The sequence below is a fragment of the Pan troglodytes genome, chromosome 1, assembly GCF_028858775.2.
Source record: "Pan troglodytes isolate AG18354 chromosome 1, NHGRI_mPanTro3-v2.0_pri, whole genome shotgun sequence".
NCBI classification, from domain to species: Eukaryota; Metazoa; Chordata; class Mammalia; order Primates; family Hominidae; genus Pan; species Pan troglodytes.
The window spans coordinates 193,672,137-193,743,907 of record NC_072398.2 but is presented as its reverse complement, the minus strand read 5'-3'; the positions used below and the strand labels follow the sequence as shown (position 1 = coordinate 193,743,907).

General features: G+C 49.4%; 1 long non-coding RNA gene across 1 annotated transcript; it reads right to left on the bottom strand.

Moving 5' to 3' along the window:
- Positions 1 to 12,989: 12,989 nt before the first annotated feature.
- LOC104007359 (uncharacterized) lies at positions 12,990 to 69,094 on the bottom strand. Its single transcript, XR_681558.4, has 3 exons — positions 68,552 to 69,094; positions 26,393 to 26,514; positions 12,990 to 15,849 (listed from the first exon to the last, which is right to left on the bottom strand). It is a non-coding gene; the product is annotated as an uncharacterized LOC104007359 (long non-coding RNA).
- Positions 69,095 to 71,771: the final 2,677 nt, after the last annotated feature.

The window sequence follows — 71,771 nt, the reverse complement described above, 5'->3', positions numbered from 1 at the left end:
TGCATGCCAAGGAGCAGAAACTCTCAAATAACAAAGAACCCAAAAGTCATTGCTAATCACATTTGCATAATATGATTGTTTTTTCAGCAGATTTACCTTCCTAATTACGTTTGTCTCCAGCCAATATTAAAGTGATTTTGCATTCCCCAAGCACACTGGTGTTGAGCGAAGCTGCTCCAGAGGTGGGCCAGGAAGTCATCCTGGAAGCTGAGATTTTGCCACGAAGTAGACAACTCCAAGTTGAGAAATTATTAAGACCCACCTACATTCCTTGGGGGGAAGAATAGCAGTAAATTGCATTTTTTAGTGTTTTAAAGCTTGCAAAGGACTTCTTCAAGCATCTCATTTGATCTTTACAATAACCCTGTCACCCACTATACAGGCAGAGAAACTGAGATTGCTTTTCTTACGACGTTTAGGAATAAAGCCAGGACTCCACCCTACATCCCCTGACTCCAAAGCTCTTCAGGGATGGTCTCCCTAAGAGCTCCCCTGGTCTTAACTGTATAGTGTCTACCACAGATGCAGATACTGAAACACAGAAATACAATGGCCCCATTGGTTCATGTCTCCCTGTATCTGCACCCTTGGGTACTCCCCATTGCACACTGACTCTAGGATTGGCCATGTGACTTGCTTTCACCAGCGGGACAGTATAGGAAACACGTCACGAACAGACACTTGCAAAGTGCATGCCTCATGCTGTTCTTGGATTCATTCCTTCAACTACCATGTGAGTAAGCTCAGGCTGGCCTATTGGAGGATGTGGGACACATGGGTCAATCGCCCTCATCACCCTGGCCAACAGCTCATCAGCCACCAGACCCGTGTGTGAGGCCACTGGAGTCCATCTAGACCAGCCAACACACAAGTGACTCAGCTGAGATCAGCCATGCTGAGCCCAGGCCACAGATTCGCTCAGCTGCCCCTAAGAGCCAGGATGGTTTGTTACACTGCAAAACTAACACTAACTGATTGCTATGGCCTAAATGTGTATGTCCACCCAAATTTTCATGTTAAAACCTAACCCCCAATGTGACAGTACTTGTAGGTGGATCCTTTGGGAGGTGATTAGATCATGAGGGCAGAGCCTTCATCAGTGGTATTAGCACCCTTATAAAAGAGCCCCAAGGGAGCCTCCTTCACCTTCCACTAGTGAGGACACTGTGAGAACACAACTGTCTATGAACCAGGAAGACATCCCTCACCAGACATCCAATCTGCCAGCACCTTGGTCTGGTATTTTCCAGCCTACAGAATGGTGAGAAATAAATTTCTGCTGTTTGTAAGCTACGCAGTCTACGGGATTCTTTTACAGCAGCCGGATGGACTGACATTGATACAGGGAGTAACAGAGCATCCCACTCCTCACTGTAGGAGGGTTGTTGGCAGGGAGTGTTTCCATACACAGTCAGGCCCACACCCTCTCTCAGACTCTGTTATTCCCAAGCCCTGATCCAGCCTGGGTAATTTCTCCACCCCAAATATTTGGCCTTGCTGAGTTCTGAAGCTCTGTTCTCAGGACATATAGAAGGTGTGTTTCTTCATCCACCCTCTCATACTCCATAAACACTCTTTCCTAGTAAATCCCAATTACTGATGTGCTCTCCTCTCTTTGCGCCTGTAGAGACCCCACATGAAGTCAGTCAGGATTTCAGAAACAATTGCCCAAGAAAATTAAGCTGGAGTTTGGAAGGCCCAGAGGCAAATCTAGGCAGTCACTGAGGTCAGCTTTATCTAAGCCCAGGTGCACTGACACCAAACCTTCTCACTGGTCTTATGAGGTGGCCTTGCTTGAGGCCAGGCCTGGATCCCTCTCTCCAGACAGTGCTGGCTCCAATCATGTTCCTATAACCAGCTTCATCCTCTTAAGAGCTTTGTGACTTTAGCAAGTAACTAGTGCCTTTGTGTTTTTGTTTGCCCCTCTATAAAATGGGTATAATAATAGTACCTACCTCATGGGGCTATGTTGAGGTTCACATTTACATATGTAAAGAACTTACAAGAGTGCCTGGCACAAAGTAAGTGCTATGTAAGTACCACTTCCCACTATACCTACTATAACGTCTCCTGTTATAATTATGGTGCTGGTTATTCTTGTTTCCATGTCTCAGGGGAAGGGGCCTGGAGGAGAAAGGACAGGTTCATGCTCTTGGTTTCAAGCCCTTACGTTAGCCTCCTGGAGGTCCCTTTAGCCTGCTCCGTAGGTTCAGGACACACAAAACACCCTCTTTTCTCTGCCTTCCTTTTCCTGACCTAAGCCCAGCACGTGGTCTGTGCTCATTTGTCGGAAGGTTGTTCTCAGATCTACACTCAAGGCTGGTTCTCATTCTGGGGCAAGGACAGCCTTTCTACCACAGTTCAATCCCCAAAATCCCTCACCCTTTCTGTTCTCACTCCTCTCTTTAAGGTCACAGTGAGGCAACTGGCACTGTAGACCCAGAGTCAGAGGGATCTGGTTCCAAATTCTGGCTGTGGCACTGACTAGTTGTGCAGCTTTAGACAAATCACTTAACATCTGAGTTTAGGTTTCTTCATCTTTAAGATGGGTTATTGATACCTGTCCCCTAAAAGTTGTCGTGAAGATTAAATGAGATAATATCCATATGTTAGTTAGAATAATGGTAGCTGCTATAAAAAATAAGCTTCACTATTTCAGGAGTTTTTCACAATAGAAGTGTATTTCTCATTCACACAGTAGTTGAATGAGATTGTTTCTTCTTAATTGGTGGCTGTCTTTCGCACAGTGATTTGGGAGCCCAGGCTCCTTCCATCCTCTGTCTCTGCCATCCTCTAGGGGCACAAAGCCCTCTGCATCTAGCCAATAAACAGAAGCGCAAAGTTGGGGAGGACATCCCTTATTTTTACCCACCTTTACCCAGGTGGAACACGCATCATCTTCCTCATGTTCCATGAATGAGACCAAGCCATGGGCACCATTTAGATGTGAGGTTAGGAATAGAAATAGACCCAGGCTGGGCAACACTGCCAGGCACAACCCTACAGTATGGAAGGGAAGCACAACCCCATGGTGGACAGACACCTGGTTATGTCTGTTGCAGACCACAGAGGCTTATAGAAATACCTTGGGCAGACAGGACATGCTCAGCAAGTACTTACAGTGGCTGCTGTTACTACTACTGCCACCACCACTACCCCACTGCTGCTATTACTATTTGATTAATAGTTGCTGTGTGAAATAGAGATAATAACATCAACCTCATAGAGTTGTGAAAAGCATTAAATAAAGATGCGAAAGCATAAATGATACTACTTGTCTCTTTCTCTTCCCACATCTAAGTCCCCAACTGCCCCTAGCATGCTTCCTAAGATCAGGCCCTCCTAGGCTGAGCACCCTTCTTTTTTTTTTTTTTTTTTTTTTTTTTGAGATGGAGTCTCACTCTGTTGCCCAGGCTGGAGTGCAGTGGCATGATTTCGGCTCACTGCAAGCTCTGCCTCCTGGGTTCACGCCATTCTCCTGCCTCAGCCTCCTGAGTAGCTTGGACTGCAGGCGCCCACCACCATGCCCGGCTAATTTTTTGTATTTTTAGTAGAGATGGGGTTTCATCATGTTAGCCAGGATGGTCTCGATCTCCTGAAATCGTGATCTGCCTGCCTCAGCCTCCCAAAGTGCTGGGATTACAGGTGAGCCACCACGGCTGAGCACCCTTCTAAATAGAAAGCCAGGCCCCCACTGACCCCACCACCACCCCAAGGTTGTATAGGGTACTTGTCCTCCAGGCTCCCTTACCCTCTTAAGAATAACTAAAGATAGTTTTCCAAGTCAAGCTCACCTGATATTTTAATGGTCAGAACAGAATCCTCTCTGCCCACTTCTCACTGGAGCTCAACATGGACTCAAAGCAAGAAAAAATGGAATTTCATGCATTGCCTCCCATTCTCCATGACTTTTTCTATTCCAATAGAAATGATGTTTCAGGCAGCTGTTTTCCAAGTCCCCAATCCCACCAGCCTACTTCCTCAGTTTCTGTAAATTCCCACAACCTCCCACTTCTTTCTGGACTATTTACTATGGACAGGATTTTGCTTTCAGGAGCAGGTGTCCCAGAGGTGGCTCTTCCTAGGACCAGGTTGTTAAAATTTAGAGTAGGTCTTCTGCACAGGCAGTGGGGCTGTTCTCAGTCTTGTCCCCGATCTTATATTTTTATTACTTTACAAGAGACAAAAGGAAGAAGACTGTGTTGGAGATACAGACACGAACAGAAGGGGTTGTTTGAGAGGAAGGCTGGAGGAGAAACACAGAGGGAAGGATGGAGATTCATCAGACATGAGTTCTATCCTGCCCTCATTCTCTAGAGTGATATAGTGGGTTTGAATTCTTATTCTGCCTCCATAGCTGTATAATGTTTATAAAATCATTTTACCTCCCTGAACCTCAGCTTCTTCATCTATAAAATGGGACCTGATACTCACCTCATAGGATTATTGAGAGGATTTAACAAGCGTAATATTGCAACACAGCTGGCATGGTGCATGACGCTTAGTAGGGCAGTCAACAAATAACTCCTTTTGCCTTCCCCCTTCCAATGGAAACACAGATGGAACTTTCTGAGTCTGTGGTTAACTGGAATTTTTCTAATAAAAAGAATTTTTTCTGAATACAAACATACCATATTGTTAGTACCTCTTTAAGTACAAGAACATTTAGAATAGTGCTGGGGCTATGAGGGCCACAGGGCAGGAAAGTGGCCACAGCTGCTAAAAATCTTACTGTATAAACTTCATATTAAGATATTAATATCTGATTCTTTTCACCTACAAAACAGCGATTTTATACAGTTCAACCTAAATCAGATAGGAGTAATGCTTATATAGTGCTTACTATACACTAAGCCCTGTTCTAAGGATTTTAGTGCTCATTAAGTCCTCACAACTCTGCAAAGTAGATACTACTATAAACTTATTTTGTAGCCAAGGAAACTTAAGCACAGAGAGGTTAAGTGCCTTGACTGAGATCACACAGCTACTGGAGAGGCAGAGCTAGGGTTTGAAACCAGATAGTCTAGCTCCAGAGGCCATGACTTAAGCCACTACATTTTACTGCCTCCTGTATGAATAATTGAGAGGCTTCTTGAAAAGGACCCTGTGTATCTACTGGCCTCTCAGGTGAACTGGGAGAAGGCTGAAAATATAGGTTGGCAGGGATGCCTGGAGGGAGGAGAGAGCGCCTATCATCCAATGGTCCATCTGCAGTCCTGAGCTAGCCCCATCCTGGAAGGCTGGTATCACTCCCTCTAGAAGGACGAGGCAGGTACTGGCAAGCACCTGGCCCCGCTCCGTTTCCTGAGCATTTTATTTTCCTGTCCTCTGTGGCATGACTCTCATAAAACTACTCATTTCTTAATTCTGATGGCAGAAAAGAATTTAATCAAATTGCTTCAATATGACGACAGCCTCCCGCTAAGCCAGCTGCCTCCCGAGGGTCATTGGGAGACAACGCCCTGTTAATATTTAGCTCCAACAGCAAACATTATGGCTTTCAATTTAGAAGATTATGCTTCTGGTTAGTTATGTATCATATGTGCGCGCGCGCTCTCGCTGGGTGGCTCATCTCATCAGTGCGGGAGCATTTTGCCAGGGTTATAAAAAATGCCATTTTCTCTGCGAGCCCTTTCCACTCAGTGATCCAGCGAAGTAACATCGGGATCAAAACCGTGTTCTGAAAAATAATTGATCTATTTCAGCAGCTCACAGGCCTGCATTCCAGCCGCCCAAAGGAGCCATTTTCGGGCGAAGCCAGGGGCCCACGTGGGAGGGAGCTCCAGGAGAGATCAGTTGGCCGGGGGGGGGGGGGGGGGGGGGTGCGCGCTGTCCGTGGTGCTGAACCCAAGCTATCCCAGGATTGCCAGGCAGTACGAATGAACGCTGGCTAATGGAACTGACTGACTGTTTGGGGAGCTGTGGAGCTGTGCCTGTTCTAGGGTCTTGGATCATTACATTTTCCTTCTTTCCAGAGCTCCCAATCCTCTCTCTAGTTCTGGGTCCGCTTCTTCAAGTGCTTTCTCCCGTTCTTGCCTTGTCTGTCATCTGCTTTCGTCGTGAGGGGCTCATTCCTACCAGCCCCTTCACGGGTTTCTCTGTTGTTGTTGCTGTTGTTGTTGTTGTTGTTGTTGTTGTTGTTCTTTTCTTTTTTATTTAGACTTGTCCTCAGGATGGCATAGAGGCTCTAGTGGGTCTGAGAAGCTCAGTACTTAGGAAACACAGACCCTACTCTGCTCCCTTTTTTCACTCTTCCTCTCACTCAATTTCTCTCTGTTGAATCATCAGGTCCACCGCCCCCCCTCCCCCTCTCCCCCGCCCTTGCTCCTCCCCTCCCCTCCCTCTCTACATCCCTTTCCTTCTTTCCTTGGCTCTTCCTTCCCTACCGCCTCCTTTCTCCTTAGCACTCTCTCAATCTCTCTTTCTTTCCCTTCTTCCTCTCTCTTCTCCCCTCTTCCCTCCATAGTACTCACATTTGCACACGCTCCCTCTCTCACCCCTTCCTTCATCTTCTCCCTTCATTTTCTCTTTCTATCCCTCTTCTCTCCCCACTTTACTCTCTTCTCCCATGATCTCCAACTTCTTAGGAACCCCTGCCTTGCCTACTTCACCTCTCTTCCTCCCTTCCTGGCTTCACTCTTCCATCTGTCTTCCTCATGGTGTCTTTCATTCTTTCCATCTCTTTATCTCTTCATTTCTCCTTCTCTTTTGCCCTCTCTTTTCCTCTCTCCCTATTTGCTCCTTCCTCTATTTTCCTCCGTCACTCTCACTGGCTCCCTCCTTCTCTCTCTGCTTTGTCTCATTCTCTCTCTCTCTCTCTCTATCTCTCTCTGTCTCTCTCTCCCACCTGCCTCCCTCTCTTCTTCTTTCTCTACCATCCCCCTCCCTCTATCCCTCTCTCTCTCTTCATCTCTCTTCTTCTCTCTCTCACTCCCTCCCTGCTCCCATCCTCCTTCTCTCCATCTCTCCTCCCTCTCCCTCCTCTCTTTCTCTGCACACAGCTCTCCTCCCTAGAAGCCCCCAGCTGCCTGGTGAATTCATTTCAGCAGCTATTAGGGATCAGCACCTGCCCCGATACTTGGTGGGGAAGATGAGTTTGAGATAAGATGGGCTGTTTCAATCTCAGCACATCTGTAATTGCATTACCATTAAATCGCACCATTTTCTAAAGGTGAGAGCCCAGGGCCTTTGTGCCGAGTCTTCTGTAAATCCACTGCCAAGTCCTGCTTGATGTGGAGGCCCCCGGCAGAGGGGAGAGAAGATCCAGCTTGATTTGACCACCGTATTAATACCCTTTGTCTTCAGGGTCTCTTGTTTTCCATTATATTTCAAAGGTAAAAGGACCCCTGGGAATCATTATTTCCAACCCTCTCATCTCTCAGATAAAGAAATGGAAACTCATAGAAAGAAAGGGAATTGCCCAAGGTCACACAGGCACAAGCCACTAAGTTTGCAGATGTCCCTCATTCTGCAGCCTTCCTACAATTTAGGACCAGATCAGGAAAAGGTGGGGGAAGGGCAAAAACTGGATCCAGCATTTTTAGTTTCCAGGAGGGGTGGCCTTAGTCCAATATCCACGGATCTGTCAGATCTAGTGGACAGGCACATGGAGCAGAGGATGGCAACATAATAATTTTTTGTGGTATGTCAGGTTTGGCCAGGGACACAGAGAACAGGATTCGGCCTGGAAGACAGGACAAAGCTGAAAAAGCTGGATGGGAACTGGGCACATGAGAGTTCCAGACAGATGGGCTGGTATGCTGGGCAGGACTCTATTTCCAGCTAGGACCTGGGGGACACAACCGGGAAACCCATGCAGAAGGCAGCACGTAAACCAAGGCAGTAAGACGGGGGCTGGCAGTGGAGATTGCAGTCCAGGAGTCCACCCAGCCTGTGCCTGTCTGGGGGCTGGTCCAGGCAGGAGCTAAGAAGGATAGAATCTGATAAAATGGAGACCAGGATGGGCTAGAGCCTGGAGGCAGAGGAGGCAGGGCACAGACACCACCTGGGGGTAGGTTCAGGGGGAGGATCAAGCACACACTGTGGATTGGACATCAGGAAAAGCTCCAGACAAGAGGTTATGAGATAGAGCAGATGTGCCTGAGCAAGGATTAGCATTAGTGCAGAGCACCTACCAGAAGAGAGCCAGAGGCCAGAGAGGGTATCACCTAGCACAGGGGTCTGTCCCCTGGGGCTCTGAGCTGCCTCACTGATGCTCTGGTTCCTGCTTTGGAAGGAAAATAGCTTCAGGGTCAAACAAAGCCCAGGATTGTCTTCCACTAGAGGATCATTCTCAGTGCCCACCTATTGGCAGGCAGACTGAGAAAGGATGGGTCTGGGACTGGAGGAGAGAGCAAGGAGATCATCACCACAGTGGCCTCCAAGGGTCTGGGAGCCCAGTGATGCCCACTCTCCAGCCCCAGCACCGATGGCAGTGGGAATCTAAACAGGCAGGCTGAGGCTGAGCAGATGCACTTCCCCAGCACATCAGCCCCAGCCCCAGGGCTGGGAGACCAGCAAGCAAACAAACAAACAGCCAGCAAATGTGTCCCGGTGCCCCAGGGTCAGCCTGCCACAGTGGCTACACCTGCTTTGGTAAAGCATCTACTTTGAAGCCCATCCTGATGCAGAGAGAGCGTGCAGCACCCGGGGACAAAATAGGGAGGTTTAATGATGCGAAATAGCTGCGTGTGTAATCTGGGTGCACTACGAGGGCTGCTGAGAGCCTCTAAAAGCTTCCTGGGCTGGCCTGCCTCTGAGGCCGACCCATTATGTTATTTGCTGCCTTGTGACCAGGATGAAGCCAGCCCCAGCTGGCTCTGGCTTCATCCATCCACCCTGCTCCTTTCCCCCAATTCCAGGCACCCATGGGGCCCCCGCCACAGGTCAACAGGCACACGGCAAGCTGCCCCAGCAATTCTTAGATAAATCAATTAGGATAAATGAGCTTAGTGGTGTATGATGCCCTTGCTCCTCTGCGTGCCTTCTGAACTATTAGTTATCCAGAGAAGATTAATTACGGGAGCGTCATGCTAATGCTCTTTTAATGGAAACTGTTATTTAAGTTTAAGAAGAGCAGGTATCAAATGTAGGTAGGAGTTAGATACCTGTTATGAGACTCTCAAATCAGGGGCAATGGATGGAGCCAACTTCAGAATGGACATGTTGAAACAGATAGAGAGCCAGTGACCACTCTGAACCTGTGGAAAGTTGCAGTGAGTCCTAAAATGTTTTCCTGGAATTGCATGTGTTTGTGGAATTAACCTTACAACCTACTTGAGGAGGCTTTCTTATGTTGGTGGAAACAGAGTAGGAAAATGGAGAAGGAGCTATTGAAGGGAAGAGGCTGGTTGGCCTTAAGTAAGTTAAGAGTGGGGTACAGACAGAAAGAGCTCATTTGATTTGTGGTCATATTAATAGAGGTATAATACCATGAGTAAAGGAGGTGATCGTCTTGTCCTAGACAGTCCAGTTCAGTATAGGAAGTCACATTTCCCAAGTGCATTAACCTGATGGACTACATGAAGTGGACAGTGACTAGAATGATGAGAGGTCTGAAAACTGAATTGTGTGATGGTTGCAGGTAGCTCCTGGGAGAATTCAGCAGGAGATGAGGATGGGTGTGGCAAAGCTAAGGATCATTTATTCTCTAAAATAGTGGTTCTCGGCCCTGGCTCCTTCTTAGAATCATCTGGGGAATCTTTAGGAAATACTAATGCCCAGCCCTCCTCCCCCAAAATTTTTATTCCATTGATCTGGGGTGGACTCAAATATTAATATTTTTAAAGGCCCCCCAGGTGATTCTAATGTGCAGCCAAGGCTGAGAAACACTGCCTAGAGGGATGTCACAGGTAAATGGGGATGGTGTTTATTTTGTGTGACTATAGAGAACAAAACAAGTAAGGGTGGGTGGAAGCTTTTGTCCTGATATCTTGGAATCCTGTTGCTGGAACCCTGGTGGACCAGCGGAGGATGGGCATAAAGTGGATCAACAGTGAGCCAAGGGCTGGCTTCTCTGTGGAGGGTATTAGCAATTGAAGCACAGTGCCAAGGGATCAGACAACCAGAAAGACCCACACAGAGGTGGAAATAATTTGCAAGCAACCTTGTATTTGTTTACTGAATTTTTGTAAAGGAGTCAGCCATATCCCCAGGATTCCTGCCCACCGGGAAGTCGGATGGGGTTAGAGGCAGTGAAAGCAGCATCTCTGGGCAGAAGCAACACTCAGAGCTGGATGGGCAAGTCAGAGTGTCAGGAGTCAAGGCAGCCCCAGCTGAACACAGTCAGGACCCCAGCCAGTTGCCAGGTGCCCAGGATGGGCGTAGCCCTACCACCAGGAAGGAGGAGCCTGGCAAGAACTGGGCAGACGTGCTGGGGCCATACCCTCCTGGGCCAATGTTTAGGATGGGGTTGTTGTCCTGGAACATCAGAATAGAACCAAACGGCCCTCAGACTGGGAATGGGTGGCCGTATTTGGGGGAGATGTGAATGGGTATTCTCTGAACACCTACTAGAGGCTGGACCCGTGAGGTAGCTTCACAACATCATCTCTTTATGCCTAACACTGGCCCTACAAGTCATGGGCAGTTTATAGACACATTCAAAATGAGAAAACTGAGGCTTGATGAGCTCAAAAGACCCTCCCATGGTCTCTGCCAGGGTCTGACTGCAAACTCTTTCCATGGGCCTAGGCTAAGGGCCATGCTGCCCTGTGGTGGGCTATATGTGCCCAGGACTGAGGCCAGGAATGGCAGGCACTGTAATGGAGGAAAAGCTGCACCAACCTCCTGCCAGGCCTGGCCCCCACCCACCTCAGAGAAACAGAATCTATAGGGTCTTTGGAGCCCCAGAAGGTTGAGGGGGAGACACAGGATGTCGTGTGACATAGACTAGGCAGGAGCTGTGCACTGTGCACTGGCTTCTCTAATCCAGAGAATCTGAGCAGCCTCATGTCCTCATCTCCCAAATGGGAACAGCAGCCCCTGTGATGTCCCCTGCCGTGGGGTGGTGGTGTGTAAGAGGTTTGGAAATATTTCAAATCCCAAGTAGGGCAAAGCCACCTTCCTTCCCCATGGGGATAAAGCATGATCCCCAACACACATACACGCATACACAGATACACAGAAACACAAATATGTGCACACTCAGGGACACAGACATGTGAGCATCTTCATTTACACATAATGTACAAGTGGCACTGTGTTTGTTCCTGTTGTCATCCTCAAGCCCCTGGTAAAGTGTCATTTAACTATTCCAGCCCATTCTCAACAAGGCCAGACTTTTCATGCTTGGGCCAGAATAACAAATCAGGAACAGGGTGCCCCTTAACACACGTAGAGGGCACTTGATAGATGTTTGGTGAAGGGAAGAAAAGAAATCTAATAAACGAATGGGTGATCTTGCACTGTAATTCCATCTTAACAACTCACATAAATAGAATGCTTTATAGCTGACAATGAGCTTTGATACATTTTCTCTCAAATAATCCTCTGACAGGTATTAGTATTTCCACTTTACAGATGAAGCACCTGAAGTTCAGAGAGGTTAAGTTACTTTCCCAAAGACACACAGCTAGTAACAGAATAAGAAGTGGTAGAGCAGATAGCTGGGCACACACCTCCAGAGTTACATAAGACCCTAGTTACCCATCCGGAAGACCTCTGCTCCCCACCCCCGGAACCTCCCCCATCTTTTTCAATTCCATTACCTTGCCTCCTTTTCTCCATAGCTCTATTACTCATATGTTTATCTGTTACAGTCTGTCTCTCCCACTAGAAAGTAAAATCTAGGAAGACAGGAACTCTATCCCTCTTGTTCACTGCCGCATGCCCAGTGCCTAGCAGAATGCCTGGCACACAAACGTCCCGCTGAGCAGTGATTCATAACTGGCTGAGGGATTGCTAAGGGGGCAGCGGGGATGACGGCAGTGGGGGGAGGTATTCCTAGTGACACCTCCCACTCCTCCTTGTTCTCCTTTGCAAAGGTTCAGTAAACAAATGTCAGGTTCATTGCAAATTATTTCTGCCATCTCTCATACAATGGAGTTAACAGCTGGCTGAGCTACAATATATCAATTGTATAAATTCCGAGGGCATTTTCATGTTTCAATCTCCTTATGTATTTCTAGTTGACCAAACTTGTTCAAATTACCATTAACTGCAATCCCATCACCTGGCTCACTGGGCAGGAAGGCAGTGACTTGGGTTTAACTCCTGAAGTGCCGTGCATGGGACAGGAAAGCGACCTGGGGCTAGCAACGGAGGTGGAGAAGAATCAGCTGTTAAAAGCCAATCAGTTGCTTTAATCTGTAAACCTCATTCTCCATTTTCCATGGGGGCTTCCGTTTGACCACCTTCCATCCAACTTCTTTATCTTATCAGATCCTTCTCTCTTGGGACTTTAAGGCCATTTCCTGCTACGTTTCCACCCACACCAATGGCTGATAGAACCCCCTCCTGAAATACAGTCCCCAGTTCAAATTCAAAGCCCCATAGTAGACAGACACAATGAAGGAGGGGTACTGAGAAAGTGGATTTCTATTTGGACAAAGTTGTAATCCAGTGGGAGTCAGGGGAGAAGGGGAATGTAAAAGCTCTTTAGGGCTGGGACAAGGACCTGCTCATGCGTCACTCAATCCCTAGTACCTGGCACAAAGGCTAGCACATAGCAAGGACTACAGAATATTTATTGAATGAATGAATGAATGAATGAATATAATACAAAGACCGTGGGTCTTGGGATCAGGTAACTGACCTCAGTTCCTGCTTCAACTGTTTTGTGATCTTGGGCCAGTCACCTAACTGCCCTGAGTCATAGTTTCTGCATCTTTAACATAAGCAGAGCATTCAGAGTGGGAAGGTGTCACGTGACCCCTCCCCCAATTTTCCAGAGGGAGAAAAAAATCTTGTAGCTGTCAGTTACATGCTAGAACTGTCAAAAGCACACAAAAGAACCATGCCAATTGTGAAACAGAAGTCACAGTTCTGTTTATTTTGCAATGATGTAAACTTCACAATTTTTCCTTACAGATAAAAAATACAAAGCTTTCACTGCTATATCCAAGAAATCTGTAAACTTCAAACATTGTAGACCTGCCTGTCTAACGTAAATGAAACGCAGACAATGTTAGTGGTGTCCTCATGCGAGTTAGCCCAGCCTGGGGTGGTGGCTCCCTTCCCTGTGAACAAAGGGGGGGTCATTCAGAGAAACACAGCTCACATCATCCAGTTGGAGAAAAGCTTCCTAGAGTAGAAGGCAACCAAGTGAACCCAGGGAAATAGGCAGGATTTGACTAGATGGAGATGGAGTTGGGTGGGGTTGTTATAGTCCGTGACACTCTCATGATGTCAGGCCAATGGAAACTGAGGCTAGTTGTTGGATTCTGTCCTATCTCAGCCCCAGGCCAGCCTCGCTTTGAGAATAACAACAACATCAGCAATAATAATAGTCCATTTGTTCAGCATATAGCCCAACTTAGCTTAGGCACCATGCTAGGTACTCACACCTAGTATCTCATTTAATCCCCATGACTTACCCACAAAATAAATATTATTGCATTCTGACCTGGCTCCTGATGATCCCAGACCTAGTGACTTGCTTCTAAAGAAAAGAATATGACAAAATTGATGGGATGCCGCTTCCAAGAGTAGGTTATAAAAGACTGTAACTTCAGTTTTGTTTGCTCTTATCTCTCTCTCCCTCTCTCTCTCTCTCTCTCTTTCTGTAGGTGTGTATTGTGTGTCTTCCAGTCTGTCTATCTGTCTGTCCCTCTGGCTCTTCATGTACTTATTCTGAAGAAACAAGCTGGAGAGGCCCACTTGGTAAGAACTGAGGTCAGCCTCCAGGCAGGAGACTGAGACACTTAGTCCAACAGCCCTTGAGGAACTGAATCCTGCCAATAACACGTGCATGAGTTTGGAAGCAGATCCTTCTCCAGTGGAGCCTTCAGATAAGACTACAGCCCCAGTGACACCTTGACTGCAGTCCTGTGAGACAGCTGAGTAGAGGACCCACCCAAGCTGTGCCCAGATTCCTGACTCAGAAACTGTGAGATAATCAATGTGTATTGCTTTCAGCTACTAAATTTTGGGGATATTTGTTACTCAGCAATAGGTAACTAAAACAATTATTATTCTCAGTTTGTGGATGAGGAAATCAAAGCTCAGTGAATTTACTAAGCTTGCCTGGACCACACAGCAAGTAAGTGGAGGAGCCCACATTACAACCAAAGTTCATCTGACTCCAAAGCCCATGTTTCTATCCACCAAGCACCCTCCCCCTCTCTGGAGCCCAACACTACAGAAGCCAACTGGCCTCCCAATCACAGGCTGTGAGACTCCACCATCAGCACCTTAGCCTCCTGTCCACAGCCCTCCTGTTCAGGGGCTTGGCTTTATTGGATTTTGAGGCTTCGGTCAGTCCTTGGTGAGAGCCAGTGGAGGCACACAGAGTCCCATGACTTCTGGGTCCACCTTGGGTGGACACACTGCCCTTCCTCCTTGCCTGGAGAAGATGGTGGTATACAAGAAACAGTGGCAAAGAAAGAGACAGGGGAGGAAAATGTGGAGGTCGTTTGTAAAGAGCCTCCCTCCACATTCTCAGACTTTTCCTGGCACCCTCTCTACCCACCTTCCTTACTCCCATCCTTATCAGCAGCTCCTCAGAGCCTCCAGTGGTCTTAGCCCCATTGCCACCCCACCCACAACACTTTGCTGCAGGTCTGAGTAGGACAGGACCTCCTGTGCCTGGCTCATGGCTCTTTCCCCAGGACCCAGCACAGGCCTAACCCAGAGCAGCAGGAAGGTGGCATCCTCCAGGGGTCCAGAACCCAAGGAGCTGGAGTCAGCCAGACTGGGTTCCAACCCCTGCTCCACCATTTGTGCTGTGTGACCTTGAGAAACCTCTTCAGCCTCAGTTTTCTCCCATCCAAGTACTAACCAGTCCTGACCCTAACTCTTAGCTTCCAAGATCAGGCAAGATCAGGTACGTGCAGGGTGGTATAATTATAGACTAGTCTCGGTCTTCTATCTGCAAAATGGGAATAACAATCAAAATAGTGACAAAATTCTGAATCTAGTGCCTGGCATATGGTCAACAGTTAACAAATATTATCTACTAATACTGTTATCATGATTATTATTTCCATTTTTTTAAATTGGGCTAGTTCTATATTTCACGGAACTGTCCACCGGCTTTAAAACCATGTGGTCTATTGTATAGACCACTAAGAAAGAAAAATGCTATCAGTTATAACCCCATCAATAGTAAGATGTTGACCATTTCTAAGAGTACATCATATAATTAATGAAATACAGAAAGGGTGTCTGCTTCACAAAGCTGTTGTTAAAGGATTGAGAAGGATGATACCAAGGCATTCAAAAAATGTTTGTTGAATGAATGGAGGTTGGATTCCTGCCCAGGACCCAAGACTAATCCAGTGCTCTTCCCTCTCTGCACTCTCCCCACCCTTGCCCACTCTGTAGCGCCCACAAGAGTGCAGAACTGATCTGCAGGGAGGCAGCTCCCATGAGCTCCATGAGCCCCCCTTGCTGCACAGTCTCTCAGTTCCAGGACCCCCACCCCTACAGAGCTGTCCTTCTTGCAGCCAAGGGAGACCCCACTCTGACCACCTGGAGGTGCCTCCTCTCCTTGAGGCTATAGCAGGCAGGAGCATAAAGCCTGGCCCAGCAGCCCCCAAGGCCAATCCACAGCCCGATGAGGCAGCACTCGGACTCCTTGTCTGAAGAGCAGCATTCCCGTCCCAGCTTGCTCCTTCTGCTACTGCCGTCTCTGTGCCTCAGTGTCCTTCTCTGTAGAATGTAGATGATGATTCCTTCTTCTCAGGATGGCTGTGAGAAGCCCATAAGACAATGTCTGTGAAACTCTTCCTTGCTTGGATATGAGAAATTTGCCCCACCAGAATGAAGTCCCCTAGACCCCTCTGCTGCCCACTGGACTTCCGTCCGATAATGAGAAAGTTCAGCAACTTCTCCCTACTGTTCAGGATCGGTCAACTTCCCAAGGCCAAGACTCGGGGCAGGAAAGGGGGCATTGGGCAGAGGCCTCTCCCTAAAAGCCTCCTGAAGCCAGGACTGCACAGACCCCTGTGGATACTCTTTCAGAAGGTTCTGCCCCAGCTCTTCTGTGTCTTTCCAACAGTCAGAGCCCAGTCCTCCAGCTGAGCAAGCCCCAGTGATTAAAGGCATTTGAGCTGGAGGCAGTGGGGAGAGGAGAAAAAGAAATGACGGTCCCCAGCTTCCAGTGTACAGCTGTGCCTCCCTTGGGCAGGGATAGGCATTCACAGAGCTCAATGGCTAATTCAATTTTCTGAAATATAAGTTTAGTCTTCTTTATGTCCATGTGTCTCTCCCAAGCCCCTCTGCCTGGGAGGGTCTGTTCCTCCCTGCCACCTCCTGCCATGGTGAGGTATTCAGGGCCACCGAGGCAGGTTGAGCTCAGCTCCCCACCCCCACCCAGAGATTCTGGCTCACCTAGGACTAGTGCAGCAGCTGCTCGGGAACAGCAGTCCCTCCCTCTCTCAGTTATGATGAGCTCCTTATCTCTCTGTGCAAATCAGGAGCACTTCATGGTAATCCAGCCCAGCTCCAGCCTCAGCAGACTCTCCAAAATAAAAGAGCTGGATCGGAGTCATCGAACATTTCAGTTCCCCTACCGCTGCCCCCGCCAGCAGCCAGGACTGCGAGAAGCGGGTGATGCTGCATGTCCTCCCACTTCCCTGGGCCTCCTCCCCAGCCTGAGCCCCTCCTCCCCAGTCTCTAGGTGCCCAAGAGCCCACGGCCAGCTTCCCCTCATGTCCTAAGAGAGTCAGGCCCTGAGCAGAGTCCGTGCCCCACAGAGGAACCAATCATAACAATACCCATCCTTCAGGGAGACTCAGAACCAGCCAAGCACTAAGCCAGGTGCTCGCTAGGCCAAGAGCTTGGCATGAGTGACCTCATTTAAGCTCACGATGGGAAGGAGCTTTAGTCCCATTTTTCAGATGAAGGGCAGAGAGGTACACCTAGTGCTGGTAAGTGGTGGGAGTAAACAGCAACACCCCCCCCCCACCTAAACCACTCTGCTCCTGGGCACCCTTGCTGCCCCCACCTCCCCCACACAGGCACCCACCCCTGGGAAAAGACCGACAGTTATGTTAATGCAGCCGTACACATGCACTCCCTGAGTATACCCACGCACAGCCTCCTGTGCTCAGGACTCAAAGCGAGAATGTTTCCTCAAATGGACCCAAAAGGAATGTGAGATTCAGGTTGCAAACTCTAGGCCTAGGCTGTAAAGTGGAAAATCAATTTGTAATGGAGGAAGCCACGCTGTCCCAGAGGTACCTGGGAGAGCCCAGCAAGCCAGCAAGGCACAGACAGCAGCCCCCTCAGAGGAGCGAAGCTAGCTGCTTAGGAAGCGGGACCTATGCAGCCCTGCATTGTCTCCAGATTGCTGTTACCAACAGGTTCCCACTTCCGCTTCCCGCCAGCAGCTCCTGTGCAGATGCTGAATTCCAAATGCAGAGAAAAATAAATATTTTAAGGCTCTGTGGCCTGAGTCACCAGAGTTTCGTGGCAGCTAATGCTCTGCAGCTGGCCCTGCCCACGGGTCTACTTAGCATGCAATTAAGATGCAAAATAACATCCCTCAAAAGCTCCCCTCCAGGCTTCTTTGCTTCTCCCTTCAAGGCTCTGGTGGATTAAGAAGATTCTGGAACAGTGGGGAGGCACTTCTCCCACTACCTTTACTGGCCAGAGTGCCAGGCTGGGTTTATGGGCTTGGCTCAGAGCCAAGCCTAGGGTTGAGACTCTAGTACTCGGCTGCCCCCTCCTCCTGCCTCCCTGCAAGCCACCCCAGCATGGCACGCAGGAGCCTGGAAAAGCAAATCAGATGGTGTCGCCACTTATGACTCTTCAGTGATGCCTCACTGGCTTTAGTTTATAATTCAAATCACTGGCAGTGACCTCTAAGCTGACCACCCAACAGCTCCCTCTGAATCTCTGGCTTCGTCTTCTTCCACTCTCCCTTACCAGCCACGTGGGCCTTCTTTCGATGCCCCAGGAAGCCAAGCTTTTTCCTGCTTCAGACCCTTTGCACTTGCTGTTTCCCTTTCTCCTGGTCTGTCCATGGCTGGCTCCTATTCAACCTTGAATATCGCCTCTTCAAAGATGACTCTCTGGATCACCTCACTTAATGGGAAGCACTCACTACGTGCCAGGCACTGCACAGGTACTTTATAAAAGCTGGGGAGTGAGAAAATGGAGGCACAGAGCTGGTAACTTGCCCAGGGCCACACAGCCAGAGTTCAGGTTTGAACACAGGTATTCTGGCTTCAGAGTTCAGGTCCTTAACCACTGTACTATGCTGCCTGGAGCAACATCCTGTCCCCATCTTCCTCCCTGGCTTCTTCCCTTCTACCTTTGTTTTTTTTTTTTTTGTCTGCCCCTCCACCCTGTCCCTTAATGACACCATTAGTCCATGAGGACAGGAGCTTTGTCTGTCTTCCTCTCTTCTGCTTCCCCAGCACCTACAGCAGCGCCATGCAAGCAAGTGTATCCAACATGTGTGTATTGACTGAGTGGACTGAATACATGAATGAAGTGCTGTAATCTGCTCCACCTCCTCCTGCTCCTTCTCTGTAGGACGCACTGCATGGCATATAGGTTTTTGGGGAACAGTTCTTCAAGGCCTGGGTACTGAAGTGACTCCTTGTCAAGACAGGACAGCATTTGTATCAGGTTTCCCAATTTAAACCTCCTCCTAAGGCTGGGCACAGTGGCTCATGCCTGTAATCCCAGCACTTTGGGAGGCTGAGGCAGGTGGATTGCCTGAGCTCAGGAGTTCGAGACGAGCATGGGCAACATGGAGAAACCCTGCCTCTATTAAAAAAAAATACAAAAAAGAAAAAAAAATTAGCCAGGTGTGGTGGCGTGTGCCTGTGGTCCCAGCTACTCAGGAGGCTGAGGTGGGAGGATCATTTGAGCTTGGGAGGCGGAGGTTGCAGTGAGCCAAGATCACACCACTGCACTCCAACCTGGGTGACAGACTGAGATCCCATCTCAAAAATAAATTAAAAAAAAAAAAAACTTCTCCTGCTACAGCTGGTTCTAGAAGGGCAAGGGAGACAAAGAGGCAATGAATTTGTCTGTAGTTCCTGAACTGCAGTGGGCTGTAGGGGGACAGGCAGGACAAAAATGCAGGAGGAGTATTGAGCCAGCTAAGAGAATACGCCCATGGGCCAGCCAGCAAGGAAACTGCAGGACCTCTAAGTCTGCACATGGTCAGGGGGAAAAAAGGAAGGACTCCTCTTATGGAGCACAAATTGCATCCTTTAGGAAAGAAGTCATTATATGAAAAAGATACTTGCACACCAGAGTTTGGTGGCAGCTAATAACGCATGTTTATAGCAGCACAATTCCCAATTGCTAAAATGTGGAACCAGCCCAAATGCCCATCAATCGAGTGGATAAAGAAACTGTGGTTTATATATACTATGGAATACTACCCAGCCATAAAAACGAATTAATTAATGGCATTTGCAGCAACCTGGATGGGATTGAAGACTATTATTCTAAGTGAAGTAACTCGGGAATGGAAAACCAAACATCCTATGTTCTCAGTCATAAGTGGGAGCTAAGCTATGAGGATGCAAAGGCATAAGAATGACTCAATGGACTTTGGGGACTCAAGGGGAAAGGGTGGGAAGGGGAGTGAGGGATAAAAGACTACAAATTGAGTTCAGGGTATACTGCTTGGGCGATGAGTGCACCAAAATCTCACAAATCACCACTAAGGAACTTACTCATGTCACCAAATACTTCACCTGTTCCCTAAAAACCTATGGAAACAAAAAAACTTAAAAAATAAATTGCATCCTTTAGGATTGTTGTGTCACAGAATTGTCACTTATTAAGACTGTTATAAGATAGGAACTAGCGAGGGTAAAGTGCTGGTGTCCTTAGGTGACCGTAAGGAAAATATGGGACAGCAAAGTGAGGGAGCTGCTACAGAAATTTAGTTCGGTCTTAGGCTTTATCAGTAGGAGTACAGTGTATAGATTAAGGGAGACGATTGCCTCACTGCACCTTCCCGGGCCACACTTCCCTGGAGTGTTGCATGTAGTCCTTACCACACATTAGGGGCACCTCAAAAACTTTTTTTTTTTAAATAGAATCTCACTCTGTCGCCCAGGCTGGAAGCAGTGGCACGATCTTGGCTCACTGCAACCTCCACCTCCTGAGTTCAAGCAATTATCTTGCCTCAGCCTCCCGAGTGGCTGGGATTACAGGTGCATGCCACCATGCCTGGCTAATTTTTATATTTTTAGTAGAGACAGGGTTTCACCATGTTGGCCCAGCTGGTCTCAAATTCCTGACCCCAGGTGATCTGTCCGCCTCAGCCTCCCAAAGTGCTGAGATTACAAGCGTGAGCCACCACGCCCAGCTTCTCACCAACTTTTGAATGTACAAATGAGACATTCCCAGACCCAATGCAGGAAGTGTTGCTGTCAGCCAGGAGGAGAGCAAATCCAGAGACCCTGACCTTTGCAATCCCTGAAGGCTCCCGGGAGATGGAGCTCAGTTTCATGAAGGAAGAAAGATTTGAGTGCTAGGAATTGTATAGTAAAGGAGCCTCACCCTAAAGAGAGTGACATTCCTGTCATGAAAGGCGATGAAGCCAAGGCTCACCGCATTTGTGAGGAGATGGCAGCGAGGATGCTGAACCTGTGAAGGGGGTGCCTGGAGGGAGGAGTCTTGCAACTCAGTGTGGTGCACCTGCCAGCAGCATCCATCACCTAGGAGCTTGTTGGAAACAAGGAGCCTCAGCCCCCAGCCCTAAAAATCAGAATACACATTTTAACAAGATCCTTAGGTGAGAAGCACTGGGCTAGAGGCTGGGGGTGGAGTAAAACCCTGTCAAAAGGGAAGTGATGCAGTCACCTGTTTGGAGGGCACCAGCTGAGCACCTACCTGTTGTCAGGCCCCAGAACCCCCTTTGGAGGAATTTCCACTCTGGTAGGGGCAGCAGACTCCTAAATAGGCAAGCAGCATAAAAGGAAGCTCCGAGTGCCGATAGGAGGCAGTGCAACGTGGGGTGGTCAGTTCTGGGGGAGAGTGAGACAGGAGAACCACCAGAAAGAGCTCTAAAATAAGGCCCAGAGCTGGCCAGGCATGGTGGCTCATGCCTGTGATCCCAGCACTTTGGGAGGCAGAGGCGGGTGGATTACCTGAGGTCAGCAGTTCGAGACCAGCCTGGCCAACATGGTGAAACCCCATCTCTACTAAAAATACAAAAATTAGCTGGGCGGTAGTGGTGTGCGCCTGTAATCCCAGCTACTCAGGAGGCTGAGGCATGAGAATAGCTTGAACCCAGGAGGTGGAGATTGCAGTGAGCCAAGATCGTGCCATTGCACTCCAGCCTGGGCAACAAGAGCGAAACTCCATCTCAAAATAATAATAATAGTAAGGCCCAGAGTTGTTCAAGGTCATACAGCAAGGACAAAACACAAGCACAAAGCCCCAGGTGCCTGGCTTCCAGCTCGCCTGGTTGTGCTGTGTGTGTGTGTGTGTGTGCACGCACACCTGGGTGTGGTTGTCTACATCTATGATTTGTGACATCATTGGTCATGCTCATGGTCATGTGTGAGCTGTGTAAATGTGTGAGGTGTGTGTGTATTTGTGGGATGCATCCACGTGGGAGCATGGGTGGCTGTGGGAATGTTTCCGCAGGCAAGGCTGCAGCTGCTGTGGCTAGCCTCCCCACCGTGCACAGCCCTTGACGATCAGCAAATGGGACCTTGTGCTTTGCAGTTCCCCCAGGCCCAGCCTCACTTGCCTTCGATGACTGACCCTGGAAAAGAAGGGTCCTCTGGGCCTGTCAGGTGTCCTTGGGTTGACCCAGGGCAACTGGAGCCTTATTCCTGACTGACTTTTCTGCCCATGTGGCCTCAGGCAGCTCACAAGACACCTCTGTTCCCTGCCCCCCATTCCCAAGTGAAAGTGAGCAGGAGATGGGACAAGGGCAGGAGCCACAGTGGTTTTCCCCTCCACCCAGACCTATCCACTGCAGCCCTTCTGTGGGCGAGGGCTCTCTAGCAACACTGACCAGCCTCCAGGCCACACTGACCAGCCTCCAGGCCACACTGCTGGTGCAGGACAGCCCCTCTCCTTCTGCCTCTTTGTTCTCTAGCTCATGGTCCTGACCTAGCCTAGTCCCCATGTGCCTGGCCTTTGGCTGAATTTATCCTAAATACCTCTCCCCCACCCACCCCCTACCAGCCATCCAGGCTTGGCAGTGGAACAAGTGTGCCCCGTGCCTTCTGGGTGAGCTTGGCCCTGGGCTGGGGATTCCAATCAGTCTGTGGCCAAGGGAGGTGGGCTAGGAGGCAAGGGGACAGCCAATCTTTCTGTGCCCAGAACATGGACTCTGGATCACAGAAAGTCCACTCTACTTCTTGCCTAAGGCAAGTCACCCCACTCCCCAGGTGTCAGTTTATTCATTGATAATATGGATATGTGGCATCAACTTCCAGACATGCTGTGGGGTCAGATGAGATCATAAGAACAGTAACATGCCATGGACACTGTGTGGGTCAGCAGGGTCTTCTCTGATGCCAGCAGGGTAGAGGATGAGCGTGAGGTCAGGGTGGCTTGGGAGAGGAAGTGACAGGACTGCTCGTGGGTGAGATAGCCCTGGAAATGCCCGGTGCTGCTAGGGAGCTGGCCCTCATGGGACCACCAAGGCTCCAAATGGGAGCTGAGCAGGAGTCGAGAGACGGGTGCCATGGGTCTGGTACCCCAGAACCTCAGCTTCCCTGGGGTATCAGGGGTCTCCAAGGAGACATAGGGCAGAAGCTTCTCCCCAGCCAGCTGCTTTGGTAGAGTGTGGGGGTGGCTGCTGGTGATAAAGGCAAGAAGTGGGAGGGACATATTCAGGGGCCTGAATCTAAACACCTCTAACAGTGGAGGCCCTACCACCCTGCCCTTCCAAGTGGCAGATGGTCCCAGGTGACAGCCCACAGGCCGGAGCAGCCAGACCACAGAAATGTCGCTCAGACCTCAGAGCTGGTGGCCAGCAGGGTCTGCTTCCTAAGGGCCTCCCAAAGGACCAAGGGTAAGGATAGGACTGGGCAACCTCAACAGCTCAGAAGCTGGCACCTGCAGCCCCCTCAGTGGGAGCAGGGAGCTCAGGGAGTCAGCTCAGGGGTTCACAAGCTGCATGACGTCCTCTGAGCTGCACTGGCCTCTTCTGGAGGATGGGATCCTAACCCGCCTTCTAGCGTTGCAGGGAGGATGAAATGGCATGATGAACAGCAAGTACTTTGCAAAGTCCCCAGTGCTAGGTGCATGGTAAAGCCCTGGAGATGCTCAGCATCCTCAGCAGTCCCTTGGTTCTTCTTTCCCAGCACACAAACAGCCCAGATTCAGAAGCCAGTTCTCCTACTGCTTAGCTGGGGGCCTAGGGCAAGTTACTTTTCATCTGTAAAATGGAGAGAATAAGGGCTCCCTTATGGGGCTGTTGTGAGGATTAAATTAGTTAATAAATGTCGAGTGTTTAATCAGAGCCTGGCACCAAATAAGAGCTCAATCAACAAGAGTAAGAGCACTACCGCTGGTATTGTCATTCCCATCACACACCTCCTCCCCCACGACCCGCACACAAGAGCAAGCCCCATCCCCAGGCTTCGCATTCAACCCCTGCTTCCTCTGGCAGTTGCTCTCTATAAGCCCAACCTCCCAAGCCACCTGAGGACCAGACCACGGCTCCTTTCTCGAGTCTCTCCCTACACCTCTCGCCCACTCTCAGCATCCAGATGCCTGATCTACCTGGAGTCGGTGGTGGTGGCAGAAGAGCTCGGGGAGAGATGGACTCTGAGGCCTGATGGGCTGGTCCTGGCCCCCCACAGATGGGCCAGGGCATGCAGCATGAACACAGGTGGGATACACTTAAGTGCACACACATGAACCACACCACAGGCAGCCCTTCCAGCTCCCAGGCTCAGGCCACCATGTTCTTAGAACGCTGAGGGGGACAAAGCAAAAGCCCCTCCCTCCTCAGCAGCCACCTACCTCCTCTGCAAGTGGAGCTGCTGCTGCTCAACAATGTATTGTTGCCACCTAGAGTCCTCCCCTGGCATCTCTAGGCCCTGCTGGCTGCCCAGCTCCAGCCCCCCGCCCCCACCACTAGCTCCCACAGTTGGGGTGAAATAGGGGGAGGAGGCTAGGAGTAAGGGGAGAGACAGGGCAGGAGAGGAGGTCCACACTGGCCACTGCTGGGCAGGAGCAGGAGAGCCGGGTTCCAGCCCAGGCTGGGTATTAGCTCTTTACATTGCCTCAGGCAAGCCTCTACCCTCCTCGGCCTCAGTTTCCCCATCTGTAAAAGGACAAACATTCACACATAGGTCTGTGGTCTACAGATACACACAGACACTTCCCTGGCTAAAGGTCTCTAGGGCAGGAGCTCATGGGGAGTGGGACAGTCTTCTGATGAGAAGATGGCTCCCCAGGCTAGGCCCTAGTGGAAACTACCGCTAATCCCACCTCCCTGGCCATAGCCGAGAAGCTGGAGCTGCCCCGGGTTCGAATCCCAGATCCACCACTTTCTCGCTGTGGAACTTTGAGCCAGGTGTTCAATCCTTCTTCCTCTAAGCAATGGATACAGACAACACTCGGCACAGTCCCCAGGCCACAGTGAGTCCCCAGCAAATGCCAACTGTGACCAGCTACTATTGCCTGCCCAAGAAGGCTGGAAACGGTTTCATTTGGGACAAAATAATCCACAGGTGCTTCTCCTGTGTTTCATTTTACCTGAATGGAATCTGCCAAAAGCTGAGTGAGGGGACTCCTATTTCACTAAATTAGAAGAATTTGGGTCACGTGGTAGAAACCCTGGCAACCAGCTCCGAAAGGGCCGGAGGGTGGGGCGGAAGCTGCCACATCCCTCCCACCTCCACCATGAGGTCTCCTAGACAACAGGAGGTGAGGACACTCCCAGGCCGCCTTCCTCTCCCAGAGGCCAGCCTGCCACCTCCCCTGCCACCACCAAGGAAGGAAGAGGCACCCGCTGGATGGGGACTTTACTCTGCTACCCCCCACATTTAGCCTGTGTGGCTCACAAAGCTCCTCTACCACTCAAAGTGAGGCCAATAGGGGCTCTCCCCACCATGGATACTGGGCCTTACAGGGCTGCAGCTGCACTGCAGCCCCTCGGTCCCCACCACCACCCTCCAGGATCTGCCATGGGCTCCCTGATTGCTAATTTAGACTTTCCTGCCATCCCACGCAGGGGAATCAGGGGAAATCAAATTACCGAGTTATTCACTCTTTTTGTACAGCTGATGGGCTGATTAGCTGTCAATCAGGGTCTGCATTAACATCTGACACTGTGTGCATAACAATTACCAGTCACATTAAGGAAACCTTTCCCTTTCTCTCTAAAGGGAGGGGTGGGGAAGAGACAGGAGAGAGGAGGAGGCGGGAGGCACTGAAGGGAGAAGGAGGAAATTCAATCAGCATAATTAGCTCAATCAGAGGAGAACATCACTTCACCAGCTGAGCAGAGCTACTGCCACTGCCAAAGGCCCCCGGCTGACCAGCTGCTCTGGAGCCTCTGCCCACTCTGCCCTCCAGCAAAGTGCCCATCCTCTCCCTGCAGCCACAGCCCTAGCCAAGGCAAGCTGCCCTTCCAGTCAGTCAACCACTTGGGCCCACCTTTAGACCTCCCTTGCTCCAATCAGGTGGGCCCATTTCTGCCTGCTTCACTGGGATTGGCTCTGACTGAAGAGGAGGGATATAAGACTCCAAGGGTCGAGGCAGAGTTGGGAGTTGGGGGTGAGATGGAATAGAAGGGGTTGAAGACTGTTGGAGTCTAAGTTTATTATTATTTTGTGAAAGGGACTCCCTTATACTGAGTCAGGCTCTGACATTTTGTAGATCATCCTGCTGTTCTTCCTGCTCCTTCCTTATGGCCTGGCATCCTCCATCCCTCAGCACCCCTTCTGAATTGTTTGACCTTCTCTGGCCTGACCTGCATGCATCTTCACTTGACTCTCCCAAGATAGATTTTCAAGTCCATTTCCCATCCTACCCTCCACCTCTGAACACTCTCCAGTTTGTCACTGCCCTGAAAGCTAATAAGTACTCCCTGTATGTTGTAACCACCAGGGTGGAGAATGAGCCTGGGGTCAGAATAGATTGGGAGAGGAAGTGACAGGACCACACATGGGTGAGATAGCCCTGGAAATGCCTGGTGTTGCTGTAAGTGGGAGCTGAGCAGGAGTCCATGGGTCCCAGCACTCCTGGGACCTCAATTTCTCCATCCATAATATAAGTGTGTCTCTAACCACCCTCCAGACTGGCTGTTTTTGAGTCTTTCAGTCTAAGGAGTCCTTACTCTGGACGCTGCTGCTGCTCCACCAGGAGATGGATGGTGCTTCGAGCTATTTCCTCAGTCCAGACATGGGGAGGGTTTGCAGGGAGCAGTCACACTCTCCCATTCAGTCTCTTCAGGGCCTCCTGTGACAGAAGTAAAACAAACTGATAATATTCTTGGAAAAAGCCAAGCTTGTCCCTGGCCCACAGACTGAATGTCAACAGTTCATGTTTGCTGAGGTGTCCAGGCAGGGGGTCACCTTTTCGGTTTGCTTTTTTCATATAAAAGAACAGGTCTCAAGAAGGCTGGCTTTGGCCTCCTTAGCACTGCCCTGACCCACTGAGCAAGTCACAGACAGGCCTAGTGATAGACTAAGGACACACTGGTAATGACTGCCAGGCAGGAGGAAGGGCTGGAGCCTAGGGCTGTGAGTTACTCAGGGAGGTGCAGGCAGAGGGAGGCCTGAGGTTGTGCTGTAGCTACTTCTAAATGCAGATGTCCCATGAGGGTGAAGAAGATACTCAGCTCCATTCTCTGGGCCTCTGAATTTCTTGACCCAGTGTATTAGTCCACTGGGGCTGCCATTGCAAAAGACCACAGACAGTTTAAATACTAAAATAAAATAACATAACAGAAACTTATCTTCTAGCTTTCGAATTCTGGAAGCTAGAATTCCAAAAGCAAGGTGTTGGCAGGTTTTGCTTCTCCTGAGGCCTCTCTCTCTGGCTTGCAGATGGGACCTTCTCTCTGTCCTCATGGCCTTTTCTCTGTGCACATGCACCCCTGGTGTCTCTCTGTGTGTCCAAATTTCCTTTTATAAGAAAGCCAGTCAGATTAAATTAGGGCCCACCCTAACATCTTCTTTTAACTTAGTCACCTCCTTGAAGACTCTATCTCCCAATCTGAGCTATTAGGGGTGAGGGTTTCAACATATGAACTTGAGGGGACACAATTCAGCCAAAAACCCTCAGAGAACTAATAGCAATAGTTATCGTTGTTGTTGGATAGCTAACACATATGTGGCACTTACTCTATTCTAGGCACAGGTCTAAGTGCTTACATACACTCATTAAACCCTCACAGACTTGAGCAGGTACTATTAGGCAACTATCATTACCATCCCAACTCCTTAGATGGGAAAAATGACATACAGGGAGGTTAAGCTACCTTCCCATCTAGTAAACAGGAGAACCAAGATTCAAATTCAGGTATCTGACTCCACAGTCCACCCACTCAGCAACTGTTTTACATGCCTGGGCACAAGGTCCTTGGAGGCTCAGTGATGGTGCTGACAGTCTTTCCAGGCCCCAGAGAACAACTGCCTCCTGGCCTCTAGCTCAGCAGCCTCCACAGTAGGGCTACCTCAGGCAACTTCAAACCCAGCCCTTGTACTGAGCCCATCTTCAGCCCAGAGAGCCCAGACACCACCCCCCGCCCAGCATTCAAGAGGGTCTCCATGTGGAGGGGCAGGGGGTGCATCTGGACCTTCAGCTGCCGGCATTCACAGAGCCCCTGATTATGCACCAGACCTCGTGCTAAGTGCTCTGCAGGTATCATGCCATTTAACTCTCACATTAAATGTGAGTCCAGGATTATGCCCATTCTCTCCCTTCCTCTCCAAACAAGACCTTCCAGACTGATCTCAGCTAAGCACACCAGGTCACCCCTGAGCTATGATAACTCATTTTCTTTTCTTTTTTTGAGACATGGTCTTGCTGGAGTGCAATGGTGCAATCATGGTTCACTGTGCCTCAAACTCGTGGGCTCAAGCAATTATCCTGCCTCAGCCTCCCAAGTAGTGTTACCATGCCCAACTAAATTTATTTTTTATTTTTTGTAGAGAGAGGGTCCTGCTATATTACCCAGGCTGGCCTCAACCTCCTGGCCTCAAGTGGTCTTCCCACTTCGGCCTCCCAAAGTGCTGGGATTATAGGCATGAGTCACAGCACCTGGCAATAACTAGTCTTCTTAGGCATTCCTAAAACCACTAATTTACTCCCCCATTCAAAAAATTATTTACTGGGTGCTTACTATATGCCAGGCACTGGTTCTGGGTATCAGGTATGAATGGGGGAAAACAATAGAAAGGATTCCTGCCCCCCAAGAGGCTTATAATCTAGTGGGTTTAGACAGAAAATAAATAGGTATGGACATAAAGAAATATGATGGTTACAGATAGTGACAAATGAATCACGAAATGAAACCAGGCAATGGCTAGGTTGCAGACACTTCAGATGGGGCAGTCAGGGAAGCCTCCCTGAGGAGGTGGTGTTTGAACTGAGATCTGAATAACAAGAAGGATCCAATAATGAGGGGGAAGGGCAGCAAGGCAGAGAGAACAGTAAGTGCAAAGGTCCTGAGACATGTTCAGGGGACAGAATGAAGACCAGCCTGGCTAGAGCAGACAGGACTGGGAGACCGGTAGGAGATCATGTTAATGAGGTTCTGCACCTGAGTTACCGCACATTACCATCAGGGAAGAGGTGACTGACAGTTCCTTCCAATGTCTAATACAAATCCTTCTAACTGCAAGTGAAACCTCATTGCCTTGCTCTGTCTTCAGAGCAGACTAAAATCTGAGAACACTTATGGTGTTTCCTCTCCACCAAATCACCATCCCAGCCAGAAAATAGTAGCTTCCCCTCTTCCCCCAACCATTTCCAGGTAACATTTAAAGGAGTGGCGGGGTTTGGGCTGGGAGCCTCTATGAGTTTGAGAAAATCTGTCTCCCTTCTGATGTTTTCAGCTGCCTCCCTTTGTAGGCTGTCAGAGCATGACAGGGAACATTTCTTGCCAAAGGTCCCCTTGTGTTGCTGCCTAAATACACTCATAAATTCTTGCCTGAACCCAGAAGCAAGGTCCTGTATTTAAAATAAGAAAGGCAGAAAGACCCATAGAGAACCTTCCACCCCTTTCCATTCTATTTTCTTCTCCTTTCCTTCCCAACTCCCAGCTGCAGAAAATGAAAGAAATGCTTTTCAGGAGTCAGGGTGCATAGATTATTGTGTCTACATCCCCAACTACCACGGAGGAGGAGAGAGATGCATCAACAAACAAGTGCAATGCATGCTATAATAAATAAATCACCTGCAAGTTGGGGAACCATGGTTGGAAGAGAAGCTCAATTCATCATGTATTTACTCAACAACTATTTATTGAACACATACTCTGTGCCAAGTACTTGAATCAGTACTGCCAGGCACTTGAATCAGTTAGGGTCTGGTTAAGAAAAGAGAAACCATTCTAGGTATTTCACACAGTGGAAATTTAATGCAGGGAGCTGATTATGCAGATGATGGAAGAGTTGAGAGGCCAAATTAGCACCACTAAAAAATTGGCAATAGCCAAAAGCCACCAGCTACTTTGGAAATGGAAGCACAGTGAAAAGAGATGGTTTTACTCTATCTCAGAGCTGGGGTTTTCCTGCAAGGAGCTAGACTACAGGGAAGCCTGCTCAGCAGAATCTGAAACCACAGAGGGGGCCATTGTCTGCAAAGAGATGTACTCACTGCCAGAGATGCTACCCTAGGCAAAGAAAAAGATGAGAAATACCCTGGCTTCCTTCTTCCTTCCATCCTCCAGTCTCCCACCAGTGCCTCTTATTGACTAAACTCAGCCAGAGAAAGTGACTGCAGGAGTCACTTTCACCTCCACAACACCCCCATGGTAGAGTGGAGAGGGGAAGAGTAAGAGATGGGTTTGAAGGCAAACAGCCAAATGAGTGTCACAGCACTAAAGACTTAAGAGGAGGGTACATTTGATGTGGATTTTAAAGCTTGAATAGGAATTTTCCAATCAAGAAAGAGAAGAATGGTACAGGAAAGAGCAGGTTCAAAGGCAGGGAAGTGTAGAGGATGTGGCTCATTCAACTAACAACAAAATATTCTGCCTGGCTGCCAGGAAGGTATATAAGCAGAGCGAGCCAACAAGAGATTGGGGACCATCCTGTAGGGCCTAAAAGGCTGAGCTCAGGGGTTGGATATCATCCTGTAAGAAGTGTGGGACTCCATTGGGTCTCAGTCACAGACTGGGATTAGTAAAGAAGAGGGACCACAGATTGGGAAGAGAGACAGTGAGGAGCATTTGCAATGGTCCTAGTGAGCAGTGATTAAGTCTGAACTAGGGCTGTTTTCATGGAGACTGGGAGGAGAAAGGGCATATAAGAGAATTTTAGGATGTAGAAACAGCAGGACTTGGTAGTTGACTGGTAGGAGCGAGAGGGAGAAAAAGAGATAAAATATGATATTTGGGTTGGTGTCTATGAGAATATAATTCTAACTCTTCTCCCTTCCTTCTCCTTCCTCTAGGGCCACCTTTGGAGAGGCCTCCACTTATCTCTTAATGTGCAGCCTCTTATAATGCAGCCTTCCTTTCTTCCATTGTATTAGAATCCTCAGTTTGGGGCTGGACAAAAAGGCCTCCTGGAATAAAGGCTACACTTCCCTGCATCCCTTGCAGCTAGATACAGCCATGTGCCTAAGCTCTAGCAAATGAGATGTAAATGAATGTGTCAGGGGATAGCTTACTTAAATGCAGCTGGCATGTGCCCTTTGGCCCCTTCTTTGTCACTCTTTCCCCACCTTGCTGCCTGGACAGTAACCATGATGAATAGAGCTTTGGCCACTATTTTAGACCAGGGAACAATAGGAACCTGGGTCCCTAAAGACATGATAGAATAGATTCAGCACCCACTTTGCACTGCCTAAATCAGTTCTGTAGGTGAAAGAGAAGTAAGCATCTACTTAAGTAAGCCACTGTTATTTTGAGTATGTTTGTCACAACCAAACTTAATCCTAAATGATACAATACTCTGTATTTCAGGAAATAATTTAAATATCTCATCTCATTTACTCCTCAATAATCCAATGATGTAGATAATATTGATATATCCAATTTATAGATGAGGAGATTGAGGCTTGGTGAGGTTAAGTCCCTTGTTCAAGCTTACACAAAGAGCCAGTAGTGCAGGCGAGATACAAACTCTGGAATTTTGGCTCCAAATGTTCTGACTTCCTCAGAGGTACCTCTTTTCCCTTCCCAAATGTTTTTCATCTTCCCTCCTGCTTCTTTCAGCTTGACACGTGTTTCTAGCAATAATAATGGCCTCAGTAATAAGGATAATAATAAGAACACTGAGATTAGTTCTTTTGTAGAACTGAACAACTTCCTAGTATTTCTGCCAACAAATTAGTCTTAATTGCACTGTGGCATCATTAGGCAGCATTTGGGGAAATGTAGAAGGTCCCCAACATGTCAAGAATATAATTTGATCAACAAAACATCTAAAAGAGAAAAAAAAACAGTAGATGCTCATATTTAAAAAACAAAACACTGGGCTGAATTTTGTAATCTGTCCTTTTAACTCCTGTCTTTGTAAAAGATGAATTACACCTTAGTGGCTTCTGGGCTCTGGCTCACTGCACAGTCACCGAGTTGCCTGTGACACTTCCAGCTGAATTTGCTCCCTGCTGTCAGCTGTAGGGAGGGGGTTATTTCACTGAGAGGGAGGAGGGTTATTTGGGTTATTTCTCTGCTTCTACTTTTGCCCATCTACCATCTAATCAGCATGGAACAACCAGATGAGGCTTCAAAAACCTAAGTCACATCACATCACTCCTCTCTTCAAACACTGTCAATAGCTTCCCATCCTATTTACAATAAAAACTAAGCCTCCATCATGGCCTCCCAGGCCCTGCATAATCTGGTCCTCACTCACCTCTGTGACCTCATTACCAACTCTCTGCCCTTCACCTCTGACTGATGCTCTGGCCACAATACACCTGGACACTCCTGCCCCAGGGCCTTTGCACTTGCTGCTCCCTGCATCTGGAACACTCTTTCCCCAGATGTCTATGGGGTGGCCTCCCTCGCCTCACTCTTCTCTCTGCTAAGAGAGGCCATCACTACCCACTGCAACAGAGCATCCCTTCCTGCCCTACTTTTTTTCATTAAGTTGATCACTACCCGCCATTACATTATAAAAGTATTTGTATATTTTTAATTGTCTGGTCCCCCAAGTAGAATGTAAGCTCCAAGAAGGCAGGAGCTGTATCTACTTTGTTCAGTGCTTGACTTCTGTGCCTAGAGCATGTATGACACATGCTAGGTTCTCAATAAATATTGGAGGGAGGGAGGGAGAGAAGGAGAAGAGGGAAGGAAGGGAGGGAGGGAGGAAGAGGGGAGGGAGGGAGTTTGGGAGGGAAGAGGAAGGGAGGGGAGGGGAAAGGAGGGGAGGGGAGGGGAAAGGAGGGGAAGGGAGGGGAGGGGAAAGGAGGGGATGGGGAGGCTGGAAAGTACATGGTGAAGAAGGCATCAGACAGGATAGGGAATAACTGCTCCAAAGGCCAAACAAAATGAAATTCAGTAAGAGGAATTGGAGTTAGACATAGGGGAGTATTTTTTGACACTGAGAGGTGTAAGGTAGTAGAGCAGGAAGCTGGGAGTAGGAGGGGATTTGCAGTTAGGAAGTGGGTTCCCAGAGCAGTGGTCAAACTGAAGGAGGACATCTGGACTTTCCTGGGCAGTGTGGGAATGTAGCCAGACCTGCATTCTTTTTTCCCTCTCCCTTCCTTTCTGTGGGAGCAACTGGCACAGAAGAGATTTGGGACTTGGTGAGGGGAGGGGAAGAGGAGGAGGCAGTTCTTTTTTCTTAACCTCCCCATAAAGTTACAGAAGAAATCTCGAGTAGTGAATCATCCCTCTTTACAATCAAGCAGTTATTTAAAATGGAAAAAGGAAAAGAGACCCAGAGAAAGGGAGAAAGTGGGAGATTATCGCCCGCCAGCTTGCTCCCAAATTCCAGGCAATCAGCCACTGAGATGTGTCTCATCTCACGATGAGCCGCTTTCCTGATTGAGGGAGCTAATTGCAGGGCTGACACAGCTTCCCGGGAAAGTACTTGTAGACAAAAAATGCCAAGAGCTACCAACAGCAACAAAAATACATCCATACACACTCATAATGGCTCAAGACCCAACAGGCCTGTACTGCCAGAGACATCTACCCCACCCTGAAAAAGGAGAGGAAGCTCTTGAGACCAGCCAAAGCCATTAGGAAAATCCCAGGGGAGAAATTGGCCAAAGACATAAACAGCCAGTTCACAGAAGTGGAGGTACAAATGTCCAATAAACCTAGGAAGAAAGGTTCAACCTCACTTGCAGTCAAAGAAGCAATGCTAATTACAACCATGGCACCATTTTTTGTGGACAAATTAGAAAAGGTTTTGAGGGAAAAAACATTCATATTGACCTGGGCCTTTAGGGAGGCAGGGGTGAGATCCGGGGAAGATTTCTTTGCTGATGGAGTTTATCATCAAGATACCTGGGAGAAACAGGTCACAGGGGAACTATCTCTTTGGGGGCTGTTGGCACACAGTCTAGCGGAAACAGAAAGTAGTTGCTCAGCCTGCTCTGGGATGCAGCTGAGCTCCAGTCAGTGCCTTCGGTTTGTCTGTGTCCCCCTGAATGTTACCCAGAAAGAGGACTTGATGGGTTCTCCATCCAACAAGGAGCCCCTCCCCTGGGCTCCAATACACTGGCTCCATCCTCAGGGCCATCCTTAGGTCTTGTCTGGGGCTCTTGGACCAATTCCAGGTCTAATCCAGTGTGGCAGAAGCAACTAGTTTGGTTTCACCCAGGCATGCCTCAGAGTCAGAGCGACTTAGGCAGGAAAGAACAGCTTCTGTTGCTGGTGTCAAAGGCAAGCATGCTGAGGCTCCATATCCTGCCTGATAAAATGGTAACACTCAGTCTTGCAAGGATGTGGTGAAATTGACTTTCTTGTGTGCTATTGGTGAGAGTGGAAAATGATGCAAACTCCCTGGAGGGTAACTTGACAAAAAACAAAATCTTCATTCCCTTTTCCCTTCTGGAAATCAGGAGAGAGGAGAAATGCTTCAGCTATACTCCTTATGCCAGATGTCCCCTGCCCAATCCCTTTAGGACTCCCTGCTGCCCTCACAAAGAAGGAGAAATAGCCATCTGACTGATCGGAGTGTGAGGCACCCATCAGTCCATATTCAAAAGGTCAGCACCTCCAGGGAGTGCTCTTGCTGGTACTTCCTGCCTCTATCCCATGGACAGAGCTTGAGGGCACACCTGGGTATGTTGCTGTCAAGAAGGAGAAGGAGTGTTGCACCCTGCTCGAGCCTCAAGCTAAGGCATGCACTGCAACTCAGCCTTGTACTTCAGTTCTGAATTGGGGACATTGGGTAACACTTGGATGACTATTAATAAAGGGGTACCTGCATTCCAGTTCTGCTATTGTTCGTTACGTATCACTTCTTTAAAACCTCAAAGGCAGGTTGATCAGTAACCAGGAAGAATGGATCTTTGAATTTCTGAATTCCTGGCAGTAAAACTTTCTGATGTCATCCAAATCCCACCCGAATTTCTTTTTAATTGAAAGATAACCTACACACAGTGAAACATAAAAAGCATATTTGTTTTCATTATATGGCTTCATCATTTTTTTACTTTTGTATACACTCATATAATTACCACCAAGATCAAGAAAAGGAACATTGCCGGCATCATCGTACTGCCATCCTGCATCTTCTTAGTCTGTATCTCCCCTCAGAAGTAACCATTGTCCTGATTTTAACAAACATGGATTCATTGCGCCTGTTCTTGAACTTCCTATTAATGAGATCATATGGAACATATTTTTTTCTGGCTTTTTCACTCAACATAATACCTGTGAAATGCATCCGTATAACTGCATCTACCGATAGTTCTTCCTCTTTTGCTGCTGTGTAGTATTCCATTTTTATGAAACTACTATAATTTATTTATCCTCTTACATATTGATGAGTATTTAGATTATTTCTACCTTGGGGCTATGATGAATAGAATATATATGAATATTCTGTCATGGACCCGTGCACTCATTTCTCTTGGGTATATACCTAGATGTGAAATTACTGGGTTATAGCGTAGGTGTGTGTTCAGCTTCAGTAGAAACCATTTTCCAAAGTGGTTGTACCATTTTCAACTGCACCAGCAACATATGAGAGATCCAGTTGCTCCATATTTTCACCAATGCTTAATATTGTTGGTCTTTTTCATTTTACCCTTCTAATGTTTAGTGGGATTTCTTTGTGACTTTAATGTACTTTCTATGGTGAGTAATGATACTGAACAGTGTATCATTATGTACTTATGTCCATCTGCATATGTTGTTTTATGAAATGCCTCTTCAAATTTTTTGCTCATATTTTAATTGGACACCTTAATTTCTAAAATAATCAATACTAAGGAAATAATCAGAGAAGCAGACAAAACTTTATGCATGAAGATGGGCAGCACAGCACTGCTTGTAACAGCAAAAAACTAGAAACAACGTAAATGTTTATCATATAGAGAATTAAATAAATTATGATACAAGTATATATTCAAAGACTGCATGCTTTTGATAAATATGCTTGTGATAAACATATATGCTTGTGATAAATGTTAATACTATAAATAAGAAAATTTTTATAATATAGCATTTTGATAGCAACTTTATTTAATGTAAGCATTAAAAGAAAAATTGGAGAGAAAAACATCCAAATGTTACTGCTGGTTATTTCTCAGTGATAAGATTATGGGTGATCATTATTTTCTTCCTCCTACTTTTGTTTCCCGAATGTTCTACAGCATTCATACATTACTTTTATAATCAGAAACACAATAAATATTTTTTAAACTACTAGGACTATGAGGTCTAACTGAAATTGAGTATTACAAATAAACTATTGTCTGAACAGAAACTAGTTCTTTGACTTTCAACATCTTCAGGCAAGATTTTCTAAGCCTGAATACCTTACACTTTCTTGAGAAGAAATTATTTTGTTTACTCCACATGCTGTAAAGGTACTTTTGTGTCTGTGTTCTGATTAGGTTTTTATCAAAGAATGCCAGTGTATCGCTTGGATTTGCAAAGCCCTAAATGGGGCTTAGTAATGGGGCATTTGGAAACAAGCATGCTCATCTGCCAGTGGACACATTTCTGAGTATAGGCAAGGGGGTAAAACCACAAGCTCCATGAGGGCAGGGACCTCTATGCCCGTCCTGTTCACTGTTGTGTCCACAGTGCCTGGCATAGGACCTGGGCTTCAAAAATATTTGTTGGATGAATGAATGAATTCACCTGTAAAGTATTGATTTTCCCTTACAAACGAAACAGAACAGACCTTGTAAACAGAAAAGAGTGTTGCCCCACAAAGGCATCCCCTTGGGAGACTATAAATAGTTTTTACAATAGCATCCCCATGGCATAAAATGTTGGGAATTTCTTTTGTGGAATTGTTTCCAGAGTCCAGAATATATTCTTCTGAATAGTTTCAAGGGTGGCCAATCAAGAAGAGTGAAAGGAAGATCTCCTGGAAGGGGTGTGGGAAGTGAGGCAGGATTTAAGCACCATCTTTTCGTTTGGGCACTGAGCAGACCCCCCGCCCACCCCCCAAGACCAGGCAGGACCATACATAAAGCTTGTTCTGTCTGGAGAAGAAAATGAGAGCTGAACATGACAGCCTGGTGGCCTTCCCCCTACCCCAGGATTCTGCACAACCCTCTACCAGATTAACCCTCCTACAGCTCATTACCATGCTGTCACTTGCCTACTTTCAACCCTCTAATGGCTTCCAAACAGAGGCCAAGCCTCCCAGGCTGGCTTCTAAGGCCATGCAGGGTCTGACTCCATCTGTTCCAGCCTCAAGTCCCATGACTCCCTTGTACAAACCTTTCCAGCAGGAAGAGGCTACTGTACTGAGACTCCCTGTGGGTTCCCACCCATCCTACAGATTGGGCTGTCAGAAACATGAAACAGGAAGGCATGGCAGCCAAGGAGGCTCATCTGGAGCCCCCACAGCACTAGAGATTGGGAGGTGAGAAATTGAAACAAAATTCCAATCAAGCTGTGACGCTCTAGACCAGTGGTTCTCAACTCTGCCCACACATTAGAATCACTAGGGAAGCTGTGACAGGGTGTCCAGCTGGCCACCAGAGATTTATGATTCCCTCCTAGCATTGCTTGAAAATGGCTTCCCTGCCAAGGATTAGATTTCCTGACTTCTCTTGCATATAGATGGGCCCGTTGATGGAGCTCAGGCCAATGTAGTGTGGGTGGACGTGGTGTGCCTCACTTCTAGGCCTGGCCGGTAAAAATCCTCCCAAGCAATCCTTCACTCTCTCTTTCCCCATCTGCTGACTAGAAACCCAGCTCACCTTGGAAGCTGCATGTTGAAGACAACAGAGCTTCCATCCACTGGTCCTGAATGACTGTGTGGAACATAAACAGCCCAGGGCACAATAGACTATGTAAGCAAGAAATCCTTCTCCTGAGTGAGGCCTCTAAGATTTAAAGGTTTATCCCTTACGGCCACTAAGATGACCTTAATTAATATAGGAGTTTTGAAAAAAGGCATGCCTGAGTCCCAATCCCAGATTCTGACTTAATTGATCGGGGATGGAACGCAGACACCAACGTGTTGTAAAAGCTCCCCAGGTGATTCTAATGTCAGGGTTGAGGACCAGATTTCAGGCTCAGAAGTATCCATGGATCTTCCCACAAGTGATTCAGCAAGTCATGGAGCCCTACTACATGCCAGGCCCTCTGCTGCTCCCTGGAAGTTTTGTCCCTAAAGCTGATCAAAGACCCAGCTTTGATCCCATATGCATGGCCATGGCTGGGAATCCTGTTGCCCAAGACTTGAAGGCAAGAGGAAGCCTGGCAGGCCCCTTTGATTCCTCTAAGAGCCCTACCTTTCTCCCCCTCCCCACCCCAAGTCCTTGCCTACCACCAAGACGAGGACATAGAGGACAGAGTGCAGATTTGTCTGCAGTTGGAGAAAAGTTGAAGAGTCTCCTCTGGGCAGGTCATGATGCTACCCCAGGATACACCAATGCCTTCATATAGTCCCACCAAAATTGGCAGACCCTTGGGATGGCTGGCAACAGAGACATAGTGATGATGAAGACATGTCCACTACCCTCAAATAACTCATAGTCTACTTGCAGACGTAGACTATGGTATTGAGGATGAAGCACAGGAGCCATCCAAAACCATCCTGGGTCCCCCCATCCCAGAGGCAGCACAGGATGATAGAAAAAACACTGAACTCAGAGTCTGGATGCCCATGCTCTCATGCTGCCTCTAGCACTGTCTTAACCTGGTTGGAAAGAAGGGAGCAAAGAGAATGGGACAGGTGACGAAGATAGGGAGAGGGCTGGGACTGGTCTCTACAGATCCTAGAATATGAGGCTCAGGGGCTTGGACTTCATTCTGTAGACTCTCAGGGGCCCTTGTGAGGTTTTGAGCAGGGGCAGGACATAGTCAGAATCATGGTTTGCAAAGGACTCTGTGATGGGGGATGGACTGGTTGGAAGGACAGAGGCATGTGAGAACCTGGTTGGAGGACTTAGTCATGAAGGCAGTGGCCAGTGATAGAGAAAAAGGTGACACCCCAGAGATCTCTGGAGCTCCCTCCTCAAGAGGCAGCAGGATCATTTGGAAAGAGAACTGGATTTGGAGTCTACACCTGCTGCTTCTTCAGCCCGAGAAGCTATTCCTCCCTCTCTTTATTCTCACCTTACAGCTCTGTTCAAAGACCACCTCCTCAGAGAGGCTGTTCCAGATTATTGTATCAAAGTGGATGTCTCAGTTTCTCCCTGCCACACCATCCCATGATTTCCTTTACTGCAATTTCATGATCTATGACTATTATTCATTCATGTGTTTACATCTTTATTTCAAGTTCCTTGGGGTCAGTGACCTTTTCTGTCCTGTTTACTGTAAATCCCTATCTCTGGGCACAGTACCTGGCATCTGGCAGATGTTTGCCTCTTCCTGTATTCATGCTTTTTACCATGAACTTTGCAGTGCCCTCTCATGTGGGTGGGTGTATTTCTCACTTCTCCTTTTGAGTTTCGCCGTGTGACCTGCTCTGACCAATCGAATGAGGTGAAGCAATGGTGTGCTAGCTCTAAGCCCAGGCCTTGTGTATTTCTGCTTGCTCTCTGCCACCACTGCCACAGCCATGAAGAGGACATGCCTAGGCCATCCCACTGGTCTCAGGAGGTGAAGGAGAAGGGGCATGTGAAGCAAAGCCACCTCCAGCCAACCCCAGCCTACATCTGCTGACCCACAGATCAATGGAAATGAATGATTGCTGTTTTAGGACATAGAGTTTGGGGAGTGGATTGTTAGGTAGCATTCTCCTCCACCTGTAAAATTAAGAAGCCACTAGTTGAAGCATCTCCCCTAAAGGTCTCTGGTTTTTCTCTAAACATGGCGGCTCCCAACTTTCCAGTCCTACCTCTTCTGCCTTTCTGAAAAATGGCTTTCCCTTCTCACATGCTCTGCCTTTGCCTCAGCCCTCATAAATAACCATGTGGCATCCACTTCTAGGGGCCAAGTTCATGGCTCCCATGAGCCCCACTTTCAAGACACCTCTTCAGTGGCTTCCGCTTTGCCTGCTTCACCGCGGCCTGGGGGCATGAACAGCTAAAAGCCCTTCTTGGGTTCTGATGTGCAAATCAGAGAGCCCCAGATGGCCCAAGAAGAGCCTGTCCTTGCCAGGACTGCCCTGCCCCACATCCCAGGTGAGATCAGGGAGGGCAGCTGGGCTGTATTTGGAATACAGGGTGCCCATTTGGCCAGGGTGTGAACAGAAGTGAGTCAGAACCTCAGGTCATGGAATTCTAAGGCTGGAGGGAACTTCAAAGACCATTTGAGACCATTTCTCACCTAACATATGGGCAAACTGAGGCACACGGAAGTAAAGAGACTTGCCCAACCATTCAGTGGCAGAGTCAGGAACCAGATTTCCTGACTCCCAGCCCAGTGCTCATTCCCCGGCACCTGGCTGGTCACAAGCAGGGAAGAGCACAAGCAAAGGTTTGGAGGCTGGAGGTGCGGATTCATTCAACACCATGTCCAGATCACCCGCAGGCAAGGGGCATCCACCATAGGCCAGGTTTTGTGCTAGGGCTAGGGGATAGGGGGCAGATCTATTGGATGTCAATTCCCATAGTGGGGAGCTTATGCCAGGATCTATGCTGGGTGAGCAACTTTGAGTGCCAACAAGGGCCAGGCCATGGATTGACTGAGTGCTTACTATGTGCAGGTTCTGTGCCAAGTGCCACCCACTTGATGGCCAGTGGCTGAAATACTCTGACCACCTCTGTCTCCCTGCTAGTCGCTGTGCCCTCCTTCGAACCTCTCTAATTGGCAGCCTCTTTCTGCCTCTGAGCCTTTGTGTCTCTTGCTCTCTTTGCGTCTCTGTTCCTGCTTCCTGTATGTATGTCTCTCTCTAGTCTCCCACCTCTTTCTCTTGGTCTCTGGATGAACCCCCTTTTCTCTCTGGGGTTGTATGATTCTTCTCTCTCTTGCTTGTGTTCTCATTTTCTTCTCTCTCTGTGTCTCTTTGTGTCTGTGATCCTACCACCCTCCATATCTCTGTCTCTCTCTCCCAGTCTGTCTCCCCTTCCTCCCTCTTTGTACCCTCCACCCTGGGTTCCTGTCCAGTGTCCTCCCCCTGCCCACCCCGGGCTCTGTTCTCTGCCAGCTACAATTACAAGTGCATCTGCTGAAGTAGTCAAGCTCTTTTTCCATGATAGGGTAACAAGAGGCTGTATGTTTGCAGCCACTGACTAGAAATACTGAATTCTTTTTCAGCAAAGAAAGACAAGCACCCTCTTGGTTTATAAATATTAATTATAGGCACCCGGTAATGAGAGAACAGGGCAGCTGTTGGCTGTGATCTCTGACTGTTTGACTAATCCTAGAGACAGTTTAAACAAGACAGTTATTGCCTGACAGGAAAAGGAATTAGGGTGCTGTGGTCCTTCCAGAAAGATCAGCTTAGGAAATCTGGGAGAAGCATGATCTCACCGAGGACACTAGAAGAGTAGCCTTGGGCAAAGCCTCTTCCCCTCTGGGCCCCAGTTTCCCCCTTTATCCTACAAGGCCCTTCTGGCTCTGACCTTTACTATGTGGAGGTCCTATTTGGGGAGGCAGCTGGGCAGAGTATTTCAGGGCATCTGCCCAGCAGGGAGCATGGTCCCAACAGGGGGAAGGCCAGCACAGGGGAAAAGGTCTGAGAGTCAGTCAGGACAGCATCTGGCTCCTTGTCGTTGGGGTGACACATGGGTCTGTCCTAGTTTGAATCAACTCCTTCCCAGGAAAAGATCCTGGCTTGAGACAAAATCTGAAGCATAAACGGAGGTGTGTCAGTTCCATGTTGCAAGCCAGATGTTCTGGACCTAGCACTGGCTGGGCAGGTCTTCCAGATACCTCAGTTTTGCTTTCTGCAAAATGGGAGTAATGAGGAGGAACTTTTTGCAGCTCTTTTGATGCCAGAAAAATCTATCTAAATTGAATCTGAGAAGTCCCAGACTGCCTGTGTCTGCCAGAAGCCATTTGACAATTGCCCTATCTCCAAGCTCATGCCTCAATTCGATAGTTATTGACATTGCTATGTGTAAAGCAAGGAAGTCACTCCCGATGCACAACCAGGAAGAAGGTTGGTTGGGGGAAGAGGAGCAATGTCTGGAACAGAGCGTGCCTCTGAGACGTCCCCAGTCAAGGTGCCCACATAGAAGAAAAGTAGGCTATTCCTTCTAGAACACATATTTTCTAAAACTCCCTCACCCCAGGGGAGATGTTTAAATTTGTAAAACACTAAGCCATTTATCATCTCATGGAAACACAAGCCAGCCTGCAGGAGAGGCAGTGCGAAGCGCGCACTGCCCGTTTGAAGGAAGCAGAACCTGGGCTGCGAGGTGTCCTGGTCTCTTGCCCAAGACCACGCATCTAGGAGGCAGCCGAGCTGGAAGTCAAGCCCTGGTTCATGATCCCAAAACCCAGCTGAGGCTCCTCCCTAGGCTCCCAGCTCCATCAGCCCACAGCAATGCCAAGGTGGGCACAGCCCAAGTGAGCATCCTTAGAGGCTGGGACTAGCCCCTCCTCTTCTATCATTCTGCCCTCCCACCATCGCAGAGGAGCCCGGGCTTGGGCCACTGATGGTGCTTACAAAACGTAAGCAGGAAGAAAAGGAAGGAAAGAATGTTCTTCCAGGTTTCAGTTGTGTTTCCACCAGTCCCTGACTGATACTTACAGGAACAGGTACCTGGATTCACATCCTGGCTGTACTGTGGATGTATGAGAACTTGGGCAAAGTCCTTAAGCTCTCTGTGCCTCGGTTTTCTTTTTTGTTTATTTATTTTTATTGTGTCTCAGTTTTCTGACCTTAAAATGAGAATGATATTAGGACCAACTTCATTGTCATATCGCGCTATAGAAGTGTCAGCTGTTATTACTAATAACCGTCTCTAGTCCTGCCTACTTTCAGAGCTCAGAAGGCAGTTTACCCAATTTCACATGAAGTCAAATGAGGGGGGAACATTAGGCTGCTCTCTTATGTTATGCGGCATTGCGTCAGAGGTTGAGCTGAGGGGTCTGGCTCAACTCCTGCACTTGTGGAGCCAGAGGCTGGGGAGGACCCTCGTCTATTGCCCTCTGTTCCCCGAGAGCTTGATCTGTGGAAAGACCCCACAGGCCCTATCCTGGTTGACCCCGAATGGGAGGAATAAAAGCTTAGGGCTCTGCCTTGCCATGGGCTCTGTGCCTTGTAGCAAATTCTTGCCACAATCCCATAGGCTTGGAAGGAACAGAGTGGGGGGCGACTTGCTTAAGAAAACCCGAAGCTCTGAGCGCCCCTGCTATCCCCCTCCTTGGCCCAGGCCAGACTAAACACCTCTGCAGAACCGTTTCAACTCCAAGTACAGATGCCGCCACCAGAGCCAGTCCTTGGGGAGCCTCAGGCTGGGCTTGCACACAGATCAGAGCGGGGTGGCCCAGGTGGCCAGAGTAGCAGCGACAGCTTTGGGGAAAGAGGCTGGGCACGTCCTTCCCTGCATTCTTTCTCTTCCAGCGTTCCTGAGCTGCTTGACGGGGCTCACAGGTCTTAAGTCTTCATAGGGGCCAGGGCCCCACATTACATCCTCTCCTACGTCTTCAGAGGAGGCAAGCGGGCTCAAAGGCTAGCACTGGGCCAATACTCAGGCTGGGCTGCTGGAGGCTCCAGCCTGCCATTCCCAGATCTTCTTGACACTCTCCCCTAGAAGTTTGCAGCCTCGGCAAAATCTGTGTGTGCAGCCCCTTACATCTGTGTGATCCCCCCCTTCATCCCCCTCCTTCTGGCCCTCCCACCACCCTCTCCTCCCCAGTGAGCCAGACAAGAGAAGAACTGTTTCTGCCTGTAAGCAGCACCCTCACAGCTCCCCCTAAAGATTTACAGGAAAATCTTCTGGCAGATTCAAAAGGAGGCCGTGAGCTCAGTGCCAGTCGTTCAAATTTTCCACCTGAATTGATTCGTCTGCACATTCAGAGAACTCACACCCATTCCATCAGCCAACTCTGTAATCTGGGGCCAGTGTGTTGACCCCTGTGAGCCTCAATGTCTTCATCTGTAAAATGGGAAGAATAGTCAGAGCTACCTCCTAGGGTGAGGAAGGAGCAATGAAAAGATGCAAATAAAGTGTTTAGCCCAGTGCCCTGCACATAGAGAAAGTGAGCCTTTTTATTTTTTTTTTTATTTTTATTTTATTTTTTTTTTTTTTGAGGCTGAGTTTTACTTTTGTTGCTCAGGCTGGAGTACAGTGGTGCAATCTTGGCTCAAATCTTGGTGCAATCTTGCTACCTCCACCTCCTGGGTTCAAGCAGTTCTCCTGCCTCAGCCTCCCAAGTAGCTGGGATTACAGGCATGCACCACCATGCCCGGCTAATTTTGTATTTTTAGTAGAGTCGGGGTTTCACCATGTTGGTCAGCCTGGTCTCCAACTCCTGACCTCAGGTGATCCGCCTGCCTTGGCCTCCCAAACTGCTGGGATTACAGGCATGAGGCACCGCACCTGGCCAAGTGAGACATTCTTGCTAGCTGTTAGGATATGTATTTTTAAATTCATGATTACATGCCATATGCCAGACCCTGGAGCCACAGTAACGAATCCAGCCAGCATCTCTGTTCCCAAAGAGTTCACTGTGACATGGGAGAGAAGAACAGGTAAACTAAAATGCTGCCAGTGTGACAGGATACATTTGCATAGCAGAAGAATGTACAAATCAGGGTTGTGGGGGAGGCGCAAAGAAGGAAGACCTTGGTTGCGGGATGCAGGGATGCTGGGACAGACTTTGAAGACTGAGTAGGAGCTCACCAGGCAGTTGAAGCAGAAAAGGCATTGCAGGTAGACAGAACGATCAATACAGAGACTCAAAGGCAGGAAACAGCACCATAAGTCCAGGGCCATAGAGAGTGATAGGAATCCAGGTTAAGGGAGGCCCTAACTCCAGCCACAGGAGGGTCTGGACTCATGCTGCACGCGTTAAGTTCAGTCGTGAGAAGGGTTTTAAGCAGGAGTGACACAATCACACTCCAGTCTTAGGCTGCATGCACATCCAAGTCTGGGCAGTTTATGTAACTTTTCCTTTTCTTCTCGAGCATTTATCCAGCCTAGAAATTTTAGAGCAAGCACTTTCCCTTATTTCTATTCAACCTGAAAGCGGCAGTCGAATCCAGCTTGCATGGTATTGAAATGCAGGTGGCCTGTGCAACAGTGTTGCTAAAATTACCAAAACTAACCACACCAGGGAAGGGCCATTATCAGAAACAGATTTTATTACCATGGAAACCAGCAGATAATGCCAAGTTCAGTCATTTTTATTCTCCGAAAAGAGAGAGAGACAAGGAGAGAGAAAGAGAGAAACAGAGAGAGCAGCAGGAGAGGAGCACAGTTGAAAGGGAGTGAGAATGCCGGAGACGCCTGGAAGAGGGGTGGTGAGCTGGGGAATGACTGCGGGGCTCGTGCCACACATGCCTCTGTCCATCCATACACTTCGCCAGCATGTACGGAATTCATGCTACCTGCCACAAGAAGCTAGCAGGAAGCAGCCAGAAATGGCAGAAATGGCTTTGCAGTGTGACTTCCACCATGGGTCTAAAATGTGGGAAACTGTGCAAATGCCCCAGAAAGAGCTACCTAGGGTGTATTTCAGTGCAACCCTGGTGATCTCTACAGAGAGCACTGAACTTGGGATCAGAAGCCCCAGCTTTGAGTTCAGGCTCTGCCTGGAGTGGCTTGTGACCTTGGGCAAGGTCACAGAAATTCTCAGAGCCTCAGTTTATTTATGTGTCTGAAGAGGGACCTCCTGGGGGTAGCTGTGAGAGTCTGGTGTGCATGGGTGCCAGGGCATTTTGTAACTGTAGAGGGCTGTGGGCACAGAACGCCCTGCAGGTTCCAGGATTCTTACCCCGGGTCTCTACTTTGTCCCCTGATTTGAGGAGTTCCTTCCAACCACACACAGCTTTCTGGCCTTCTGCAGCCTGTGGAATGCATCCCCAGCCCACACAGCCCCCAAAGAGGAGAGCAGGGCAGGAGGCCCTGGTGAGAGTTTTGATGGAGTGGCGGGGTGGATGCTGCTGAGAAGAGGGGTGACAGGAGAGTCAGGATGAGTACGGTTTTGTGAACAGGGCTGAGACAAGGTTTTGACTGGATCACCGTAATGGAAAGGAAAAACCAAGGACAGAGTGGGAGGAAGCAGGTGAGACAGAATGAGGAGAGCCAGGTGACCTAGGGAAGGGGACTTGTCAATAGCCTAGGATCCTGGGGAAGGAGTAAGTGGGAGGTTTTAGCTGCCCAAGTGTGTAGTACAGCGGAGAACAGGTGAAAGGGAGCCACAGAATATCCACAAAGACCCATAACATCACAGGCGCATACACAAAGGGCATCCAGCCCTTGCTCCTCGAAGCGTGCATCACCTGAGAGCTGGCTAGAAATACAGACTCTGCCCCAGACCTCCTGATGATTCATCTGTATGCTCAAGTTTAAAAGGCATTGGTCTAAGTCCTTTCCCTTCTCTAAGTCTCAGTTTCTTCATCTATAAAATTGGAATCATAATACCCTTCCAGTCTCACAGGGCTATTTGGAAGATTGAAAAAAAACAAAAATGTTTGAATGAATCACTTTGAAAAATTAAAAGCACCATATTGAATATAAGATATTGTTTTACTATTACGTATTTATTATTATTATATACAGGCAGCCCCAATCTCCCAGGGCAACAAGGCGCTCTCATAACAAAATGACTTGATTAGACCGTTCTCTTAAAAACACTGCTCCCCAGCTAGCATTTTTCCTATCAGCGTGCCTCTTCTTGCAGCTGCATATTAAATCTTCATCCCATCAGCACTTGACTGAATTTGTAGAAACAAAATGGAAGAGGGAACTCAGGCATGAATTAGCAGTTTAAGACAGGAATGAGATTACGATAAAATCCCCACTCTCTCCATCCATCAAAATGTAATAAGAATAGAAACTAATGTGAAAATATCAACATGACCTATTGCTTCAATCCTGGCACTGCCATCCTTTATGATCGAGCCTTGCAAGATGCAAGCATCTCATTTCACTGTAAGCGTCACGGTTTAGGCAGGGGACATAAACCATGTCCGAGACAGCCTGCACACTTAGGCAGATCCCTCTCGGGGAAACGGGAACGGACCAAATATGACGCGGTTCCCTGACTTTCCAAGTCACGGAGAATGAGAATGAATCAGAGGTGACTTGGTCTGAAGGGTGTTTGGTTTTGCTTTCAATTCTGTCTGTGGATATAGAAACCCCAGCTCCATCAAAGGATCGTGGAAGATGCCCAGAGAGGACATTTCTGAAGTTTCAAATGTCTCCAGGAGCCTCTGCTCCTTGGTTGCAGCAGAAATGGTGGCCCCACGTACCAGCCTCATACCATCATGGCAGAAAACCTTGTGTACCTGCACGGGCATCATGGGATATAGAGCATGTTCCTGGAGACAGTGGTGCGGCCACTGATCCCTACAGTGGCAGGTGAGGAACAGACGAACTCAGATAAGCAATGGGACTTGCTCAAGGACACACAGCAAGTAAGGGTTAGACTCCAGGTCTGCCAGACTCCTTGTCCATTGCCCTTCAAACAGCATCACATTGACAGAGATGTGCCAGGACCGAGCTCAGGTTAGAAGTACACAAAACATGAGCAGCAGTACCTGCCTCTGGGAACTCAATGCCTCACTCCCATCTGAGCTCATTCTCCCTCCAACCTCCCAACTCCATTCTGCCATGGCCACCTGCTTCCTCTTGCTCCATAAAAGCACTGCATTTTCTTTCCAATCACAGACTTTGAACAGTCTCTTCCCTGGAATGCTTTTCCTCCCACCGTTCACTGGGACCACTCCCTGTCCATCAAGTCTCACCTGAGGTACCACCTCCTCAAAGAAGCCCTCCCAGATACACCTTCTCCCTACACCCTTTCCTCCGCTTCAGGACTCTCAGTTAATTCACTTTCGTATCAGCCTGTGCTATGCCCCTGTAGCACATTTCTCAATAGTAGTTAAATCATTGTTTGTGTTATTACTTGGTATTTATCACCTCCATGGGACAGCAAGCTATAAAGTATAACTCTCTGGATACTCTGTCTTGTTTACCATTGTATGCCCAGCACCTAGCACAAGACTTGCCACTTATTCTTCCACTTATTCAAAAGTGTTTATTGAATACCTACTATGTGCCAAGCACTGACAGCATCCCTGTTTGCATGGAAGCTTCATTCTAGTGGAGGAGCACATACAATAAACAAACCTATGTCTGGTTTTGATGAGTGTGAGAAGAAAAAGAGAACAGGGTGTGCCAACTTTTGAGCTGATGTTCAGGAATTCTCTTAGAGGTGACATTTGAGCAGAGCCTGGGAGGAAGCGAGAGGATGAGATACACAAACACTGAAGGGAACAACATTCCACACAGCAGGATCAGTAACTGCAGGAGCCCAGAGGCTGCTCTGTGCATGGCATGTTCCTACAGGTTGGGGTGAGAGGGCAGTGGAGAAGGTGGGTCAGAGAGGTGGGGGGGCCCAGTGTTGAAAACTTTAGAGTTGACTCTGTGTGAGAGAGGAAGCCATTGGAGGGTTGTGAGCAGAGGGAGGACTTGATCTGACTTTGATTCTAGAAGGACAGCTCTGGGTACTGTGCAGAGACCACCCAGAGGGTTCAAGGGCAGGAGCAGGAGAACCTGCTGAGAGGCTACTGCACCAGTCCAGATAAAAGGTTGTGGTGGCTCGGACCAGAAGAGTAGCAATGAAGGTGGAAGAAGAGTATGGACGGCAGGTATATTCTGCAGATGGAGTCAATGGGGTTTGCTAAGGGATTAAATGTTGGGTATAATGGCATGAAAGGAGTCAAGGATGATGCCACAGACGCTGGCCTGAGAAACTGGAAAAATGGAGCTTCTGTAAACCAATAAATTACCTTTTATGTTTAAGCCCAGTTGAACTAGGGTTTATCACTTGGAATTTTTTTTTTTTTAATATTGAGTAATTCAGAGACTAACCAACAGGCCAGAGGTAGCAAGGTAGGAAGTAGAGAGGAAGGGACAGATAGGGGGAGGACAGGAAAGTGCCCGACTGGATGCAGCAGAGAGTGGGGCCTCGAGATGGAACAAAGAGGACTCTGGGATCGCCTCCCCAGGAGCTGGGGAGGATAGCAGCCTCAATCATGGGAAGCACAGACTCAACTGAGTATGCCTTTTCCTTTTTAATTTGAGGCACCAGCTGCTGGAAACGTGGGATTGGAGCCTTGGAGAGAAACCAGAGCTCCCAGGTAATACATGCTTTCAATAAGCCAAGCACAGGGTGAAGCTCACATGTACTGTGTTGCTAAGCACTGCAAAGCTTTGTCAGATTAGTGTCACTGCTCCCATTTTACAGACGAGGAAATAGAGGCTCAGAGAAGCTATGGGGCCTGCCCAAAGCCACACAATTAGAAATAGACTTGGAACCACCCAGGAGAAAGTAAGTCTTTTGCCTATAGGTGACATTAGGAACATCTCGGCTGGAGGTCAAAAGACACTGGCTCCTTGAGTGACCTTGGGAGCTCATCCTCCTCTCTGCACTCCGCTCCCCCATCTGGGAAATGCCAAGATTTGGCTTGTTGATCTCAGACTCACTCAGCCCTCCTCCCTCCTGTTCTGTCTTCAGAGAACCAGGACAGGCAGAAATGATCCGTCCGCCACACAGCTTGGGCACCTACTGTGTACAGTACCTTGTCTTGGGAAGAGGGAGGGAGGAGGAGCCTGGAGCCCACCTTCAGAGGACTCCCAGAATGCTTGGGGCTGGGAGCGCAGGGCCTTAGCAGACAGCACTGCCAGGAGGGACCGGGGAGCCAAGCCAAGCTCCTGCACACAAATCGCTCCCAGCATATGCTCCTCATTTCATACATCATTTGCAAGGAGCTGCAGCCATTTTGCAAAGTCTCTTCCTGCTCCAGGAGCATCTGGGCTTTGGCTTCTGTCTTTTCTGCTCGGTCTCCTTTCCTTTACGTTGTCCCCTTCCACTGCCACCAGCAGCCACAGGCAATACTTCTCTGTAGGTTTGGGAGATCCAGGTGGAGGTGAGCAGAGTAACTTTCCCCTGGAGGACTCGATGGTGTAAAGAGTGTGCATGGTACAGGCAGGGTCCTGGGAGATGCACACCGCTAGGGTGGAGCGAGAAGTGTGAGTGATGCCTCTGAGAGGCTGCACCAAGTAAGATAAGGAATGGCTGCATTGGGATTCACCGAGTAACACACACACTGCCAGAATTAGGCTCCCACAAGGAACTGTTATGATCCAGTAATGTGGAAAAATGTCCATGGTATGGTCCACTGCAGGTTGGGAATACCGCCATCAAGTTAGGTTTCAGGGAGTAGCTCGCTATCTTGGAAGGGCTGGGGGATGTGAGTAATACCACCGTTGGGGGCTTTGCAATGTAGGCAATGTGCAGAAAGTGCAGACCCATGACTTGTTCAAGTTATCTCCAGGGCTTACTGCATAGTAGATGCTCAATGAATATTTGCTAAGCAAATGGATAAATGAACTGAGTGAATAACACTGTGCCCAGATACACTGAGTGATGGGACCCAACATTGCCAAGGATTCCTCCCAGCACTGCCCCCAGGGCCTGCCCTGGACATCAGGAACCACAGATGCAATGGAAATGGGTCATCTGACCCAATTAGAGGGACCAATTCCATCTCTCTGTCTCTCTATTTCTTTCTCTCTCTCTCTCTCTCTCTCTCTCTCTCTCTCTTGCTCACCCTCTGTCTCCTCTTTCAGTCTCTGGTTTTGTGGCTGGAAGGAAAACAAAGAAAGTTCTCCCATTTCATGCTGGAACCTCTCACCAAGCCTGAACTTCCCAGAGCCCAGGGTGTTTGCTCCCCACAATCTTTCCAAAGCTGGGCCCGCAGCTCAGAGCCAAGGATATGGGGAAGTTAGAGCTCTGGCTTCCACCCACCCACCAGGACAAACCCCAGCCCAGCTACAGTGGCTGTGGAGCCTGCTGGAGCCAATGCCAGATTCCAATCTGACAGAGCTGACACATACCACCTCCCTCTCTGGGGGTGCCTACTGCCAGCCCTCTCCAGCCTGAACCCAAGTGAGGACCAAGATGGCCCAGGGGAGCCCTGAGCAACAGAGCCGCTGGGCTGTATCTAGGGCCTAATACATATTCTCATTCTTTGTCTATTCTTCCATTTGATGGAGTTCTTGAGGACCTGCTACATGCCAGGCACACACTCAGCCTTGGGGATCTCAGAGTGGGCCAAGCTGACAAGGTCCCTGCCCTTGTGGACTTGACATTCTAGCAGAGAAGAAAGCCAATCAACTATCAACCAACCAAATGAGTATGAATATTTTAGGTGGTAAGAAGGACAACAAACACAACATAAAGTTGTGCTGGCTTTTCTCAGTTTCTTCCCCTGGCTTCCATTCAGTTCTTTTCCCTGCTCTGATCTGCCCCATGCCCTGGGGCTGAGCCCTGTGGAATGCACCCCGGGCTCCCTTGCCTCTGGCTGGCTTCTACTTGGGTTCAGGCAATGGAAGACCCCAGCAGGAAGTCAGAGCATTGGAGGAGAGAGAAGTTCATGCATGTCTTCTCCTGCCCCTCCTTTCTATGTTGCCCAGGTTCTAGCAGTGGCTGCAACTTTCTGTGACTCTGGCTCAGCCCACTTCAGGTTCCGATAGCACATTTCCTCCCAGCGCCTCCTCAGATCCCAGGTGCTAGCATCTTCCCACAGTTGCTAGCTGCAGGGTCCCTTATCCTTGTCCACAGTCTTCAGATTCCCAGTCAAGTGTGCCCTGCTATTCCTGCTGGGCCCCTGACTGATGCACAGGTAAATGGCATAGGATGTGCTGGGAGACAGGGCATGGTCAGGCTTGGGTTGTTCAGGCTTGGGTTGTTAAGGAACGGAAAGCTGGCCAGCATGCCTGGAAAGCAGTGAATGAGGGAATAAAGTTGAGGTGAAATTTAAAATAGTTAACAACTGGCTTGGCACAGGCGCTGCCCAATCAGAAGGGACCCAGTTGCAATCGGCCATTGCGCCTGCTGCACTAGCATCCTGGGTGATCAGAGAGGCAGTCAGGGGTGCACCGGCCAGGGTCCTGCAGACACCAATGACTCATGCAAGCTCCACTTGCAATTTCTCCATGTAGTTTCTCCACTTCATATCTGATGCCTTTCTCCTTTTCTCCCAGGGCCACACCAAAGGAGATAGCTGGCTTGCCAGGTGTTTCTCTGACAATTAGCTATGTGGGCAAACCTTGAGTCCTGGGGGCACTTCTAAAAGGTATGCTGCTATGGGTTCTGGCTCAAGACCCAGAGAAGTGTTCAAGAGAAGCCTGAAAAAAAATACAGCTCAGAGAGGTTATGTGACTTGCCCAGGACCACACAGCCAGGTGAGGAGGCAGGTGAGGAGAGTTTAATAAAGGGGCACTTTACACAAGTGTGGATGAGGAAGCCTCAAGAGTGAGGCAGAACTGCAGGACTATAACAATCCCATGCAAGAGGGTGAGGGGAGAGTGCCGTTACTAGACGCGGACAGAGTTGTGAAGAGGGGGCTGCCTTGAAAAAAGCTGGGACCTTCCTTCGAGGACCACACGTAAGCTGCGGTGGCCCTACGGGAAAGCATCAGAGAAACCAATGTCCCAACCCAGCTCTCCACCCTGTCCCCAGCCTCCTTATGGTGACACCCACTCACCAGTGCCACTCAGGAGCCAGAGAATGTCCATATGGGTCACCCTCCCAAAGCCTAGAGCAGGACGAGAAGGAGGGAGCCTGGATCTTGAGAGGGAAATGGGAAATCTCCAGCCCCCAGATCATGTCACACCTTGAAAGTCATGGCAAGTGGGAAAACACTGGGAAGGAGAGTGACAAAAATAACATCTGGACCCTTTACCTCCATCCACAGGGAGGTGACAATGGGCTCTGCTCATGAGAGCCTGGACCAGACACCTCCCAGAAGCATGTAGTGATGCTGGTTGGGAGACAGAAGGAAGCTGGGGGCCCCCCCTCGGGAGCCCAGGCCCCGCGACCAACCTCCTCAGAGAACCCAGGGGCCCCAGCCCATGGGAGGCAAACTCACTGGGCCCTGCACCCCACGAGTGTGGCACGCAGGACCACCCTAGATGCAATGGGATTTGGTTTCCCTCCACCAGGTAGGCAGCCTTCAGAAATCAGAAAATGCCCGAGGCTTTCCTTGAGGGGCTCCTGCTGAGCTACCGAGGAGAGGCGGAGGAGGAGGCAGAAACCCTCCCAGACTCAGCTTTGCCAGGCTGAGAAGTGGGAGAGGTGGTTTGGAAAGCTGCCCACACGTTCCCTTCTCCCAACCATCATGAAGGTTAAGAGAGAGAAGCAGAAGAAAGGGAGCAACTTGTCCCCGCTTTGTGTACTCATCTCAACTTGTGTACTCATCTGCGGAAGTGGTCAGGGCACCAGGACAGGAGGACAAACTCCAGACCCCCGCAGGTTCTACAGGTGCTTGGAATTTGCAATCAACAGGACTTCCAGAAGAAGATTCTACAGGACCTCCAGAAGAATCTGGGGGCTGAATTTCTCATAGCTTGAATGTTGGAGTCAAGAAAATCCCTAGACTTGGAATCAGAAGCCTGGGGTTCTAATCATAGCCTGCATGTAGCAGGTGCACACAAACATGGTTTTAAGGCAAGAGAGAGAAAACTGATAACATGGGATATCATGTCACAGCTCCTCATCTGACCGGCGCATGAGCCAGGGCTTGGCTCTGCAAATGCACCTGATGTTCTTTTTCACATTCTCTCAGCAGGAGCCTGATCCATTTCACAGAGGAAGAAACTGAGGCTCAGGGAGACTACGTCCCTCGCCCCAGTCCTGCAAGCTGGTCAGCAGTAGAGCTAGGAGGCAAGCCCAGGCCACTGGTGGTAAAAGCCTTGGCCCTCCACCACCAGACCTCCTATCTAAGAAGAGAACAATGCAACCCCAAAGCCTGGGTTCCCTCAGCAAATGCTGGAGTCTCCGAAAAAGAGCTCAGATGACTCTGGGTTCCACAACTCTCCGCCTCCATTATTATAGCCCAATGCTCCCGTTCCCAGACTCACTAAGCAGAGGCTGGATCCTGCCTGATTCATTCCTTTAATCAGGGCTGAAGCAGCTTCCTGAAGAACACTTAGACCCTCGTTAAAATTAAGTCATTGCTTTAATAACCACAGGGCAGAGATGGCTGCAGCTGGGAGCGTGTGAGCTCTCAGCACTCCCCATGGGTCTTGATGAGCTGGGCACTGCCGTGGGATACCAGGTGCTCCAGTTTCTCCACTTCACATCTGATGCCTTTCTCCTTTTCTCCCAGGGCCACACCAAAGGAGATAGCTGGCTTGCCAGGTGTTTCTCTGACAATTAGCCATGTGGGCAAACCTTGAGTCCTGGGGGCACTTCTAAAAGGTATGCTGCTATGGGGTTCTGGCTCCAAACCCAGAGAAGTGTTCAAGAGAAGCTTGAAAAAAAAAACACTGCTCAGAGCAGTTACATTACTTGCCCAGGAGGACACAACCAGCTAGAGGGAGCACAGGATCTGGAACCCAAGTCTGTGTAAACCTTAAACCCAACACAGTATATTCCTCTTACCTCATCACATGGTGTCAGTGTGTCTTCGTGGGTCCCACAAAGGCACCTGTTCCGGGGACAAGTGCCATCTCACCTGGGAGGACAGACCTGCCATTGTTACTCACTAGCTCTGAGAGTTGAGGTAAATTGCCTGACTTTTCTGTGCCTCATATTCTTCATCTGTCATACAGGATATCAGATTATTGTGAACCTTGAATGAGACAACAAATGTGCAAATGCTCTGTCAATTGTAAAGTTTGGTGTACGTTGAGGATAAGTGAGCCTGTGGGAAAAGTCAGATTCCAGCAAACATAATGGCAGGGGCTGGGGAGCATCAGGGAAGAAAAGGGGGAGAGGGTGTGGGCTGGGAAATGATGAATGGGTGCCTGCACATTCCTGGGGAAGAAGCCTGCAGAGATCTGTGAGGCAGGAGCCCAGCTCTGGGAGAGAGAGGCACTCTAGCTGGACCACACAGGGCTGGAGCAGGTGCAACCTGGGGAGTTAACAATGAGTACCTGGAGACCACACTCCTCCAGGACAATGCAGGAAGTGGCCATGGTCAGGCAAGCTGTGGCTGGGCTATGCGCCACGATGGCCACATCTCTTGCCCTCTGAGCCTTGGTTTCCTCTCTGTACCATGGAGGTAATAGATCTACTTTACAAGGTCATGGTGGGGATTGGCAATAATGGACGTAAAGTGCCTGACATACAGCAGGTGCTCAATAAATGGTTTCCACTGTTATCATGATGATGACTATGATGATTAGCAAATATCTCTGAGTCTACTTCCTAGACTATAAAGTGAAAATAATCAGATCTATGTCACAGTATTCTTGGAATGCTAAAAGGTCATGGTCTACCTGAGACTACCAAGCACAGGGCCTTATGCGCAGCAGGTGCTCAACAATCTATTCTCCCCTTCCCTTCTTTTTCTGACCGAGGAACAGGTGTGGAGCCTACAGATAGGCATGGTAGGAAGATAGGCTTTGGTTCCATCCTAAAGCTCCCAGCTTCCTTTGAAAGGTAGGGAGCTCTCCAACCCTGGAGACATCCAAAGAGAAGTTAGATGACTTTGTGATAAAAATTGGTCACTTTCCTTTTATTAGTGAAGGAAGGTGACAAATTTCAGGCAAGGAGCTGAACTCAAGGCCAAAGCCCTTGCAGCTTGGAGGATGCGCAGTCCTATGACTGCAGGTTCTGATGTCACTGGACTGCCCAACCCTGGCCTATAGTAAACACAACCTTGGATTTAGAGTCCAAAGATTGTAGGCGGAATCCTGGCTCAGCTTCTTCCATTTCCTCAGGACCTGCATGTAACAAGTGAGCAATAATCCATGTTTCCTTAAGACAGGATGGAAGCCTGCCTCTTCAGCTGCCCACCAGCTAAAGATTCATACTCAGACATCTGTAGGAATAGTACAGCCCTCCCATTCCTCCAAATTCCTTTGGAATGTTGGGAATTTCCCCAAATTAGGAAAAGGGCAGAGGCTCCTCCAAAAGCAGGCAGAGGCTGGCCTGGCCCCTCATGCAGAGGAGCACCCAGTGGGTGCTGGAGGCTTCCCAGCACCTTTCCTACGCCCGGGCAGCCCCAGCCCAGCCCCAGCAGGTGTGTTTGGAGAAGCACATCCCAAGTCTCACCCCGTACATGTTCCCTGGCTCAATTACAGGCTCAATTTTCTTTTCTGTTTAATCCCCAAATCAATATGTGTTCATACATATTTAATCGGGAGACTGTTTTTATTAGAGTGGGGATTAGTTTTACATCTTTCTCCCCACTGCTTGGAAGACATCCACCACTCACAAGAAAGACGAGTGGATGAATGAGGAAAAGACCCACATGCAGGCCAGGCCCAGCCCAGTGCCCGGGCCAAGTCAAAGACACTGAGAGCACTCTCCTGCACCTGGCATCCCTGCCGCATGGGGCCAGAGCCCTGCTGCCTCCCAGCCCCCTCTCTCTGGGGCTGAACCTGCAGCCTGCTCCTCACTTCCCAATCCTTGCCGTAAGTCCCTGCTCAGGGATGGGCCCCAGGGGGTCTTCCAGGCCTGTTCTCCAGGAGCCAGGAGACCAAGAGCCGGCTGCCTGTTAGAGGTCAGAAAGGGAGGTCACCCTCAGTCTTGCCTTTCAGAAGTAATTGATTTCTCCTTCCAACTCTGAGTCAAGGCTGAACAGAATAAATTATCACCCTTTCACAGTGTCATCACCGTCACACTCAGCCCCGGCTGCCATCTGCTTCTTCACCAGCATCCCCACCTAGCCAAGCTGGAAGGAAGGAGAGAACACGTGGACAGGTAGACCGCTGTGCTGGCCAGAGAAGGAAAAGGGCAAGAACACCCTGGGGCCCAGAGTGAGAGAGAGGAGGCTGGGGCAAACTTCTCAGCACTCCTGTTAAAATAGGTAAAAACGGCGTGTGTCAAACCAGCTGCACATCATCTCATTTAATCCTCGTGTCATCTTGGAGAGACAGAGCCTCTTCTCATCATCTGCATTTTACAGAGGAGAAAACTGAGGTTCAGTGGGATTACAGATCTTGCCAAAGCCTCACAAACAGGAAGTAGCAGAACCTGGACTTGAGCCACACCACATGGCTCAGGGCCTGTGCTTCTAGCTGTTTGGACTGCCTTCTCCCCAGCATACAATAATCTTCCCCTCCTCAACACAAGCTGGGGGTCATTCAAGGTGACGAGATTTGGGGAGCACCAGTTATTGGCTAGAAATTGCCAGCCACCAAGGAAACTGGGGATGTTGGATGTGGTCAGCACCACAGCTCATGGCCACCACCACTCTCCTGTCTCTTCATTGACCTCATGCCTAGTGTGCCTACTGAGCCCCTCCACCAGGTCTGTGCTAGGAGCTGGGCTACGTGGATGAACAAAGCCAGGCATGGTTCATCTCTCACTCAACTAACAGTCTGTGGGTGAGGTGTCCTGCCAGCAGAGTCGAGGTCCTGGAGAGCGTGCCCCTGCCTGGGCTTCCCGACGTCCCCAAGCCTTGCCTGCCCATCACCTAGCTTCCTGCAGCTGTCTTCAGCAGGGGCTCCCCAACACACAGTCAGGGAGTGCCCTGCGCCTCGCCTTCCGAAAACTCAACACATTGGCAACTATCTGATTGCAAACACCGGGTCTGTCTTATCCAAAGCAGGATCTTATTCATCACTGGAATAGAAAAAAAAATTGGGGAGGAGGAAAGAAGAAGGAGAGGAGAAAGGACAGGAGGGGGAAAGGAAAGGAGGGAAGGAAAGAGGGTGAAGTCGGGAAGAAAAGAAATCGGGGAGAAGGAAAAAACAAGGTAGAAGGGAAGAAGGAAAGAAACTTGGCCATTTTTGAAAGACCAGATGCACCCCCAAAGATCCCTCGCTTCCCTCTTGCTCTGAGCTGAAGCTTGAGTTTTTACCCAGAAACGTGCTGAGAAGGTAAAGCAAGTAGACCCACTGCAGTAGGAAAGAGTCAAGTATTTCAAGGATTTCCCAAAAGAAGAGCTATCAGCTTAGCTGAATTAACCCTTTCATAGAGGTCAGGGGTTGACGCCTCTCTTCTCAAGGCTGCCAGAGGCAGATGGAGGGGCAGAATGACCTCACATCTGATGACACCATGAACTTAGCAAAGGATCAGGCCAAGGCACCTGGAGAGTTCTTCTGGTTGAGAAGCCTGTGGCTGGAGCTCGGGGACATGCCGAGCTCCATGTTGGGCTTCAGCCGTTCTTGAGAAGCTGGTATGTCTCCTGCCGGCCACCTTTTCCAAGCAAGTCCTCAGGATGGCCAGCTGGATGGGCCCCGTGTGACACGGGCCGTCTAGGGCTGGTGCAGTCACTCTCTGCTCACACCAACCACTTGGCAGCCCGTGTTTGACGATGGGTTAATTCCTGAACAAAACACATAACGTAGGCAGTGTGATTCCTCATTTAGCTGTCAGATTGGGATAAAAAATGTGTGAGAGAGAAAACTCAAGGGAAAAAAAAAATTGGATAATGATGAATTGTGACTGAATGCTCCAAAGAAACACAAGCCGTCTCCCCCATCGTGTTGTGCCCGCTGTCACTTAATTTGAAAATATTCTAAGTGTGCAGGGCCTTCTCCTTGGCACTTTTCAGCTCTTCTCGAGAAGAGCCGGGTCCGCTTTTGTCACCAGTGTCATTTCCTCCGCAAATGCAGCAGTGCATGAAAGGCCCAGGTGGAAATGCTGGCCAAGACGCCCTCCCGTGGCCCCCCACGTGGCAGCACCTCTCATGCCACCCTCCGAAGAGATGAACAGACGCCTTTGCACTGCAGTATTCTAATGCCATCATGCACGCTCGCTTAGGAGGGAGCGACGGAGGGGGAGGAAAGAGAAACAAAATAATGCTTTTGCTGTGATAACTGTCAGCTCTGCCTGCGTCTAAAGAGAACTTGTTGTTTTGCAAAATGGAACATTATCCAAATGTACAGAAGCAATAGATTGAAGCAAGGAGGCTTCCAAGATCAGAAGTTGTCTGGCTGCCCTGGGAGTTGAAGTAAACACTTGTGTCTGGACGTCTCCTCGCACCCCACAAGGATGAGTTGAAAAATGAGCCACTCTGGGAGCCTCCTTGGGACTTTGGCCAGTGCCCTTTCCCTGAAGACAGCCAGGAATCACATGCCTCGGCCAAGGAAGCTCAGCTCCCTAGCAACCTCCAAGAACAGGCAGGCCACCTGCTGGTCGGAGATACTTTGGGTCTGAAGGCAGGAGGTGGGACATAATGACCTTTAGGGGGTCAGCCTGCCTGAGGATGGCCTGTGGCTTCTTGAACACCAGCAAGTTTAAATGGCACGCTGGGCGACCTTGAGAAGGTCCTCTCCTTCTCTGAGTGCCTGGCTGCCCATCTTGGAACAGGAAGCTGGGCTTGGACAACCTCCAAGTCTCCCTCAGGGGTTCAAAGCAGTGGGCTTTTGGGACTAGCACCACAGTCCAGGGGTTGCCCAAAGTGTGGTTTAAGAAACAGCCACTGGGGGGTAGATCAGCCCAAACCTTTCTGGAGAAGAGCAGACCTGGAGGTGGCTCATGTAATGGGAGGGGAAGATTAGATGTTTTGTTCCAAGGTGGATTCCAATGGTGGTCCATTGAGTATGAACCAAACAGGGAAGATTAGATGTTCCGTTCCAAGGTGGATTCCAACAGTGGTCCATTGAGTGCGAACCAAACGGCCTCACAGCAACCCTAAGAAGCAGGAATTGTTCTCCCCATTTTAGAGATGGGGAAATGGAGGCTCAGCAAGGTCGAGTGACTTGCCCCAAAACCTAGGGTCATGCTTGCCACTCTCTCATGCCAACACCCCTCCATCACCAAGCCCTTAGTTCCACCTCCAAAATACCTCTGGACTCTGCCATACCTCTCCACCCCCATTGCCACCACTGGAATCCAAGCCACCATTAACCTCCCTGGCATTGCCATGACAGCCTCCTAACTGGCCTCCCTGCCTCCAGTCCAGCCTCCCCACCATCAGCCAGAGGTCACATTCTAAAATGCAACACCACATGATGCCTGCTTAGACCCTTCAGTGGCTCCCCTTGGGATGAAATCCAGCTTCCTTCACAGGGTACTGGATGCCCCTCAGTCACCAGCCACCTCTGTAGCATCATCTCTTACCACTTCTTCCTCACACTCCAAACCCAGCCATCTGACTCACTCTGAGCTTTTCCCAAGAGGCAAGCTCTCTTTGCTTCTGGGCCTTTGCAGATGCTAATCTCTTTGCCTGGTGCACCCTCTCCTCTCCCTACCCTTTGGTTGTATCACCCTTCAGAGCTCCCGTAGATGTCACCTCCTTCAGGAGCCTCTGTGAACCACCCCCTGCCCCGAGGTTAATTTCCAAACCCCCTGTATTATTCCAGAGCCCCCTGCACATTCTACCAAAGTGGCCTATGTGCTGTCTGGGACCCCCACTGGCCCTTAATGCCAGAAATGCCTCATTCATCATCACACCCTGAGCACCCAGGACCATTCCTGGCACACAGTAGGCACTCCAGAACTATTTGCTGGATGAATGACTGACTGAATGAATGAATAAGTGAATAAGAGCATGAACGACACAGCCAGAGTGAGCTTTCCTTCTCCACGTATCCAAATGTGTAAAAAGCACCAGGCAAGTCCATCAATAAGGCAGGCACTCGCTCCTCGCAGCCTGTCCTTGGCTGGGAGTCGGGTGATAGATTTCCGGAGGTGATGCATGGGCGCGTGAGAAGGGTGGAGTGGATGCATGGAAGAATAGAATATAGATTTCTATAGATTAATCATTTGTCATTCCTGCCACTTGGCACACTCGCGCGCACTGTCTCTCTCTCACACACACACACACACGCACACACACACCCACATACTCCTTCCCTACCCAGGTTTCCCTGTTCACACCAAAGAAGCACAACTCACACGGCCCTTGGACCATGCAGCAGGGACCCACACACACACAAACACACACACCCCAAGCATCCCAGACACATTCACAGACACTTCATGCACGTTTGTGCATCACAAAAACCCTCAAATACACAAACACATACTCTGCACCGAATCTTCCTTCACATCTTCCCTGTCACCCCACCTAGGATACACACACATGCACACGGGCCGGCGTGCAGGTGTACACTGACTCTGACACACACAGCAAAGTACACACATACTCCTCTACACAGAGTAAGTGAGAGTGCACACTTACTCTTATACACACACAGAGCTGCACACTTAGAGGCATATACTTACTCTTACACACTGAGGAACTCACTTTTTTTTTTTTTTTTTTTGATACAGAGTCTCGCTCTTTCGCCCAGGCCAGAGTGCAGTGGCGTTATCTCAGCTCGCTGCAAGCTCCACCTCCCAGGTTCACACCATTCTCCTGCCTCAGCCTCCTGAGTAGCTGGGACTACGGGCGCCCACCACCGCGCCCGGCTAATTTTTTGTATTTTTAGTGGAGACGGGGTTTCACCGTGTTAGCCAGGATCTTTATCTGACCTCGTGATCTGCCTGCCTCGGCCTCCCAAAGTGCTGGGATTACAGGCGTGAGCCACCGTGCCCGGAACTCACACACAAAGGTGCACACTTACTCATACACACACAAAGGTGCACACTTGCTGTGACACACACACTCTCACAAATCTGCTCTCATTGCCTTTACTTGCTCACCTTATTCCCAAGCTCCCATCTGTCTTCCTTACGGAGCTGTGAGCTCCTCCAGGACTGAGGTCAGGGCTCTGAGCACTCACTTCTTTTTCTCAGGGGAGAAAAACCACTTCTCAGACCCTCCCTGAGGTCCAGCTCTACCAGGCCCTGAGCTTCTCCTCCCCAGGGGCCCCTCTCCCACCCCAGTGAGTTCAGCCCCATGCCCCATAAGGCAGATGCCTGTTCATCTATTTCTTGTGTTGGGTCCCCCACATTGCAGGTGAATGGCTGAGGGGAAGGCCAAGGTGAGCTGAGGGTGGGTTCCCCCAGTTACCTCTGCTGGCCTTACCAGTTGGGTATACATGGTTTCACATGTGCTCTGTGAGTTGCTTTCTATAGTATGCAGAGGCTGAGGAGGAAAGTCTCTTACATCCCAACTGAAGGGGGAAAAGCCCTAAGCCCAGCCTTTCCCTGGCCAGCCACTCCAATTAGTGCTGGGAAGATAGAGCTCGAAGGAATGCCCCTTCCCCCAACATCCCAGAGGCCCCTGCATCTGCCCTCCCAGAGGCCCTGTCTGCCCTACCTGGAACTCCAGGCACCCCGAGGCACCTCCTCACCTTGTGGGACCATGCCCTCTACTCCAAGTTCTCACAGCATCTCCCAAAGACCCCCACAAATACCTCTTGGGGTCCCAGGCCCAGAACCTTCATGCATTTCTCCGAAGTTCAGAGCTGTTATCACACACACACACACACACACGCACACACACACAGTCCTCCAGCCTCCAGACCCACAGGCTATGTGAGTGCCCTGTGTTCACTGAAGCCTTTGGAGTTATCCTGAGCTGCCCCCTTCTGCCTCAATAGCACTTGAAGACTCTCAGCTTCTGCCCTGTTCACTCTCCTAAGCCCACCTTTCCCACAAGTTCCCCTATACTCCCTATCCCAGTCATCTGCATAAACATGGAGTTTTTACCTTGCGCTGCCAGAAACCTAGCCCTTGACCTTCCTCCAAGCCTCCATCCTGGATTCTGGTTATTAGAAACTAAACCCTTTAAATGTCTCACCCTCCCCAAAGCCCAGAAACCTAGGTACCCAGATCCCTACCTACTCCCAGAAGGGAGCTTCTCCTGAACTGCACCTGTCATAGCACAATCAAAATGTCAGTCATTACTCATTCACTTATTCACTCAAACTCTTATTATTGGCTCCGAGCTGTGTCCAAAAGGATGGTCAGTGCCTCTTCCAGGGACTCTGCCTCATGGAGCTTGCTGTCCATGGAGACCCAGGCACTCACAGAAGAGCTAGATCTAAGAGCAGAGAAATGACTCAAAATAGGAACAGGTCACTGCTGGCTGCAGGGTCAACAGGCAATGACTCCTGCCCAGATCCAGGGGCACCATCAAGACTTAAGAAGAGGCCAGGCACAGTGGCTCATGCCTATAATCCCAGAACTTTGGGAGGACAAGGTGGGAGGATCACTTGAGCTCAGGAGTTTGAGACCAGCCTGGGCAACATAGTGAGACTCTGTCTCTACACAAAATATAAATAAATTTTTAAAAAGACCTAGGAAGAAAATCTTACAATAAGGGGCCATCTGGTCCATGCCCCTATTCCCAAGAACAATGGATCCCAAGCCTGCCAAGCAGAGGGGAGCAACCCCCAAACAACCTCCATCTCTTAACCCACCCCAGAGATGCAGCAAAAATAACCAGCCCTTCCTGACCATGTCGGTTTGGTTCCCCACTTACATGCCACATACCAACTGCCACGACAACTTCATAACTTTCTGAAGGACTGGAGGGGAATCTAGGGGCACGCACAAACCCACACAGGGGACACCACTGTGGCTCAAAGGGGTCATTATTTCCTCCTAGGAGTCCTTGATTATTTGCCTGGAAGAGGGGGCCCCAGAATGTAGGAACCCTAAGCTCCTCAGACCCCCACCCAGGAGGGGCTGTCTGGTCTATGGGGGGCTTCTTGTGCCCCTTCTGCTGGATTCAAGTTTCCTGGTGCCTCTTTTTCCTTCCTAGGGATCCCTCCATCCCAGCATCTCTGTGGATGCTTAGGCTGGGGCAGGGGGTTGGGGAAATGCACAGAACCACCTTCCATTGCCTTTGATCTCCGTCACATTCAAGCTGCTTCAGCATCTAACTGCCTCTCTCGCTCTTCTCATCTCCCTTTGAAGTCCTTAAGTAAAGATGGCTGTAGATTACAGCCATTACAGCCGCCTGGAGTGAGACCTTCTCAGGCTGCCTTCCTTTTGCCACTAGCCTGTCTGTTCCATCTGGAGGTTCCCGAAGCCCCTGCTCCAGGCTGGCGAATGCCAAGGCTTCTCCCTTCCACAAGTCCAGGGCATTCATGCAGTAATGACCCAGCATCTCTTTGTTTGCCTTGCTCCCATGAGACAGCTCTACAATGACTTTGCCAGCTCTCCAAGCACTAAGCTGAGCATCCCTGGGGATGTAACCAAGGCTCCCAAAGTTTCCATGAATGGTTTGAGGAACTCTCCGCTGGAGTGAGGTACCACATCACTGTCATCTGAGAGTTTAAAATCAGCCCCCCAAATTAGGATCTGCTCGGTACTGCACTGAATGGGAAGATGGCCAGCATCTCTCTCCTCTTTCTAATACAACTTTGATTTTCTCTGGGCAAATTGCCTCTTCTCCATCCTTACCGAGGTCCTTCCTCCTCTCTCTCTCTTTCTATCTCTCTCTCTCTCTCTCTCCATCTCTCTTTCTCTCCCTCTCTCTCTCTCCCCCTCCCTCCCTCCCTTCCTCCTCTCTCCTCTCCCCTCTCTCCATAGGCTCCTCCACCCTTCTTTGCAGCTTAATGCTCCCAATGCTACCTCTGATATGTCACTGGAAACCAGAGAAAACTTTTTAAAGCACAAATCACACCACTCCTCTGCCTTAAACCCTTCAAAGTTTTACCATTGCTTCCACAGTAAAGAATTAAACTCCTTAACTGCTTCACATGTGCTGGGATGCCAGTCTTGTCCTACTGACCCTCTTTGCTGTCCCATTACTGCCCCTTGCTCTCTCTCTGGGGTGGACTTTTGCTCAAATGTTCTCCTCCTCCCTCATTGTCTGAGGAATTCACGCCCGCAGAGCTCAGTCCACCTAGCACAGCCTTCAGGAAGCTTTCTCTGGCCCCACCATCCAGGTTAGGTCTTCCTAGGATTACTTTCTTAGAAGTGTTCTCCTTTCCTTCAAAGCACATGCTTTGGTTTTAATTAGTCACTCATCTGTGTGACTATCTGGCTAGTATCTGCCCCCACAATTCCATGAGACAGAGAAAAGACCTCGCCTGATTTTATTCAGAGTCATCACTAGGGGCTAACACACCACATTGACCCTCATGGGCACTCAATACATATTACTGATGGATGGAATGAATGAATGAATGAATGAATGAATGGCTGAGAAAAGGCTAATCACTGTAGGTTTGACAAAGCTGGTGGCCCCCATCCAGGTCATCTTAACACTCTGATCATGCCATTTTATTAGACCAAACACGAGACTGGCTCCTAAGAAAAAAAATAAGAAACAGCCCCTCTTCTCAGCCCCACTTTGATTACACAGAGCAGTGCCATGGAAGCTCAAGTGCACAGATATGGGTTCAAGTCTTAATGTCAGCTCCTCCTGAAAAATCCACACTCTATGAAATAAAACAGTAATTCCAGAAGACCTGTGCCAATAAACCCAGAACTTCACAGACCAGCCCTCTTCCTGGTAGGTCTCAGCTTGCACAAACCACCTTCAGGTTTAGAATCAAGACCAGAGAAATGGGTAGACCAGGAAAATTCTAGGAGCCCATAAGAGATGCTGGAAAGGGCCAGAACCTGGAAGTCCAGACCCTTAGCTTCAAATCTGATATTCACTCTCCCAGAGCATGTCCTGGGGTTGTCATCTCCCTGCCTCATTCCAGTCCCCAAGCCCTTTGGGGGCAAAGAGCTCAGCGCCGAGGACCTTGGATATTTCTCCCCTCCTTTGAGGGTGGCAGTGGCTGTCAGTTCACTCCTGGGTCCACGCCCACTCCCCCATCACATGCCCCCACCCCCTGAGCTCTGGCTTTTGTTCTGGAGAAATCATGTTCTTCGATTCTGCTAGAAATTAAGATGCACTCTACTTGGTTAGTCACCCCTGCATCACTAAAACCAGGGGAAAGAACCTGCTTCTTGTCTTCCAACTCTCTCCTCCAAAGGCCTTTTCAAAGGGAAAGGGAAAAACCACACAGCGACACCCCCTTGCAGCTCCAGGCGCTTTAATGAATTCCAGCCTTCAGGGAGAACGACGGCTGTGTTAACGGTGCTGGTGAAAAATGAGGGGAGGAACAGGGAAGCAAATTTCTTTTTATTGACTTTTAGTGAGCTATTTAATCCAAACAGCTCATTATCTGCAATATAAATATACTATATAATGGATTTTGCAATAAGAACAATTAGTTTTGCAATTAGCATGAGAATAAGCTCTCCCCAACTGCAGAGAAGGCAAGGCCTAGGCATTGGGGGTTGGGGAAAGCTGGGTTGGAGGAGGGGTGTGAGGAAGAGAAGTAAGAAAGCAGCCTTCCAGGTGAAGAAAGCAGAGCCCTGTCCCCCTCCTCCACTCCATATCCCATGAAGGTCTCAGATCTGCAGGGATATTGCCAGTAGACAAGATAGCAGAGTCACATTTGTTAAAATATAGGCTTTCAGCAGAGCTGGGTTTAAGGCTCAGTTCTGTCACTTCTCAGCTGTGCAACCCCGGGCAAGTCACTAAAGCTCTCTGCAACTCAGCTTTCTCATTTGAAAAAATGGACATCACGGTAGTACTTCTTTATAGAGTTGTTATGAAGGATGACATAGGGTGATGTACCAGTCTTTGGCATAGAGTACGTCCTTGATAAATGCTTCCGAGGGTGCTGAGCTGGGATTTCTTTGCATCTCCTTGGCCAGCCTCCAGGTAGGAAGGAATTGTGTCTGTCTTTCTCACCACTGAATCCCTAGTGCCTGGCCCAGTACAGAGTGGGCACTTAATAAATATTTATTGAATAAATGTTGTTAAGCAAAGGAAACTCAATGGCTGCTTGGCCCGGTGCCTGGTACATAGTAGGCCCTTAATAAATATTCGTTGAATAGATATTGCTAAGTAAATGAAACTCAGCAGCCACTTCCCTCCTGTCACAGGGCAGCAGCCTTGTCTCAGGAAGCCTTGCAGATAAGCATAGCGGCAAAAATCAGTCTGCAAAACAAAGTGCTCTCTGCAGACCCCATGTCCAGACACAATTTCATGAATTTCCGAGCCCAGCTCTCTCTGCTTTCTGCCTTAGAGTCAGGGTATCCCACCATTGTTCCTTCTTCTCTGTGGCCCAGTGCCTTCCTGAACACAGCTTGGGTTCAGCCCTGTCCCTCCAGCTGCGCCCAGTCTCCTGCTCCTGCCCTGGACTGGAATGTGGGACACACTGGAGTTCATAGGCAATGGGAGAAGTGCTCGCATTGTATTCCAAAAGCAAAGGGAGCAGAACTTTGGGATTTTCTGAATAATCCCAAACACAGGTAAGCGCAGTAGTAAACGCACTGACACTTAGCCAGACAGCCTGGGTTTGTATCCGGGAGCTCCGTTTCCTAACTATGTGACATTGGCAGGATCTTTGATCTTATTTGACTCATCCATAAAATGGGAATCATAATAATGTTCATTATCACCCAGAGTTTCAGGAGAATTAAATGAGAAATCCATGGGAAGCACTAGTGTTTGTTCCACAGTGAGGTCTCATCAAATGTTAATTACCATTGTGGTTACCATCTTCTGTGGTAGAGTATCAAGACCACATATAGACCACATGCCTGGGACCCAACTCCACTGCTTCCTGTCCTCTCTCCAGCAAGCTTTGGTAAAGGTGTTTCACCTTGGTCTCAACCAGGTAGCAGGTTCACTTTCAGATACTTCACACACACGATGGCATCTAAGCCTCATGTCTCTACAAGTTGGTTTAGGAATTGTGCAAGTGAGGAAGTCAAGCCTCAAGGAGGTGCAGGACTTGTTCAAGGTCATGCTGCTGACCACTGGTGGAGCCTGGACTCAGCTCCAAATCTTTCTAAGCTCCACCCTCTTCTTCAGGAGCTAAACATGATTCTGAAGAAATGAACAAAACAGGAAAGAAGAGAGTCCTTTTGCTCTTCCACTAAGTCTCCAGATGTTTTGCCTGGTGCCCTGGTGCATCGTTGCTACAGTGGCAGGAGCAGGACTTAGTGGAGGAAAGAGGATGGGGCCGTTAACGAGTTCCAGGATCCCCCCAAGTCAACCCCTGGGACACACGGTCTAGCGATATCCAAAGACAGACTTCCTGTGCTCACCATGGAGCTCCTGACCTCCTGATCTTGGGCTGAGGCTGCAGTGGCCTTCAACCCCCACCAATGGCCAGCTACAGAGGGATACTCAAACATGTGGCACACACACAAATAAACAGGCAGAAAGTGAAGCTTCCCTGTACAAGAGCACACCGACAAGGAAAGTTCAGCTACAGCCCTGCTGAAGAAGGAAGGTGGCGAGAGGTCCCCCACCCAAAAGCAGAATGGATTCTCTCCAGATACAATGGCCAAGAACCTTGGCTCCAAGGATGCCCAGCCCCAACCTGAGCCCCAGTTCCGTTATTTGTCTGTTTTGTGATCCTGCACTAGTCACTTGTTCTTCCTGAGCCTCCGTTTCCTCATCTGTAAAGAGGTGATGGTAATATTCTACTTCTCGTGACTGGAGCAAGATAAAGCCTGGGAAACACAGACACTCTCTTGGCACCTATCCAATGGCAGCTCTCACTGTCACTATCACTCTTGAAAAGACGGGGGCCGCGTGTGGCATCGTGCCCTCTCCCCGTCTCAGCTTCCCGCCTGTGTGAGACATTGGGCGCGGTGGTGCCCAGGGCCCGGGCCCTTCCTCCTCCCGGTGCCCTTGCCCTCGCTCCCCCCTCTCTGCAGCCTCCCCGGAGCCGTCTGCGTCGTGTCCGGCTGAGCCCCGTGGCCCTTTCTCAGGAGAGCAGAACGGAGTGCTGTTAGTCACGGTGTGGAGAGATGCAATCCATCCGAAAAGGCCAGCGGGACGCGGAGAGGTCATCTCCATTACAAACTGGCTGTGATTAAGCCATTACTTACCGTAATGGGATCCTTTCAGTCGTAGGTGATGCCTGCCACAGCCGATAAGCCGCAGCGGCCACCGCGGCCCGGCAGGCTGCAATAACACAGGCTCTCCCCTCTGTGACAGGTTCAAGCTCTCACGCTCATCGAAAAGTCCATTTTCCAGCACAACTGGGTACACTTCCCCATGACAAATGCCTGTTCGCCTTTAATCTGTTACCAGCCGAAGAAGCCCAAAGGAAGCACTCCATCACGGGAAGAATGTTTTTATAAGCGTGCTCTTTGAGGGCCCCGAGTGAGGGGCTGCGGCAGCGCGGGGACGCGGGATGGCTGCACATTTACGGGGGACGACGGCGGGGGTGGGCACAGGCAGGTCCAGAGCTGCTGCTGGGAGGAGGGGTGTGCCCATGGTGTGTGGGTACGGGAGGAGTGTGTGGGTTCACACAGGCGTGTGGGGGTGTACCTTCATGTGCCTGTGCTTCAGGATGGTGTGGGGGCGTCTGGGAGGGTGTAGAGGTGTCCACGTGTGCTCATATGTGTGAGTGCACGTGTGTGTCTGTGAGCCAGGGCAGGAGGGGGATGTTAATATCTACAGTGTGTGAGGAGATAAGTGCGGGGTGGTGGGGTTCAGATACGTACGTGTTCAGGATCCTGGAGCTTCTACAAGTGTGTAAGAGTAGAGGTGTGTAAGTGTGTGCGTGCTTGCATAAGGGTCTAGGTGTGTGTCTCTGGGTGTGTGTGTGTCCCTGGCTGAGGGCCCAAGTGTGTGTGGGTGTGCCTGAGTGTGTGTGTGCCTGTCTGTTGGGGGTGTGCGTGTGTATGGGTCTGGGTGAGGGCCTGGGTGTATGTGTGTCTAGGTGTGTGTGTGTCCCTGGGTGAGGGCCTGAGTGAGTGTGTGTGCCTGTCTGTTGGGGGTGTGCGTGTGTATGTGTCTGGGTGAGGGCCTGGGTGTATGTGTGTCTAGGTGTGTGTGTGTCCCTGGGTGAGGGCCTGGGTGTGTGTGTGTCCCTGGGTGAGGGCCTGGGTGTGTGTGTGTCCCTGGGTGAGGGCCTGAGTGAGTGTGTGTGCCTGTCTGTGGGGGTGTGCGTGTGTAGGTGTCTGGGTGAGGGCCTGGGTGTATGTGTGTCTAGGTGTGTGTGTGTCCCTGGGCGAGGGCCTGGGTGTGTGTGTGTCCCTGGGTGAGGGCCTGGGTGTGTGTGCCTCTGGGTGTGTGCGTGTGTCCCTGGGCGAGGGCCTGGGTGTGTGTGTGTCCCTGGGTGAGGGCCTGGGTGTGTGTGCCTCTGGGTGTGTGCGTGTGTCCCTGGGTGAGGGCCTGGGTGTGCGTGTGTCTCTGGGTATACGTGTGTGTGTCTCTGGGTGAGGTCCTGGGTATGTGTATATCCCTGGATGAGGGCCTGGGGGGGGTGTGTGTGTCCCTGGGTAAGGGCCTGGGTGTGTGTGTGTGTGCCTGGGTGAGGGCCTGGGTATGTGGGGCGTGTCTAGGGAAAGACCTGGGCATACATTCCTGTGCACATGATAGAGAGGGTATGTGTGTGGCATGTATGTGATCATTCACGTGTCTACCTGAAGAGGGACAGAATGAGTCTAACTGACAAAACCAGCTTCCCCAGGCCCCACGAGTGATTATTTTCTTGCAGTCCCCAGGGCCTCCTGAAAATGTGGGTGTGGCCCTAAGCACAGGCCCTTAGGTCCTCATAGTTCACGCCAAGGTTGTCCCAACACCTAGGAGGTTCCTGGGAGGCTGGGGATGCACCCTGAACTGGGGATTGGGAATGAGGAAGGGGGCATCAGTGCCCAGAGATCCTCTCCTTCCAGACTAGATTCTGGGTGCAGAGTCAGGGCTCCAGAGGATCTCAAGATCCCCCTCTCAGAAGGGGCACTCAGTTCCGGGTTGACACTAAAGCCTACAAGAGTCATGTCCATCTGAGGATGGCCACGGGGTGGGAGAAGTAGGGCAACCCTGGGGCAGCCCACAGAGGTACTGGTAGTGCTCAAGCTGCCTGACCAGCCTAGAGTCTGCCAAGGCCAGAAGAGCCAGACATGGAGACAGCCAGGATGCAGGAGAAGGGTGGCTGCCTTGTGCCCAGGAGTTACTAAAAGGGACGCCGCAGCCTAGGGCTCTGCAGTTTTCTGGTCTGAGGAATGCGCCCCTGGTGCTGGAGGGAGATGGAAAGAAACATGCACCAAGTACCCAGCATGTGCCCCACCCTGTGGGAAGTGCTTTACAAACTTGGTCTCATTTCATGATCATCAGTATTGATACCACCATGCACTCACCACCAGCAGGCACAGGCACTGTAGCAAGGGCTCTACACTCAGAATCACCCTGGATTTTTCTTAAGAATCTTTACTGAGGACCCATTCTGTGCCCACCAAGGACTTTGAGTACATTATTTATTATGATTATGGCATGATTATTATAAATAGCTATCACTAGATGTTGGTGGGAATGCAAATTAGTACAGCCACTATGCAGCACAGTATGGAGGTTCCTCAAAAAACTCAAAATAGAACCACCATATGATCAGCAAGCCCACTACTGGGTATAGATCCAAAAGAAAGGAAATCAATACATCAAAGAGATAATCTGCACTCCTGTGTTCATTGTAGCACTCTTCACAGTAGCTGAGAGACAGAATCAACCTAAGTGCCCATCAAGAGATGAATGGATAAAGAGAATGTGGAATACATACACCATGGAATATTATTCAGCCATAAAAAAAAGAATAAAATCCTGTCGTTTGCAGCAACATGGATGGAACTGGAGGCCATGATGTTAAGTGAAATCAATTAGGCACAGAAAGACAAATATCACATGTTCTCACTCATAGGTGGCAGCTTAAGAAGGGGATCTCATGAAGATAAAGAGTGTATTAGTGGTTACCTGAGGTCAGGAAGGGGAGAAGTGAGGGGTATGGAATAAATAAATAAATAGCTACCACAAATTGACCCCTTATTCTGTACAAAGTATGTGCGTGTGATTCACACACATGATCTCATTATATGAATAGTAATAGCAATAGCCAACGGCTGATTGAGCCCCTAATGTGAGCATTATGTCTATAACAACATGAAGTCCTCCCTGAGGAAGGTGAGGGTCAGGGCCAGGCAGCCAAGTGCTTTGGGTCCCACCACCAACCAGCAGAGGATCCAGCATTAGAACTGTGGCCTGCCTTCCAGAAGGCTCCTTGAGGGAAGGCTCTAGCAAGAATATCTCCTTTGCCTGCCTCTCACCCTG